Source organism: Jaculus jaculus, chromosome 16, assembly GCF_020740685.1.
Source record: "Jaculus jaculus isolate mJacJac1 chromosome 16, mJacJac1.mat.Y.cur, whole genome shotgun sequence".
Classification (NCBI taxonomy): domain Eukaryota; kingdom Metazoa; phylum Chordata; class Mammalia; order Rodentia; family Dipodidae; genus Jaculus; species Jaculus jaculus.
In genome coordinates this window covers 19,980,713-20,052,801 of record NC_059117.1, presented here as the reverse complement: position 1 = coordinate 20,052,801, position 72,089 = coordinate 19,980,713, and the positions used below count along the sequence as shown (strand labels likewise).

Here is a 72,089-nt window from a genome sequence, read left to right as displayed (position 1 = left end):
ATGAGGAGATTATCTATAAAAACAGGGGCAGGGGTGTGTGGGGAGTGCCCTTCACTCTGTCAGGGGATCTTTCAGGGCAACCAGCATGTGAGCCACCACTGACAGACCTGGCATAGCAAGGGCCCGGGGACAATGTGGCGCAGTCACCTCTATGTAGGACTGGAGGTGACTGGAGAAGGAGCAGAAATGATTTACTGAAACTCTATGGCTCTCTCTTTTATCCAGAGAAAATGAACTTGGTGACCACGAGGCTGTTGTTGGTATGCTGTATCGATGGCAACCCATGCAGTAATAGAACGAGATCTTGCTAAACAAAGAGCTTCCTGGGGCGCATCTGGTTCTAGCTCCCTCCTCGCTTTATCCGGGTGAGACTAGATCTGTTTCCTTCATTGTGCCATCTGGGGATGCAGGTACCTTCTCATTGCTGATACAAGACACTCAGCCAAAACCAGCTTATGAGAGAAACGTTTAACTTCAGCTCACAGTTTCAAGGGGGAAGTTTCATTACGGGAGAGAAAGCCTGGCAGAGCAGAGACTAGGCATCAATCACATCTCGCCCAGCAAGACGCCCAGCAGTTGGCAGCAACCAGAAAGAGAGTGAGTGGGCTGGTGCTTTGACAAATTGGGATAGCAAATTTCAAGGTCTACCCCTCACCCCCACCCCCAGCAACACACTTCCTCTAGCGAGGCGAGGATCCACCCCCCAAATCAGCTGGGGATGGAATATGGGGGTTAATCACAAATACATGAGACTGCTGGGAGACAGTTTACACTCAAACCATCACAGTGGGGAATCTCCAAACAAAACAGCCTGGTCTCTGCTGAGCAAAGAGGTGGGCACATGATTCAAGCTAGGCCAGGCATACTCTCCCCTTCTCTCCTTAGGAGAGTTAACTTGATGCGTCAACTTGATGGACCCATGCAGTGCCCAGAGATTTGGTCAAGCATTCTAAGTGTGTCTGTTGGGTATTTTTGTTGTATTATTATTATTATTATTATTAGGTTTTTGGAGTAGGGTTTCACTCTAGTCCAGGCTGACCTAGAATTCACTATGTAGTCTCAGGATGGCTTCAAACTCACAGTGACCCCCCCCCCCACCTCTGCCTCCCGAGTGTTAGGATTAAAGGCGTGCACCTCCATACCCAGCTTTTTTGTTTATTTTAAAATTTTGTTTATCATTTTTAAACATTTTCATTGGGCTGTAGAAATAGCTTAGCAGTTAAGGAATTCACTTAGCCTAGGTTCGATTCCCCAGTACCCACATAAGCCAGATGCACAAGATGATGCACACATCTGCAGTTTGTTTACAGTAGCTAGAGGTCCTCCCAAGCCCCTCTCTCTCTCTCTCTCTCGCTCACTCTCTCTCTCACTCACTCACTTTCTCTCTCCCTCTTTCTCAAAATAAATAAACAAATAAAAATATTTTTAAATACTAATTTGTGTATTTGTGTATGTAAGAGAGAGAGAGAGAGAGAGAGAGAGCATGGGTATGCCCAGGACCTCTTGTCCTTGCAAACAAATTCTAGATGCGTGCACCACTTTGGACATCTGGATTTGCATGGGTACTGGGGAATCGAACCTAGGTTGGCAGGCTTTGCAAGCAAGTGCCTTTAACCATATCGCCATCTCCCTAGCTCCTGATGGATGTTTCTGGATGTAGCATAGTCTGTGTCCCATAATGCAGTCATCTTAATCCAATTAATTGAACCCTAAATAGAACAAAAAGATCACCCCTCCCTCAAATAAATAAACTGCCCATCACACCTGCAGCATCTGCACCACCACCTTTTGTGAGTGATGATCTCCAGACAGGAGCAACAGTTAATTCTCCCTGGACCTCCAGCCTGACAGCCCATTGAGCCCTTGCAGACTGGATGCGCAGCTCCCATAGGCATGCCAACCAGTGCCAACCAGTGCAACCGGTACTGAGTGTGTGTGTGTGTGTGTGTGTGTGTGTCTGTGTGTGTGTGTGTGTCTCCTACTGGTGCTATTTCTTTAGAACCCTGACTAAAGCATTCTCCTTGTTTCTCCCTCTCTGGATCTTCTAACCTGAGTATAGACACTGAAAAATGTAAGAACAGTAGAGAGCATTCCTTCTAGCAGTGACACCCGATAATGCAGTCAGGGACCTGCTCCTTGCTGCCTTAGCCCCCTCAGAGTGAGATGCTCTCATTCTCAATCTGTTCGGAAACTTACCTTCAGTCTCTCACACAAATCTATGAATCACACTTTATCTGCTAGGCCACATTTGCTAAGTGCTGTAAATGTTAGTTCCCTTCAGCGCACATAATTTGGAACTAATTCATAAGGTAATAGAGGCGGTAAAGATAGAGCCCTCATGGATGGGATTTAGTGCCACCATAAAAGGCGGTGGAGGGATCCTGTTCGCACATTCCATTATGTTAGGAGACACAGAAGTTGCCATCTACAACCAACAGGCCCTGGCCAGATGCTGATGCCTTGATCTTGGACTTCTAGCCTCCAGAAAGGTGGGAAATAAATTGCCTTTGTCTATAGATTACTCAGTGTGGAGCATCTTGCATAGTAGCTTGAGTGGATTAACTTTTCTTTCTTCACACGAGGCCTCTGGGTATAGCTCAGGCTGGCCTCACACTGACTATGTAGACTGGGCTAGGCTCAAATTTGATTTATTTATTATTTTTTTTTTAATTTTTTGGTTTTTCGAGGTAGGGTCTCACTCGAGCGCAGGCTGACCTGGAATTCACTATGGAGTCTCAGGGTGGCCTCGAACTCACAGCAATCCTCCTACTTCAGCCTCCCAAGTGCTGGGACCGCAGGTGGGTGCCACCCATACTACTAGAAAGTGACCACCCCGACAAGGAGCATGCTACAAGGCTGACTGACTGATTAGAATTTCAGTGATTGTGGAGACAGAGGATGGATGCTGCGTGTCAGAGACCAGATTATCTTGGGCTGTGTGATCCTCTTTAATCGCTGTTTATCACTCAACCCTGTGTGTGGCCTAACATCCTGTGATCCATTAACTAGATCCTTCAGGAGCATACCAACAACCGCAACTGCCACCCAAGTGAGAGCTAAGAATGTCCTCGGAAGGCATCTGACGGCTATCACAGGTTCCCCACGTCGTTGGAACTTGACTACCTGATGCTTCCATCAATGTGTTTGAAGAATGCCTTGGTTTATGGCCTGCTTTGATTATGTAACTATAAAACCTCCAAGAAACATGACCCATAGTCACTCATATGCTCTCTCCTCTTATTCCCTTTGAGGTGACAACTGCGCTGTTTTTTTTTTTCTTTTTTCTTTTTTCTTTTTTCTTTTTATGTTTAATTATCACCAACTTCAGCTAGATTAATTCCTGTGAAGAGTTTCTTCTTCTTCCTTGCTATGAAGAATCCTGACAGCACCATTCTTCCTGCGGAGACTTCCAGCCCTGGCCCTTCTCTGCATTATCTTCAATAAGCCAGATGCTCATCTCCGGGAGACAGAGGGAAAGAACCAGGGCTCTGCCCAGTTCTTGACAGCCGCCCTTCTCCACGACCACCTCGAAGGAGGCAACCCAGCAGGGACCGGGGCAAAGTCCTTACTTTTGGCTAATGAATGGCTCCGTGGGATGCCAACTCAGAGAGGTGCCTCAACAGGGCACCCTCAGCCTTAGCCATCCTTTCTCCTCCCCTGCTTGTGACCCGAGACCACACCTGTCAGCGAGCCCCACATTCTTCTTGCCTCGTTATGACTTGTTTCCTACTTGATCTCCTACACCAGAACCTTTTTAATGTCTGCCCCCCCCAAGCCCAGAGGATTTATTCTGGGATTAGTCAGGCATGGAGATGAGAGAAGCTGATTGAAATGGCCAGACGTGTTTTCTCACCAGACAGTGCACAGTTATTTAACGCAGCTGAAACTCCATCGCTCAGCAAGCGGGGCGCGCGGTTGGGTTCGCTGCGGGGGTTTCAATGACTGTGGCTGGGAATTGTCACAGTTTAGCTTAGCGCTCCTGGCAAAGTAGGATCCAGTTTGCATAATGCAGTGTCTAAAGAACACGATGCCAGTTGCACAGAACATGTTTGCAGTTAAAAATAGACCTCAGTCACATCACAGCTCATATATAAACCATGAGACTGGGGGGAGGAACGACATTAAATAATAGCTGCCCCCCCCCCGGGGGGAGGGGGACAGGAATGGTCATGAACACCTGTCCCTGTCGCTCAAAAAGCATGTGCTATCTGGGATGTGCCAGCACACTGCAGCAGGCCCTGCCCTGAAATCAAATAGCAAAGATAAAGCACCAAACTGACCCAGTTAAACTAGGAAACATGACTACACCTTTAAGCAGGCCACAGTTCAGGTATCTTTTCCAGCCCCAGCCACCTGGGGATTTAGCTCTGTGTTCAAATAGAATTCAGTACTATAGACCCCAGGCCAGAAATGCTGGATTTATAGCTGAATGGCAAGCTGAACTGAGCTAGGGCTAAAACCCACCTCCCCTGGTGTGTTTTCACTGTGTGTGACGCGTGTTAGACTCTGCACAGAAAGTGTAAAAACGTGGTCCACGGCTCCTCCTAGGTGACCCGAGGGCGTCTCCATGACCCACTGCGCGGACTTGCAAAAAGATCTAAGACTCAGAAAAGAAATACTTGGGTTTCCATACCAGGAAATACTTTCAAGCACAATACAAAAGTCTATTTGGTCCCGACATGGTCATAGCCATTTCCTGCCGGGGTATGTTAAAAACCTAAGCCGTAGAGATGATTAATATAATATCGCTTCACAAGAAGAGTGTGGGAGAGCAAAGAGAAAAGGGGGCTGCCCGTGCCCCAGCTCTGTCACTCACCAGGGTCTGACCTGGGCCAACTGCATCTTCCCAGGGCGACCCCTACCCCCCCGTTTTTGTCTCTCCATCTCCAGCATCATTCCCTTCCAGTCTCATCAGAATAGTGGATAGATTAACGCAACTCCAGTGCCAGGTATTTGTTTCTGGTTCTCCAACTCGATAGGTTTTCAAACCTACCGTACCTGCAGTAATTCTTTCATGGGTCCCAGTCGTGGGGAGATGCCAAGAGCCCACTGCCCGCTTGACTCTAACGTGGACCTAGGGTCAGAGAACTGAGCCACGGCCGGAGGGAAATCGCTCCTCTGCTGCCTCGGGGAGTGATGGACCATGAAAATCTTAAAGAGCTTCCTTCTGTTTTTTTGTTTGTTTCTGCCATTGCTGTTGTTGGTGTTTTCTATAGCACTCACTCTGTAGTCTCAGGGTGGCCTCGAACTCACAAGGATCCTCCTACCTCTGCCTCCCAGGTGCTGGGATTAAAGGCGTTACAACACCATGCCTGGCTTCCTTCTAATTTTTTTAAAAAAATATTTAATTTATTAATTTATTTGTTTATTTATTTGAGAGAGAATGGGCATGTCAGGTCCTCTAGCCACTGCAAATGAACTCCAGACACATGCACCACTCGGGGGCCAGGCGTCACCACATGAGCCTTTGGGAGACACTTAAGATCCAAACTGTGCCGACACCTTATCAGGAAGCACTGCCATCCGGCTGTAAGATGGGAATGATTCAGCGGCTCTGTAGTGAGTCCATGGTGCTTCACTGTGACTAGATTAGTCCTGGTTTCCCCCGGCCCTTCCACAATAGGAAAGGAAGAATGGCTTTCTCTCATTCTTCCTAGATTAATGGCTTAAGACCTTTATAACCATATATATATACACACATACATATATGTATGTATATGTGTGTGTGTGTGTGTGTGTGTGTATGGGTATGGAGAGATGGTTATGGCACTTGTCTGTGAAGTCTAAGGACCCAGGTTCGATTGATTCCCTAGGACCCACAAAAACCAGATGCACAAGGGGGTGCATACATCTGAAGTTCGTTTGCAGTGGCTAGAGGCCTTGGTGCATCCATTCTCTCTCTCTCTCTCTCTCTCTCTCTCTCTCTGCCTCTTTCTCTCAAATAAATAAAGTATAAAAAACAATATGGATGAACAGGAAATACGCACACAATTTTATTTAGTGTGGGTTTTATAAGACACGAGAACTTTCACAGAAAAAAAAAGAAAAGAGCTGAAGGAAGTACTTTTATGTAACTGTTGAAGAGTGAATAGTCAGAGGGAAAGGTGCGGAAAAACAGACTCATGGTAAATTGGAGTTTCTGACAAGAGCTGTTCAGGTCCTTTCAGTGACCGGGTCTTCAAAGATACGGCTGCCGGGCTGGAGAGATGGCTTAGCCGTCTAAGGCGTTCACCTGCAAAGCCAAAGGATCCAGGTTCAATTCTCCAGGACCCACGTAAGCCAGATGCACAAGGGGACGCACGCGTCTGGAGTTCATTTACAGTGGCCGGAGGCCCTGGTGTGCCCATTCTCTCTCTATCTCTCTCTCAAATTATAAAATATATTTTAAAAACTAAATATTTTTTTAAAAAAGAAGATACTGCTGCTCCTCTCCTCAGGGATGGGTGGGCTGCTCTTACACGAACATCTTGTGACCTTCCTGCTTCCGCAGTTTCCTCCCATTCCTTCAGCTTCGACTGTTCAATATACCACCGTGCCAAGCGAGGGGACAGCCTGTCTTGAGCGTCATTACTGCGCATTTTGCTGTCAATCCCCATCTTCAGGCTCGCTGGACCCTCACTCTTATGTGTGTGTGTTTGCATGCACATGTGTGTGTATGCCTTCTGCACGTGTGTGCGGAGGCCAGAGGAAAAGGCTGGGTGACATCTATCCTCTCCTGCTTTATTTCCCTGGTCTAGAGTCTCTCGCTGAACCTGGAGCAGTTTTTGTTAGACTGGCTGGTCAGCGCGTCCCAGCTGTCCTTTTGTCTCTGCCTCCTCAGCAGTGGAATTATAGCATGTGGGGCCATGCCTGGCTTTTTTTTACGTGGGTGCTGGATGTCAAACTTGTGTACTTAAAAGAACGGCTTGTATACTTACGCTTGCAGAGCCAGCATTCTTGCCCACCGAGCCATCTGCCCAGCCCCAGGTTCTCACTTGTATAAGTCCTAGAGGACCCATTGCTCATCCCCTCGGCCCTCCCTGAACCCTGGCATGCTGGTCTTTACCTCTGAAAGTACTTTGTATGCTTCTTCTGTGTCGACTCCCAACATTTGGAAGGAAACGGAAACCTTGGAAGAGACGCCACGTGACCCAGCAAGGTCAGAGTTGAGTGTTTAAGAGCCCAGGAACCAAACAGTGCAAGGTGTGACTCCTGACGCCCTCCTAACTGTGCGCCCTTGAACAGCACACTTCATGTCCCTGAGACTTAGCCAGCCTGAGACTCAGTTTACTCAACTGCAAAATAGGGTGTGTTATAGAAGCTGTCTCATGCCGGGCATGATGGTGCACACCTTTCTTTAATCCCAGCACTTGGGAGGCAGAGGTAGGAGGATCACCGTGAGTTTGAGGCCACCCTGAGATTACATAGTGAATTCCAGGTCAGCCTGGGCTAGAGTGAGACCCTACCTCGAAAAAAGAAAATAGGAAAGAAAACTCTGTCTCATGAGACAATGGGTATATTAAATTGATGTAAATATAAATGGCATCCTGTGAATATCTCAACATGTTGACCGCTGTTACCAGTGTTAACAGTGAGAGAAGCATAATAGACAGTTAGCGTCTCTTCGGAAACGAGAGGAATTAGAGAGCAACAGGACTTGGGGCTGGAAACCCAAACGTTGAGCCATTCCCTCTTTCCTATCATCTCTTTAAGCTTTAAATTCGCCAGCTGTAACACGGTGAGGACAATAATAAGCAAATAATGCCTGCTGTGTGGATTATTAGGAACATCAGGTGTAAGAATGCATGAAAAGTTGCTTTGCAAACTAAAAAGAACCATGCATGTCAATAATTATTAGCTGCATACAGTTTGCACTATTTTCTAACATTGACCTTGGGCACATCGAGAAGGAATAAATATAGATTGTCTAAGATTAGAAAGGCAAGAAAAAGTGGCTCTGCTCTCATGCCTTTAATCTGCAGCTCCAAAGAAGCCCAGGCCTCTGGGGGAATCCCACAAAGAATGGAGAGCCCGAGGAAAGGGAGTCACACAATTAGCCTGATCTTTAGATTTGATGCCTCAACTGCTTACTGTTTACCTACCTTATAACCTCCCATTGCCGCAGGAGGCATTTTTACATTAACGGTACTGACTTTCATAAAAGATGGACCAATATCACAAGGCAAAGATGAGGAGAGTAGAAAATATCCTATGCCTCTCTCCCCTTGAGGCACCTTGATTCTAGGTTCTGTCAAGATTTCTTTTGTGTTTAACTGTTTTAAACTTGCATTTTGAGGAATGGTTTTCTGGCATTTTTTTTTAATGGGGTTTCTTATCCTGCTCTATATTTTCCATTGCTACCCTAAATAAATATTACTATTGGAAAGTTAAGAACCAAGAAGCAGCTACTCCTACCAGGGGGACAGGGTGGTGGGATTCATGATTGAAATGTTACAAATCACTTTTGCAAGCAGGCCCAGGATAATGCCTACCACAGTGGGCATTTGCCCTGGGTTCTGCGCTTATTGTCTCTCAGCTGTCTGTACAGGGACTGCTGGCCCGAGCTCCTCAGCACTCACTTTAAAAACATGCATCGCAGGGCTGGAGGGATGACTTAGTGGTTAAGGCGCTTGCCTGTGAAGCCTAAGGGTGCGTGTTTGAATCTCCAGGTCCCATGTGGCCAGAGACAGTGACACAAGTGTTCAATGTCGCACATGCGCACAAGGGGGCACACGTGTCTGGAGTTTATTCACAGTGGCTGAAATGCCTTGGTGGGCCCATTCTCTCTCTGCCTCTTTCTCTGTGTCTTCCTCTCAAAAATAAAATAAAAGCATACATTACAGTGCAAAATATCAGCTCCCCAGGGTTCTGATCTTTTAAAAACAATGAAAAGGGCTAAGGAGATAGCTCAGTTGGTAAGTGCTTGCCAGGATGCAAAATCCTAAGAACCAAGTTTGGATCCTCAGGACCCACATAAAAGCCTGCAAACCCAACACTGAGGAAGCAAGGCTAGGAGGATCACTGGGGCTTGCAGGCCAGCTAGTCTAGCCAAAGTGACAAGCTCTAGATTCAGTTTGAGACTCCCTCTCAAAAAGATAAGGCTGGAGAGATGGCTCAGTGGTTAAGGCGCTTGCTTACAAAACTTAACAACCAGTATTTGATTCCCCAGTACCCACATAAGTCCAGACACACAAAGTGGTGCATGCATCTGGAGTTTGTTTGCAGTGGCTAGAGGACCATTCAGTCTCTGTCTGTCTCTCTTCTTTCTGTCTCTCTCTGTGCACAAATAAATAAATCATATTTTAATGGGCTGGAGAGATGGCAGTTAATGTGCTTGCCTGTGAAGCCTAAAGACCCAGGTTCAATTTCCCAATACCCACATAAGCCAGATGCACAAGATGGAGCATGTGTCTTGAAGTTCGTTTGCAGTGGCTCGAAGCCCTGTCATGCACATTCTCTCTCTCTCTCTGTCTCTCTCTCTCTCTCCCTCCCTCTCTCTCTCTCCATATGTGTGTGTGTGTGTGTATGTGTGTGTGTGTGTGTATGTGTGTGTGTAATTGCCTCCCCCTTCAAATAAATAAAATATTTTTTAAAAAAACTATAAGGTTGACAACAGTTGAGGAAGACATTCAATGTCCATCACTGGCACTGGCACACACATGTGTACCCACACACACATCATCACATATATGCATGCAAAAAAAAAAGAAGCCTTTAATTTTAGCTAAGGAAAAGAAACTCCAGTAGCTGAATTCCAGGCTTTGCTTAAGAAACATTTGGTGGCACAAATCTATAATCCTAGCACTCCGGTAGCTGAGGCAACAGGATCACCTCAAGTTCAAGACCAGCCTGAGCTACACAGTTACAGGATAGCCTGGGCTAGATAGACCCTGTCTAAAGCCAAAAATGAGAAAGAAAAAGAAAGAGAGGGGGAAAAAAGAACTATTTGGTAGAATAGGTAAAAGGTAATTTCCAGAATCATATAGTAATGCAAAGTCTTTAAATCACTTCTTCCTTCGCTCTCTGCCCACTGGGGGAAAACCTAAGCCACCTACATTCTTGGACATAAGAGGCAAGCCAGGAGCAGAAGGACAAGGAAAATGTGTGAAGAGTGAGGAGCGCCAGGCCTCCAGGATTTCCTGCATATTTGCAAAGGTTGCAGGATTAGCTCAAAGGAGCAGAAGCAATCTAGTATTGAGAATGTTCGCTGTCCTCCAAATGACCCAAGGAGGAGTGCTGAAGGTGGAGCACTGACAAAATATGCATTCGTGATAACGAGAGCTTATCTCCAGCCACCACCTAACTTCATTTTACCCCCAAATTAGAAAGCCAAGTGTTGTAGTTTGCTCAACGTTGCTGGGATGAACATCCAAACCAGACACAATTTAGAGGAAGAAGCAGTTCATTTCAGGCTTACAGATCCTGGAGAAAGTTCCGTCAATGGCTGAAGAAACTGCTTCCATACATCCAAGCAGAGAGAGAGAGAGAGAGAGAGAGAGAGAGAGAGAGAGAGAGAGAGAGAGAGAGGGAGATCACCAGCAGCCACTAGCACCAAACACATGCCGCAAGCAGGGACCTGCCGGAGCTCAAGCTCTCTGCACACCTTTAGCTGGAATTCAGATCACCCCAAACAGGCCTTAGGGCTGGACCCCAGGATCCACCAACAGTGACGCCTCCTCCAGCCAGGCAGCTGGAGACCCAAGTTACAAGCTTTAATAAAAAGCCTGGAGCTTGGCATAGTGACACATACTTTTAGTCCCAGCACTCGGGAGGCAGAGGTAGGAGGGTCATCGTGAGCTCGAGGCCACCCTGAGACTACGTAGTGAATTCGAGATCAGCCTGGGCTAGAGTGAGACCCTACCTCAAACAAACAAACAAACAAACAAACAAACAAACAAAAAAGCCTGGAGTCTACAATCAAACTACCACACCAAGGAAGAAAGGAAAATTGCAAGTTATTCATCTAAATCTATAAAATTAAAAACCCAGTTGCATTTTACCATATTTCATCAGCAAAATAGCAGTATGTTTATTTTAGCCTCTGATAAAAAAAAAATTCAATCACAGGAACCAATGACATTGATATGAAAAACACAGCACATAAATTTTGCACAAGCAAACTGGGCTGTTCCTATATATACGTGAGTGTGTGTGTGTGTGTGTGTACAGACATATATACGTGTAGATACATGCATATACATACATAATCCATCCACCCAGGGCTGGGGACTGACCCCTGTTCCTTGTGCATACTATGCAAGCACTCTAACATTGAGACCCATCCCTACCCCTGAAATGGAAATTCCCTTTATTTTTTTTAATGAAACAGAGAGAATTGGCATGCCAGGACCTCCAGCCACCGCAGTCAAACTCAAGACCGTGTGCCACCCTGTGCGCACATGCAACCTTAGGCACTTGCGTCATCTTGTATGTCTGGCTTATGTGGGACCTAGAGAGCCAAACATGGGCCCTTAGGTTTCACAGGTAAGCACCTTAACTGCTAAGGCACCTCTCCAGCCCTGAAATGGAGAGTCTTAACTCACCAAGCAATCGTGAATTAAAGTGAAGTCTATGAGCTGACAAGGTATCTGGCTGACCTAGTCACCCTCTGTGGCACGCATGACACACAAATGACAAAGTGAGCAGGTAGCCTGGGTAGCAAGTCTTAACATAGCAAACACATCCCTGAACCAATTTGAAAACTTCCAGGCTAAAGGGATGGCTTAGCGGTTAAGGCATTTGCCTACAAAGCCAAAGGATCCAGGTTCAGTTCCTCAGGACCCACATTAGCCAGATGCACAAGGGGGTGCATGCATCTGGAGTTTGTTTGCAATGGCTAAAGGCTCTGGCACACCCATTCTCTTCCTCTCTCTCTCTCTCTCTCCTCTTTCTCTGTTAAATTAAAATAAATAAATACATAAATGCTTATTAAAAATAAAAACTGCCAGCAGTGACCTTAGGTCTCCATACCCAACTCCTGGCATAATGGGGAAGGGAGCTTTCACCTTGCTAAGCCAGCTCTGTTCCCAACCAAAGTAAACAGTTGACAAGTATTTGAAGAATGCTTTCAAGCACGTGGTGAATGACTGGCCTGCTTGGATTACCTGAAGAGGCATTTGGCATGCCTCTTTAAACCCCATACTTTTTAAAAAAATATATTTTATTTATTTACTTGAGAGAGAGAAAGAGGGAGAGAGAGAATACGAATGGGCACGACAGGGCCACCAGCCACTGCAAACGAACTCCAGACACATGCACCACCTTGTGCATCTGACTTAGTGGGTCCTGAGGAATTGAACCTGGGTCCTTTGGCTTTGCAGGCAAGCGCCCTAACCTCTAAGCCATCTCACCAGCCCCTTATATGCAGTTTCATTGCACTACACACATTTCTGAAATGTATCTTTAAAAAAAATTTTTTTGTTCATTTTTTTTTATTTATTTTTTTGAGAGTGACAGACAGAGTGAGAAAGGCAGATAGATAGAGAGAGAGAGAGAATGGGTGCACCAGGGCCTCCAGCCACTGCAAACAAACTCCAGACGCATGTGCCCCCTTGTGCATCTGGCTAACTTTGGGTCCTGGGGAATCGAGCCTCGGACCAGGGTCCTCAGGCTTCACAGGAAAGCGCTTAACCACTAAGCCATCTCTCCAGCCCGAAATGTATCTTTTTGTACTCATTGCTTTAACTCTGCAAAAGCGTTACTTTAGGGCCTTTATGTTTTCACTTAGTGCTTTATGTTTTTATTGCCAGCACTTATGCACATTGTTTTGAATTAGTGCAATTCATTTATTTTTATTGCTATATAGTGGTCAATTGTGCAAATAAATAACAATTTATCCACTGTCTTGGGGATGGTCATCTGTTGTGTTTCTAAGTCTTGGCATCATGAACAGTGTAGCTGTGACCTTTCTTTTACATGTCTCTAGTTTCACATCTACAACTGTCCCTTAAGTCCCACCCAAGGAGTATCATTGTTGCGTCATAGGCAACCAAATATTCAGCTTTAGAAGATCATACCCAACTGTTTTCCCAATTATATACACAAATCTATGCCCTTTTTATCACACTGAGAGTGTCCTCTACAATCCAATTTATATAGTGCCTCTTTTTCTGATAACTGCTAAAAACTTGTTGGGGCTGTAGAGATGGTTCAGTGGTTAAGGCAATTTCCAGCAAAGCCTAATAACCCAAGTTCAGTTTCCCAGTATCCAAGTAAAGCCAGATGCACAAAATGGTACATGCATCTGGAGTCAGTTTGCAGAGGCTGGAGGCCCCGATGCACCCATGCTCTCTCTCTCTCTCTCTCTCTCTCTCGCTCTCTGAGTCTCCTTTATCTCTCTCTACTTGCAAATAAATCAACAAGAACAGTTTTTAAGATGAGAATTGTTGGTTGATGACTAAATTTGCTATTCCTCCTCTGGGTATTTGCACTTTTTAAGAGGATGCTTGGAGAGACAGCACTTTAATCCAAAGTGATGAATTTCTCAGGCCAAATACTTCCAGGCCCCTGTTCTCTGGCTGCCACATCAGAGTCATTCACTCGGCGCTGGGCTGAGATGATTTCTGAGGTCTGGAGCTGCGCTAGTCCTCAAAATGCAGGAATGAGAAATGCACACCCTGCCTTTAAACATGTGAAGCCCACCCAATGCCCAAGGAAAACAAGAACTCATTTGAACCCGGGCACTGTCTCAGGCTTCCTATGTCCTCTTTAAACTTTTCCCCCAGGTGAATCAGGTAACTCCGGCTAACTTCAGGGAGCACAGGAGATGGATGGACAGAAATATACCAATCTTGAAGTCACCAAAAAGGCACTTAGGGCTGGAGAGGTGGCCCTGTGGCTAAGGGACTTGCCCGCAAGACCTAGCGAATGCAGTTCAACTCCCCAGCACCTATGTAGAGCCAGATGCACAAAGCGGGGCATGCATCTGGAGTTCATTTGCAGTGGCTAGAAGCCCTGGCATGCCCATTCTCTCTGTCTCTCTTCGACCATTCTCTGTGCTTACAAATAAACTTTAAAAGAAAGATTTGTTTAAAGGCACCTAGGAGGCTAGAGAGATAGCTCAGCAGTTAAGACACTTGCCTACGAAGCCTAAGGACCCAGGTTTGATCCGCCAGTACCCACATAAAGCCAGATGCACAAGATGCAGGAGTCTGGCATTCATTTGCAGTGGCAGGAGGCCCTGGTGTGCCCATTCTCTCTCTCTATCCGCCTCATCTGTTTTTCTCTCTGTGTATTTCTTTCTAAGAAAAATTTTCTTTTCTTGTTTTGTTTTCTGAGGTAGGGTCTCACTCTAGTTCAGGTTGACCTGGAATTCACTATGTAGTCTCTGGGTGACCTCAAACTCACAGGGATCCTCCTCCATCTGCCTCTTTAAGTGTTGGGATTAAAGGCATGCGTTACCACACCCAGCTGAATTTTGTTTTGTTTTGTTTTGTGTTTTTGTTTTTTTGAGGTAGGGTCTTGCTCTAGCTCAGGCTGACCTGGAATTCACTCTGTAGTCCCAGGGTGGCCTTGAATTCATGGCGATCCTCCTACCTCTGCCTCTCAAGTGCTGGGATTAAAGGCGTTTGCCACCATGCCTGGCTTTTTTTTCTTTTTTTTTTTTTTTTTTAAAGATGCCTAATTCCAAGTTAGATCTCAGCCTGCCTTTTTTTTTTTTTCTTTTTCTTTCTTTTTTTTTTTTTTTTTTACTGTTAACATTCCCCAACTATCTTAAATCTCCTGAAAGTTTGGCCCCTCTTGATGAGGCTCAGTTCCTTTGGCCCTCTTCTAAACTGCTGGTACTGTCCTATGATCTAGCTTCATGCACGGACAATGGATGGATAGAGTGTCTGTTTAGATGCCCCTCCCTGCTCCCTGTGGTAGCAAGATGAGTTCTGGCTGCTTTGAACTTGTAGGCTTTAGAAAATATGATCTTAGGAATGGGGTATTTTTCTGGATAGGTGATAAAATGCCCACAGAGTTCTGCCAGTCCAACCCCTATCACATACTCTTTCATGAACCAATCACTGTGCTTAGAGAGAGCAACTGCTCCTAGATCACATGCATCCCTAAGCTACGGCACATGAACAGGAGCACTTGGAATGTGATGCTAGGAAAACATATAGAAACTTTACTTGATTTCTAGTTCATTTTCCTTTTTAAAAAATGTATTTATTGGGCTGGAGAGATGGCTTAGCGGTTAAGCGCTTGCCTGTGAAGCCTAAGGACCCCAGTTCGAGGCTCGCTTCCCCAGGTCCCACGTTAGCCAGATGCACAAGGGGGCGCACGCGTCTGGAGTTCGTTTGCAGAGGCTGGAGGCCCTGGCGTGCCCATTCTTTCTCTCTCCCTCTATCTGTCTTTCTCTCTGTGTCTGTCACTCTCAAATAAATAAATAAAAAAATTTTGTAAAAATGTATTTATTTGTTTGTTTGTTTATCTGAAAGAGAGAGTTAGAGACAGAGAGAAAGAAGAAGACACAGAGATAGTGAGGATAGGCACACCAGGGCCTCCTGGCACTATAAACAAACTCCGGATGCATGTGCCACATTGTGCATCTGGCTTGACATGGGTACTGGGGAATTGAGCTCAGGCTGTCAGGCTTTTTAATCAAGTACATTTAACCACTGAGCCATCTCTCCAGCTCTGAATTTTCCTTATATTCCTCTTTTCACTAGCAGGTATGTGAGGATGTGGAGTCTATGGAGTTTCAAGTGGTCCTGAACTATCATAGGATTATTCCTAAGGACAGCTTATGTACAACCTCAGTCAGTAGTAAGTGATGATGGACCTTATGAAGACAGTAGTCCTTGTTAAATCATGTCTGTTTTAACATAGATTTTGAAAGATTGTCAAATTGTAGAGCAGAAAAGAAAAAATATATAGCATATGTTTTCTATTCTTAACTGTATTTATCACAATTTGACAATTTGTCTATTATTTGCCTTAGTTCTTCCTTCAGAATATAAACGTGTGTGTGTGTGTGTGTGTGTGTGTGTGTGTGCGTGTGTGTGTGTGTGTGTGCATGCCAGGGTCTCCAGCAACTGCAAATGAATACCAGATGCTGGGCCACATTTTGAGTCTTGGCTTCATGTGGGTGCTGGGAAATCAAACCTGGGCCAGCAGCCAATGCCTTTGACCATTGGCCCATCTCTAATCCCCAGAACATAAACTCTTTGAGGACAAAAATGTCACAAGGTGATGTAAGTGCACAAGGCTGCACATGTGCACGAGGCGGTGTGTGTACGCGCGCGCGCACACACACACACACACACACGACTGGTGTTCAATCGCAGTGGCTGGGGGCCCTGGTGTACCCCTTCTCTTTCTCTTACTCTCTCTCTTAAAAAATTTTTTTAAAAAAATATCATGCTACACTTTGTAGACCAGCACTTAGCAAAGTGCCTAGGACATGAGGTGTTCAGGTCTCGCTTTGCAAATGACTGCCAACCACTTTAGCTAAACACAGTGAGTTTATCTTGGTTTGGCTTCATTTTTCTTCAAGAATGAGCAGATTTTCCACCATGCGTCCCAGGCATTCAGCATCCCTCTTTCAGCTTCTTGGCTGCCTAGAACTTTGCCCTATACTTACACCTGCCCACCTCAGGAAGTGTCTAGATTCTAAGACTATCTCTGCCTACATTCACATGAAAACTCCAATTATTCTCATTGCCACGGGGGGAAAAAAATAGGTAATCTCCTGTTAGAGTGTCATGCTGCATTAGATCATTTAATACAATAGCAAACACTCCAGAGGGCTGGCAGTTTAAAACGTGAAGCTGTTCATCTACTGTGACATCTCAGGGTCTGTGACACTGCACATAAGGTGTACCGCAGGCAGGAGGTGGCCGGGAAGGCCTCTCTCCCCGTGCTTTCAGGCTCAGCAGATAGGTGGTCAGTCACTTGCTCTGATTATAAAGTCAAAGTCACAAATATTCTAGCTTCTCAGCATGGGTCACGTTAGGACATGAGAAAAGCAATGAAGAGAAATAAGCAAGCAGAGTTTAACCGAATGAAAATCCTTACCTTTTTCCTCCAAGGAAAATAAAACTAACTAAATAAACTACTTGAGAAAACAGAGAGTAACTTCTATAGCTTGTAATGTGATTATTGTTTTAAAATTTTTGTTCATTTTTATTTATTTATTTGAGAGCAACAGACAGAGAGAGAAAGAGGCAGAGAGAGAGAGAGAGAGAGAGAGAGAGAGAGAGAGAGAGAGAATGGGCGCACAAGGGCCTCCAGCCACTGCAAACCAGCTCCAGACGCATGCACCCCCTTGTGTATCTGGCTAACGTGGGTCCTGGGGAATTGAGCCTCGAACCAGTGTCCTTAGGCTTCACAGGCAAGCGCGTAACCGCTAAGCCATCTCTCCAGCTCAAGTGATTTTTTTTTAATTGGTAGTTGCCAGATACAGGAGCAAATGCCTGTAACCCCAGCACTCGGGAGACTAAGACAGAAGGGTTGTGAGTTTAAGACCAGGCTAGGCTACATAATGAGACCTGCGTGGATCAAACAAAACTGGAAGCTGGAAGCTGCAAGTGTGGCTCCGTGGTAGAGTGTTTGCCCAGCATGAGGAAGCCCTGGGTTCCATCCTCAATCCAATACAAACAAAAAGGCAGGAGGAGAGTACAAAAGGCATGGGTCTATGAAACATAAAAGAAAATTATCCCAGCAGGCTCTCTAGAAGGTTCCTTGAAATGGCCATCTCCTAAAGTGCACTAAAAGTAAAATCCCACTTTCAGACCTTGCATTTGTAGAGACTACGGAGAGAGTGCGTTGATAAAGTGCTTGCCAAGCAAACATTAAGTACATGAGTTTGGAATCCCAGCCACGCCTCCGGACATGAAGCAAGGTGGGCACAGAGATTCTACTGGAAGCCTGGGCCAGCTGGCCTGGAGAAACAGTGGTGAACGTGAGACCCTACCTCAAAACGAGGTGGAAAGGCAAAGGCTGACACCCCAAAGTTGTCTTCTGACCTTCACACATACATGCTGCCCCCTCCCCACATACACACCAAAGACATTGCATTTACAATAAAGTTTTGAGAAACCCAGCTACCATGTCAAGTGCTTCCTTCCACTGCCCACAGGAACAAAATCCAAACTCCCACTGCCATCATTCCATCAGCATTTTGTTGTTGTTGTTGTTTGTTTTTTTTTGAGACAGGGTCTCATTGTAGCCCAGGCTGACTTGGAATTCACTATGGAGTCTCAGGGTAGCCTCGAACTCACAGCAATCCTCCTACCTCTGCCTCCCGAGTGCTGGGATTAAAGGCGAGCGCCACCACGCCCAGTTTAGCATTTGTATTTTGCTGGCCAGCTTCCATTCCACGCTTCCTTATGTCCCTCTTTATGTTACAAGGTGATTTTAGTTGTGGATAAGATTATAGACTTCTGTGGGATGTGAAAGACGCCATCGAAAGTGGTCACCTTGAATGAACGGTTCTCTTACTAAACGCTGATTCCACTCTGAAGAGCGAGGAGGTTCTAACACAAATTTGACAGAGCCAGGATCAGGAGGGAGGGCTGTGAGGCATTTCGGTTTCCTGACTTAGATACAGGAAGTTCAGAGCCCAGGGCCAGCCTGTCCACAATGGTGCAAACAAAGCGCTCTGTCCACCCAGTTTACTGCCTTGGAAACATCTACCACACTGCTGTGTTCTCCCTGGCAGGAAGTCAGCTCCCTGGGATTGCAAAGAAGATAAACCCTTTTGTTTTACTTCTCACTTGCTTTCAAGAGAGCGTTGGGGGGTGGGGGATTCAATATGAAACTTGAAAATTGTATAAATCTTTGGGGACACTCTGCTTTCTAGGGAGACACTAAAATGCGGAAGTCCTTGGAATAATTCTTTAAATTTTTATTTATTTATTTATTTGAGAGAGACACAGAAAGAGAGAGAGGGAGGATGGGCACTTCAGGGCCTCTAGCCACTGCAAACGAACTCCAGGCACGTGTGCCACCTTGTGCATCTGGCTGACTTGGGAACTGGGGAATCAAACCTGGGTCTTTAGCCTTCACAGGCAAACATCTTAATCACTAAGCCATCTCTCCAGCCCTGGATAGTTCCTTTTGATCGAAGCTGCTCAAAACTGGATTCTAAGATTTCCCTATTTACTCTGCTCACATAGCTCAGGCAGCCTGGTAGCCTTCCAGTCTGGGGTATGTTGCTGAGACCAGCAGTGGCAGCTTTACTGTGACTTCATTCCCAGTCCTGATTTCTTGTTAGAAGTATCCAACCGGTGTGATTTGACATATGCAATATTGGCGTGAAATGGCATCATTACTCAGATGAGGTAAGCCAAAGAAACAAATTAATAATGCTCTGGGAAAATGTATCGATCTGACCAATCAAAGGTAGGAATCAGTGGTTTCTGCATCAAAGTCCTTTTTTCTTATACCTTGTGCTTTGATTATATGCAATATGGACTTGCTAGTGCTAACCTGGCTGTCTATTCTTGGTCATTGTCACCATCCTTGGGCCCAAGAGCTCTTCACCAGCACATTTAGAAAACATCAGATATCATGCACATTTTTAAAAAAATATTTGATTTATTTAATTGAGAGAGAGAGAGAATGTGCATACTAGGACCTCTTGCCCTTGCGAACAAACTTCAGATACATTCACCACTTTACATGGCTTTAAATGGCACTTTTTGCTGGCTTTACATGGGTACTAGGGAATCAAAAGACCATCAGGTTTTGCAAGCAAGAACTTTTAACTGCTAAGCCATCTCCACAGCCCATGTTTAATTTTTTTTAATTTAAAAAATATTTTGTTTTTATTTGTTTGATTTTTTTTTTGTTGTTGTTTTTTGGGTTTTGTTGCAGTCAGGTTCACATTGCTGGTAGAAATCACCCAACCAAGAGCAGCTTCTGGGAGAAAGAGGTTTATTTTGGCTTACAGGCTCGAGGGGAAGGTCCACGATGGCAGGGAGAAACGATGGCATGAGCAGAGGGTGGACATCACCCCTGGCCAACCAAAGGTGGACAATAGCAACAGGAGAGTGTGCCAAACACTGGCAAGGGAAACTGGCTATAATACTCACAAGCCCACCCCCAACAATACACTGCCTCCAGGAGGCATTAATTCTCAAATCTCCATCAGCTGGGAACCTAGCATTCAGAACACCTAAGTTTATGGGGGACATCTGAATCAAACCACCACAGGTTTTTGTTGTTGTTGTTGTTTTTATTTTTCAAAGTAGGGTCTCACTCTAGCCCAGGCTGACCTGAAATTCACTATGTAGTCTCAGAGTGGCCTCGAATTTACAGTGATACTCCTACCTCTGCCTCCCGAGTGCTGGGATTAAAGGCGAGCACCACCATGCCTGGCTTATTTGTTTATTTGAGAAAGGAGAGAAAGAGAGAGGGAGAGAATGGGCACACCAGAGCTTCTAGTCACTGCAAACAAACTCCAGATGCATATGCGACCTTGTGCATCTGGCTTACATGGGTCCTGGGGAATCAAACCAAGGTCCTTTGGCTTTGCAGGCAAGCACCTTAACCACTAAGCCATCTCTCCAGCCTTTTCTAAAAAAAAATATGTTTTACTTATTTAGTTATTTTTGGTGTTTTGAAGTAGGATCTCGGTCTAGCCCAGGCTGACCTGTAATTCACTCTACAGTCTCAGCCTTGAACTTATGGCCATCCTCCTACCTCTGCCTCCCAAGTGCTGAGATTAAAGGCATGCACCACCACACCAGGCCCATGTTTTATTTTGATTGTCTACTTTTCAGAACATAGAATCACTCTGAGAGATTATGTAGATTAGGTTGGCCTCTGAGCAGGAGTCTGGAACGTAAGGCTCAGCCTCTAGGCTCCCTTTCCCGAAATCATCAGACAGGAAAGTCTGATTCCACTAAAGAACATTCCTGCCCCCATCACCATGCCCCACCCTCCGTCGCCTCCTGCCTGAGGAAGCTGTGTACAGCTCAAACTTCAGTGCTGGGTCTCTTACTCCATGAAGCCTCCCTTGGTAATGCTTTCTGCCCTCTATGCCTCAGTTTCTGAATCAAGATGAGGAGTATAATTCCCATACTCTCCTGTAACTCAAGAAGCATATAAAATGACTCGAAAAGTGGGCTGGAGGGATGGCTTAGCGGTTAAGGCGTTTGCCTACAAAGCCAAAGGACCCAGGTTTGATTCCCCAGGAACCACGTTAGCCAGACGCACAAAGGGGTGCACGTGTCTGGAGCTCATTTGCAGTGGCTGAAAGCCCTGGTATGCCCATTCTCAACTCTCTCTCTTTCTCTAATTAATTAATTAATTTAATTTAATATAAAAAAATTAATGACTCCAAAAGTTCTCTGAGAAGTACAAAAAATTATGCAAAGGCCAAGTTATTTATTATAAAACAAGCCCCTTTTCTTTAGAAACCGATTTGCTATTTGCATTATTATAAAATAAACCTCTGCAAATTCAAACATTTCTCGTGTTGATTCATTGCTTAACCATGAGCTGAGCTAGAAATGGTGCTGAAAACTGTGCCCAACTCACACAACAAATAGATTAAACTTGGATCCACACAGAAATGATTAGAATGACCTTTGCCCCACAGAATTTTTAGTCGTGAAAATTTGCATTATCTTTGCTTTCTAGAATTCCGCTCTCAAGTTTTATTTTTCTTTCCTTTCATCAATGGGTAAAACGGATATCAATGGATTTTATCATCCTTATAACTAATTCTCTTGACCCAATAAAATTTGGTCACTTTAAATGTTTTTTTTTGCTCCAACAGTAAGCCTTTGTTGTTGCTTGGCCACCCCATCTGTAGACTGGTACACCCACTCTTCTGGAACCCAGAAACCATGCAAAGTAACAGTTGCTCGGTTCTGCTTTTAGGTGAACCTGGATGGTTATAAAATTAAAACCTCACTACAACTCTCATTTCCTCTATGCAAAGTGGGAAGCAGGCAATGGAAACTTGGGAAAGCTAAACCCCTTGCTGACGGTCACAAAGAGGAGGCCAGATTTATGTATTTTATTTATGAGAGAGAGAGAATTGGCGCACCAGGGTCACTGCAATTGAACTCCAGAAGTGTGTACCATCTTTTACACAAGGTGACCTTGTCTGCATGCGTTACCTTGAGCATCTGGCTGACATGGGTTCTGGGGAGCCGAACCTGGGACCTTAGGTTTCACAGACAAAGCACCTTAACTGCTAAGCCATCTCTCCAGCCCCCGGAGGCAGGGTTTAAACCCAAGAGTCTGATACACTGCTTGGCTACTAACCACTAAATTGTGCCAGTGTTCTAAGGGACTGTAGACGTTTAAGGAACTCTCTAGAGACTCACAATTAGTAGAATGACATGGAGGAGGCTGGAGCAGATGGCAAGTTCTATCATACGTGCCAACAACGGGTCATAGCCGCAAGTTTGGAAACAAGACTCCAGTGCCCAGAGGGAGGGGCTGACACCCAGACAGCGGCCACATATAGGCAGCTTCTGGGGTCTAGGCAACCTACCTTCCTCTGCATCTTCTCATACACCATGTTTTGTTCTCAACAGAATGAAAAGTGATTTTGTCTTATAAACTTCCCTACACTTCTGAACACACCTTTCAAAAAAGACCTCATAAGACTCAACGTGGTTTCCTGGATTGGGTCCTGGAGCAGTAAGAAGACATGAGTGGGCAGTTGAAAGGGTCTGCACCAATTACTTTCTCATTTGCTGGGGCAAAATACCCAGGCTGGAGCAGCTTAGGGAAGGAAACAGCTTATTTTGGTTTACAGTTCCCGAGGGTAAGCCCATCGTGGTGGGGAAAGTGTGGCAGGCACAGGAAGCCAGGTGTGTGCTCACACCAGCAGGGAGGGAATAGAGTGAGATCAGTAATGAGAACCAGCTAGTCATCCAAGCCAGCCGCCCCCAGTGATCCGTGTCCTCCAGTACGGCTCTACTTCCTAAAGAAAGGTTCCACAGCTTTCCAGGAGAGCGCCACCAACTGGGCATTAAGCATCCAAACAAGCCTATGGAGGTTATTATACATTTAAGCCACCAGAGAGTTTAAAAAGTCCTACAGCCAGGCTTGGAGAGATGGCTGGGTGGTTTAAGTGCTTGCCTGTGGAGCCTAAGGACACATGTTCAACTGTCCAGACCCCACGTTAGCCACATGCACAAGGTGACGCAAGCACGCAAGGTCACACATGTGTGCAAGGTGGTGCACACATCTGGAGTTCGACTGCAGTGGCTTGAGGGCCTGGCACAACAATTCTCACTCTCTGTCACTCTCTCATTAAAAAAAAAAAAAAAAAAGCAAAAAAGAACAAAAAGAAAAACACACAAAAGATCCCATAGTCAGCCAGGCGTGGTGGTACATGCCTTTAATTCCAGCACTGGAGAGGCAGAGGTAGGAAGGTTGTCATGAGTTTGAGAGTTCGAGGCCACCCTGGGATTACATGGTGAATTCTAGGTCAGCCTGGGCTAGAACAAGATCATATCTTGTTAAAAAAAATTCTACAGCCAATAGTTATATACCAATATTTGTAAAAATGTGTAGGGTTTTTTTGAGACTGTATCTCATGTAGCATAGGCTAGCCTTAAACTTACTATGCAGTTGAGGATGGCCTTGAACTTCTTATCTTTCTGCCTCTACCTCCCAAGTGTGTAGATTACAGGTGTGTGCCATCATAACTGGCTAAATATTTTGTTTTGACAAATATGTGATGGTTACAGAAGGTGTTAACATTAAAAGAGAGCTGTGTGAAATGTATACAGAAATATATTCTGCAATTTTTCTGTGAGCCAAAAATTATTTTAAAATTGAAAGTTTATTTTTATTTATTTGAGAGTGACAGAGAGAAAGAGGCAGAGAGAGAGACAGATGGGAGGAGAGAATGGGCGCGCCAGGGCCTCCAGCCACTGCAAACGAACTCCAGACGCGTGCGCCCTCTTATGCATCTGGCTAACACGGGTCCTGGGGAGTCGAGCCTTGAACCGGGGTCCTTAGGCTTCACAGGCAAGCGCTTAACCGCTAAGCCATCTCTCCAGCCCAGCTTAATGATTTTGAGATTAAGTTACAGGACCCTTGAGTCTATCTATTCTACTTTCAGTGGTGCAGGCTGAGCTGGTAACAGAGAAGGAAGAAGTGCAGCGCACTGACACTGAAATGGCCCTGGCCCTGGCAGCCGTAGCAGGTACCGTAACGCAAGCAGCCCAGGCAGTAGGGGAGTCGTGGAAGGGGCCGGGGAGCCAGCTGCAAGCTGAAGAAGCAGCAGAAGAGCTTGGGGATGACTGGACAGTAAGAAGGGCAGCAGAGGAAGAGAGAAAGAGAGGGCGGAGAGAAATGAGAATAAAAGGTGGTAAAGGGCCTGGAGAGACGGCTTAGTGGTTAAGGCACTTGCCTGCAAAGCCAAAGAACCCCAGTTTGATTCCCCAGGACCCACGTGAGCTCAAGGGGGCGCACGAGTCTGGAGTTCGTTTGCAGTGGCTGGGGACCCTGGCGCGGCCATTCTCTTCTCTGTCTCTCAAATAAATAAAATATATTTTTAAAAGACAAGAAAGAGCCAGAGGAGTCTGGTGGTGGGGAGCTGTAGGCCTTGCTCACCCAGGAGAGCTCCAGACAGTTGTCATGTCTTCAGGACCAAAGGTCTCAGACCCAGGGCCAAGAGCTATAACACTGCCAAGGGTCACAGAATCTCAGCTTCCTAGGCCCACAAAAGGACAGGAAAACTTGTAGGACTAAGGGTGTTGATACCTGAGGCCTGCAAAGGGAGAGGATGTCACTTACTGTTGCTTCCGCCTGCAAACAGCCACCACTTGCTGCTGTCAAATGCCAAGGGGAATGAAAGATGCCAGAGGCCAGGTCTTGCCTACTCACAGTTTCTAGCCAGGCAGAGCAAAATATCCTCCAGCCAGCTGGCTGGTGAAGGACTAAAGGAATGTACCACGAGGTCCAGGTTGCATTAGACCATTAAACTTTACGAGGTTGCAAGGTGTGCGTTATTCTGGTCTGTTACTATCTACCTCATTTTGAAATAACAGTAAGACTGATTTTTTTTTTTTTCAAGGTAGAGTCTCACTCTAGCCCTGGCTGACCTAGAATTCACTATGTTGTCTTACAGTGGCCTTGAACTCACTGCAATCCTACCTCTGCCTCCTGAGTGTTGGGATTAAAGACATGCACCACTGTGTCAGGCCCAATTTGGGTATTGTGTGTATATATATATATGTGTGTGTGTGTGTGTGTGTGTGTGTATTTTAATGGTTATCAAATTGACAAGTTTTATTAGCATACAGGGCTCAATTTTATATATCTCCAAGTGAATTTTATATTTTTTTCCAGGCATACAAGGCTGGTTCAAGTTTTTTTTAATTTTTTTTTTTTTATGAGTGAGTGAGTGAGTGAGAGAGAGGAACTTGGTGTGCCGGGGTCTCCAGCCACTGCAATCAAACTTGAAACATGTGCACCATCTTGTGTGCATGTGTGACCTTGCACACTTGCATCACCTTGTGCATCTGGCTTACATGGGATCTGGATAGTCGAACATGAGTCCTTAGGCTCCCACAGGCAAGTGCCTTATCCACTAAGCCATCTCTCCAGCCCCTACAGAACTTTTTTTGTTAACTGACAACTTCCATAATTGTAAACAATAGCCCATGGTAATTCCCTCCCTCCCCTCACTTTCCCCTTTGAAACTCCACTCTCCATCATATCCCCTTCCCCTCTCAATTAGACTCTCTTTTATTTTGATGTCATGATCTTTTGCTCCTGTTATGTTATCTTGTGTAGGTAGTGTCAGGCACTGTGAGGTCACGGATATCCAAGCCATTTTGTGTCTGGTGGAGCACATTGTAAGGAATCCTACCCTTCCTTTGGCTCTTACATTCTTTCCGCCACCTCTTCCTCAATGGACCCTGGCCTTAAAGATGTTTCAGGGCTGAGCACTCCTCTGTCACTCCCTCTGAGCACCATGGTGTCTCCTGAGTCATCCCAAGGTCACTGCCATGTGAAAAGAGAAGCTTCTCTAAACAAAAATGAGAGTAGCATTAATATGTGGGTCTGAACATTAAGAGAAGTGCTTACTGGACAGTTTGATGAGCATAGTATATACATTTAGCCAGACACCAGCAGATGTTATACCCCTAGGGCTCATGACTAACCCTCTTGTAGGTTTTCAGTATCAGGCATGTATTCCCTCCTGTGGAGCAGGCCTCCAATCAAATTAGAGGGTGGCTGGTTTTCCCCATAACAAATGTGCCACTATTGCACTCATTGGCTCATTTGGCCTGGCTGGCCAAATATAAGGCTTGCAGTGTCCACTGTTGAGTCTCTTACTGGTGATTTCTCTCTCCCACTAAACTGCATGCAGTGTGGCTTTTCCCAGCCTTCTGTCAGCTGGTCTACATAGAGGAGGTTTTCAGCTCAGCTCTAGCAGGATGTCTCAGTGACCTTACAGCCCAAGTATGTGGAGTCTTCAGCAATAGGGTCTTACCAGCTATTCCTGGTGGGAAACCAAGGGTCTTAGCAATGGCCTGTAATGTTTTGGGGGCATCAGAGACCTCCCTGGCCAACAATTCCCTGGAAGGTATGATTTGGATATTGTTTGTGTGTTTTTAAAGTTTAATTTAATTTTTTTCTTTATTTGGATATTTTTTAATGCAAACTAAATTCATTACTGTACTCCTAGGTGCTTACCCAAAAGAAGTTTAGAAAACTGTCTTAAAGAGAAATGTTGAAGAAATGGAAGGCAGAAAAATAAAAGGAAAGGAGGGGAGAGAGAGATTGAGAGAAAAGAGACAGTGTTAGTCAGTAGCAAGATGTTCAATAGCACTTAGCACAAGGTTAAATACTGGGGCTGGTTCTGGGATGCTCTTGCAGGAAAGTTCTTTCTTCCATGTTATTCGGTGTTAACAGTTATCTTACCATACACGCAAACATCACTATTTCATAGCTACAAGAATTTTTACGGCTTTGAGGAAGCCAGACAAGCGATGGCTAGATTGTGTTCCCATTCCAGATGCCAGAAGGAAGTGCCACCTGAAGGGAAGAAAACAGGAGTTAGCTCTCTAAAGAAGGATGCTAAAAATGCACAGGTAGTGCCAGGCGTGGCGGCGCACGCCTTTAATCCCAGCACTCGGGAGGAAGAGGTAGGAGGATCGCCGTGAGTTTGAGGCCAGCCTAAGACTACATAGTGAATTCTAGGTCAGCCTGGACTAGAGTGAGACTCTAGCTCGGAAAAAAAAAAAAAAAATAAGAAAGAAAAAGAAAAAAGAAAGAATGAATGAACGAAAAGAAAAAGGAAAGAATGGCCAAGTAATGGCCTTGGCGGATGAGGATCCGGTTGGGCAGGTAGCTCACCTGAGAGGTGCCCGCTCACGTTTCTTTCTCTTCCCGCTCTGGCTCCAATAAATAAATAAACAAACAAATAAACGTAATTCCCTAGAAATGTGAGGCGAAATTACTCTTTTCTACCTACAGCACCTCGCCAGCAGCGTTTCGTCCTGCAGTAACTTTCCATCTTGAAGAGCCGCTCTTTATCTATGTCAATCCTTCACAAACCCAACCCAAGAGTTGGGCCCCGTGCAGCGTCCACTGCGTGGATGGGGAGCGGGGGTGCAGAGGAGAGCGCTCGAGGCTGCCGGAGGTGATTGACAGCCCCGGAGCGCGACGGCCAAACTGCGCAGGCGCGGGCCTCCAGGGGCGAAGACCGGAAACGAGGCCGGGGCCTGGAGGGTGTTGTGTGGTGGGGAAGGAACGCGCGCACGAGGGCGAAACGGGGCGCCGGGAAGGAGGAGGCTGGGCTTCAAGGAAGACGGCCGGGGTGGGCGCGGCGCACGCAGCATGGCGACCAATGTCTACTTAGTTCGCCAGCGGATCAGCCGGCTGGGCCAGGTGCGGGCGGGAGGGGGTGGAGCCTCCCTTTCCCAGCCGCCTGCTGCGCCCTCGCCTTATTGGCTGTGCTCTCAGCGCTCCGCCCCCCCAGGCTCAACCGCCGCCCCGCCCCGTCCCGCCGGCCCCGCCCACCACGCCTTCCTTTCCCTCGTCCGCCTGCTGAGGTGCTCGGGTCGCGTCGATCCCCTCCTCCTCCTCCTCCTCCTCCTCCTCCTCCTCCTCCTCCTGCTCCTGCGCCTCGCGTCCTGACTCTCTCCCCTCCTTCCCTCAGAGGATGTCCGCCTTCCAGGTCAACCTCAACCCGCTCAAGGAGCCGCTCGGCTTCATCAAGATCCTCGAGTGGGTGAGTGCAGCCCGCCGCGGCGAGCCGCGGGTCCGGGAGACGGCGGCGGCGGAGCCTCCTCTCCGGAACCGTCCTCCTCACCTCCCGCTGTTCCCCGGGGGTGGGGTGGGGAGGTGAGCGAGCCCCTCCGCAGACCCGAGAGAGGACTTCCTGTTGCGGGCCCAACCGAAACCCGAGGGCGGGCCGGAGCTGCCCGCAGGGACGGCGCGCCGCCTCCCTCCCTCCCTCGCTGCCAGGACGGGACGCGACCGGCATTCCGTTCTTTATTTGCGTCCGATGCTGTTAAAAATAGTTATCGAAGGATGGTGGGCGAAGAGGAGGCAAGGGAGGCCCCGACCTCCAAACTCTCCCTCACGACTCCGTTCGGCCCCGCTTTCAGTCAACGTGCCCAAACATGGACGTTTGTAGGGACTTGGAAGCGACATCTTGCTTGGAAAGTTTTAACTTTTCAGTCCTTTACTGGGCCAACACTCACAATCATTAACATCCAAGGAGATTTATTAAAAATCGACCTTGGCACTTAGAGGTGTTAGTTTATCAGGCACTGAGTTTCCTTCAAGCCTTGTGATTTCCCCGATACGTATTTTGAGTCCTGATTTTCTTTCTTTGTTTCAAGTTCGTAATTTTAAGCAAGCGGCTGTCATCGGCCTCCTTGGTGCTTTCAGTTATTTTTATGTAGCCAACAGCATTGACACCTGCGACTAATTTATTGATCATCTTATTTTGGCTGTAAAGAATAAGGACTTGCATATTCCTGCGAGGGTGTTTTTAAAAAGTAGCTCGTACGATCTCAATTCCCTGATGACTGCTCAACTTGATCTTCTGTTGACACTGTTCCCTCCAGTTTTCTGAAACTGCCAGTTTTATGCATATCGCAAAAAGGCACATAGATTTATATACAAACCTGCGCCTAGATTTAAATACAAAGTTATCGTTTGAACTTTCAAAAATAAAAATTGCAGGAAATGTTATTTAGGCTGATTGAAATGTGAAGTTTAAGAAAAAGCACTATACCTAGACAGTCTTATTGAAGATGTGTAATTAAGTTTAATAATTTACATTGCTACTTAAAGAAACAGTTTATATGATTGCCATTTGAAAACACTATAGAGAAGCTTTTTCTTAATATCTTAAGATATCAGTGACCACTTTTTTGTTGTTGTCTTGTGAAAATTATCTGTTAAGTTTTTTAAGGAAATAGTGTTTTCAATTTTAGCAACTTTTTTTATGCAAGAAGTAATTTTGTGGTAACTACAGGGTGTTAAGGTGTGTATTTAGTCAACAAATATTTGACAATGTATTCATTATATGCAAGTACTGTGCTAAACACTAGCATTCAGACATGGGTAGAATGGATCTTTTCCTCATGATCTGATGAGGGTGAGGTATATGAAAATGACAAACATGATAAATTTCATAATAAAGGTGCATTCAAAGTGCAGTGGATGAAAGGAGAAAGACATCCTTACTTCATAGATGAAAGAACATTTGCAGGATGAGTCCTTGTTCACTTAGGGAGTGGCTTGCTAAGCAAAGGGAATCTTGTGTTCATTGGGGTGAAAAGTTGAAGCAGCGTGTGGGAGTACTTGTCTAGAATTCGAGCATATTGGGGAACAGGATGGTTGTAGATGATTATGACCTGGGTCTGTCCGTGCAGGATGTAGAGAATTAGGTTGTGTATTGATTAATTTCCAGTTACACCTCAAATCCAAGTAAATAATTAGATTTACTCTTTAGAAATGTTCCTTTGTTAACAGTGTAAAGAATGAATTGGAAAGGTCCAAACTGGAGGAAAGAAATTCTGTAGCTTTAAAAAACATTGACAAAAATTAATTGTAAGGCTGGGTGTGGTGGTGCACTCCTTTGATCCCAGCACTTGGGAGGCACAGGTAGGAGGATTGTGGTGAGTTTGAGGCCACCCTGAGACTACATAGTGAATTCCAGGTTAGCCTGGGCTAGAGCAAGACCCTACCTCGAAAAACAAAAACAAAAATTTAATTGTTATCCCAGTTTGGTAGCACATGCCTTTAATGTTAGTACTCAGGAGGCTGAGATAGGAGGATCACTGTGAGTTTTAGGCCAGCCTGAGACTAATTCCAGATCAGCCTGGACTAGAGCAAGACCATACCTTGAAAGAAAAAAAAAAGCAAAAAATTAATTATAGGGAGAAAGGAAGTTAGAGTATATAAAGAAGGAACACGCTTAAGATGGCTTAGGTCTGACCTGAGTTGGTTGTGGCCTTATTATCCAAGGAAAATCATTGAGAGGAAGAAAAAATGTTGGAAGGTCGATAAGGATGTTTAGTTTGTGTCCTTTTTGATTGTATAAATGGTAGTATCTTATAGACAGATGCATATGTGGACTTCCAAGTGTAGACTGGTGGATCCAGCAGATACTTATTAGCAAAGGAGAAAAGGAATGGTTAGGAAGATGGAAGTGACTTCACTAGTAGAGTTCCATGTAAAAAGTGCTCAGTAATGTCAGGTACAATGAAAAGGTTAAATAAAAGCTAAGACACATTCCTTGCTGTAGCAAGAGCAGTCTCAGCAAAGTCATAACCCAGATTGTAGTGGGCTAGCTGGATGACTATCTGGTAAGGGAATGGAGCCAGTAAGACTAGACTGTCACTAGTGCTATTTAGGAAGATAGGAGAGATTTGGTGGCATTAAAAAGGAAAGTGGGAAGCCGGGCGTGGTGGCGCACGCCTTTAATCCCAACAGAGAGAGGCAGAGGCAGGAGGATTGCCATGAGCTCAAGGCCACCCTGAGATGACAGAGTTAATTCCAGGTCAGCCTGGACAAGAGTGAGACCCTACCTTGAAAAACCAAAAAAAAAAAAAAAAAAGGAAAGTGGGGCTGGAGAAATGGCTTAACTGTTATGGCGCTTGCCTGCAAAACCTAAGCTCGTATTCAAATCTCCAGGTCCCACGTAGAAGATGCAGCGACACAAGCATGCAATGCTGCACATGCGCACAATGGGCTGCATGCATTTGAAGTTCGTTTGCAGCAGGCTGAAGGTCCTGGTGCACTCATTCTCTTCCCCCCTTCCTCAAAATAAAAATAACAAAAAAAAAAAGGAAAGTGTTCAGCTTACAGCTCAGTTACTTAAATACTTTCTCTGGAGGGAACAATTATAATTTGGTATGTGACAGTGACCTTATTATACTTCTTATTTTGTTAAAATATTAAGACTCAAAGGTTCAGAGTTTAATAATCTTCACTGCTTCATCCAAGATATTCTTAAGTGAAACTAGCTTTCTTCTCCCCTGCAACCAACTAAAATTATGTGGCAATGAAATCATTTGGTAATATTCCTTGTTCTTTCTAAAGCCCAGCAGTTTTTCCCACCACTGCTTTTGCTTAATCAGTACAAATGTCAACAGACTAGACAACATAGTGTTGTTTAAAATGTTTGAAGCCAGGCTTGGTGGTACATGCCTGTAATCCCAATACTCAGGAGGCAGAGATAGGAGGATCACCATGAGTATTAGGGTACCCTGAAACTACATAGTTAATTCCAGGTCAGCCTGAGCCTGAGTGAGACCCCACCTCAGAAAAAAAAAAAAATTATGTGTGTGTGTGTGTGCGCGCGCGCGCGCGTATTTGAATTTTGTAGACTCTTGAAAGTGTTGAGAACTCTCAGGGGCCTACAAACTGAGAATTGTTGTTTTAATATAAAATAAACAGCCTTGGGAGCCAAAAATAGAACAAAGCAAAAAAGCCTCAATGCTGCTATCTTGATTTGTGGATTACTAGAACTGAGTATTTATAAGGGTAGAAAGAAAGATATAAACATCTAACCATTAATACTTGGGCTCATCTACCTGCTGGGGAAAAACCCAAGTTGGACCTGCATTAGATATCCTGAGAAACATGAAGAAAACCAGATTTTACTTGAAAGCTCAAATTTATAACAGTTACAACAAATTCTGCCAGTTTTCTATAATAGGCTCATGTCAAGATAACCCAGCTAGATGAACAGTCAAGGTACTGATTTACTCCAAAGAACATGAGAGAAATTGAAACCTCTGAAAGTGAATTTAGAGTAAATATGTTTAGATTCCTCAGAGAATTATTGTTCCATACTCAGATTAAGAATAATTTTATTCTTACTTATTATTGTTTAAGAATAGGGCTGGAGAGAGGCTAGGCTCAGCAGTTAAGGCGCTTGCCTGCAAAGCCAAAGGATCCCCGCTCCACTCTCCAAGACCCACGTAAGCACAAGGGGGCGCACACATCTGGAGTTTGTCTGCAATGGCTGGAGGCCCTGGCACACCCACTTTCTCCCTCCTCTACCTCTCTCCCCCTCCCCCTCTCTCCCTCTTCCTCGTTCCCTCTCTCACATAAATACATTTACAGTATGTAATGCTTATGAGTTAGAAAGGCTTCTAGCTAGCTCAGCAGAAACACTATCATTTGCTTCTGTTGATCCAAATTCTTAAGAATTGTGGGACTGTGTTAGCCGAATTTTCTCGACTACTTTAGAAACGAAGGTCGGTAGAAGAGAGGGGCAGTTAGCTTTGCTGTGAAATTCACTGCATAGTGGGAGTAAACTTCAGTGCCAGCATTGAGTTCTCAGTCTTCATTTACTTAGTTCAAACAATCCATTTGGAGCCGGGCGTGGTGGCGCATGCCTTTAATCTCAGCACTTGGGAGGCAGAGGTAGGAGATGGTGAGTTCAAGGCCGCCCTGAGACTATACGGTGAATTCCAGGTCAGCCTGGACTGGAGTGAGACTCTATCTAGAAAAACTAAAAAAAAAAAAAAAAAAAATCTATTTGGGTTTTTTGTTTGTTTTGTTTTGTGGGTGTTTGCTTTTGTTTTGTCTTTGTTTTTTGAGGCAGGATCTCACTCTAACCCAGGCTGGCCTCAAAATCAAAGCAACCCTACTGTTCAGACTCTCTGAGTGCTGGTATTAAGGCATGCACCATCACATCCAGCTTTTCTTTCTATTTCTGAAGATTTAAATTCTAACCTTTTCAACACTAAATATTGGACAGAAAGAAAAGTAGGTATGTCTGGCTTAATGATTAAACCAAATGTCAGTGAGAATTCTGTAACTAGAAACATTTCACATCGATACCTATAAGTTAGATTAATTCCCACATTTCCCAGTAGAACTCTCAGAATGAACAGGAGCTAGGAGTAGAAGTTAGTGTTGTGACTTACCTATACAGTAGAGAGCACTGAAAAATATCATGGTCCCAAGTTTTTTCTTCATGTTGCTGGGATGAACCTTCCCAACCAGACACAGTTAATAAGAGGAACTGAATTTATTTGGAGCCCACAGATCCAGAGGAAGTTCCATAGTGGTGAAAGAAGCTGGCCCCTTTCACATGAATGTGTGTATAATCATTTATAGAATCTTTGCAGACATTTTCAAGCCACTGACCCGTTATTCGTTACTTTTTAATGAAACTGTTGTACCCTTCAGATTCCCCTCTCTCCCACCCCAATTCTACTGAGGGTCTTCTTTGGTGGGGTTGCTGGTATTCATTGTGGGGACCAAGAGGCCTTAGTCAGTCTCTGCAGGGATGGGGGAAACACAGTGACTCTGGCTCTTACAATCTTTCTGCCCCCTCTTCCAAAATATTCCCTGAGCCTTAGTGGGCAAGATAGGGATTTGATTTAGTGTTGCTTTCTCTATAGCCTCTGGATCTCTGTTTTGATGGGGTTTGAGTGACCATGGTGTCTATTGCCATTTCCCTTGAACTGGTTTTCAGGCTAGTCATTCATGTCCCAGCTTCTTCTGTAGTGACTTCTGGGCCCAGACAGATGAGGTAGGTGGAGGTGACCCATCTTTTGTGGTGGACAGTCTGCTCTCTCTTCTTGATGTGTTAATGTGTCCTGTTTCCCCAGTATTCTCCATCTGTAAAATAGAATAGATTATCCAACCAAAGATAAGAGGTTAGAGAGATATATTGATTTATATATCCACTTTTCGTAGTTAAAGAGCAATGGAGGTTCTCTTTGGAGCCTATTGGGGTTTTTTTGGATTATTTTTATTTTTTTAATGATTCATTTTTTGCAGGTTAGTCTGGTTGCATCTCATTAGTTCATAAACTTCTGTGGCCAAAGATATTAACATTGTAATATATGAACACTGAAAATGAAAAAAAAAAAAAAAAGGAGAATCATTGCTGCCTGTTCCTTTAGGAATGGGATTCCCCTTACCTTTAAGATACCCAATACACACTATATTGGCATATGACCCTGTAACATCCAGGCTCAGCTTTAACTGGTATATTACTTGCGATAAAGTTCTTTTCTGTCTTTTAAAATTTGATTATGTGTATATATGGGTGAACTGTACTATGTCACATGCATGTTGGTTAAAGTGTTTATCCTCTCTTTCTATCCTTTTTATTTCTTTTTTACTTTTTTATTTTTTGGTTTTTCAAGGTAGGGTCTCACTCTAGCCCAGGCTGACCTGGAATTCACTATGGAGTCTCAGGGTGGCTTCGAACTCACGGCGATCCTCCTACCTCTGCTTCCCGAGTGCTGGGATTAAAGGCGTGCGCCACCACACCTGCGGTTTTTTGATTTTTTGAGGTAGGGTCTTGCTCTAGTGCAGGCTGATGTGAAATTCATTATGTGGTCCCAAGCTGGCATGGAACTCACTGCGATCCTCCCACCTCTGCCTCCTGAGTGCTGGGATTAAAGTCGTGAGCCACCACGCCCGGCTTCCTTCTACCTTTTTGAGGCAGTCTGTGGTGGTTTAAATCAGCTGTCCGAACTCATGTGTACTGAATGCTGAGTCCCCAGTTGGTGGCATTCTGGGAATTGGAGCCTTGTTAGAGGAGGTGTGTTGTTGGGGGTGGGCTTATAGGTGGTATAGCCAGCTTCCTCTTGCCAGTGTTCTACATACCTGCTGCTGTTGTCCATATGATGTTGGCCAGGAGGTGATGTCCACCTTCTGCTCATCCCATATTTTCTCCTGCTATCATGGAGCTTCTCCTGTAAACCAAAACAGCTTTCACCCACAACCTGCTTTTGGTCAGGTGCTTTGTACCAGCAACGAAAAGGTAACTGCAACACAATTTTTCTCGCCACTGCTGCTTTGTAAGCTTGTCTGCTCCCCAGGGTCCAGTTCCCATTCTCACAGGCTTAGGGATTGCAGGCACGTATGCCACGGTTCATTGTGTACATGGGTGCTGGGGAATTAAACTTGGGCTGATAGGCTTGCAAGCAAGTGCCTGTAACCCCTGCCATTTCCCCAGCCCAAGCAATAAAGTTTATTTCTGTATTTAAGTTTAAAACTGTACATATAGGAGTTTAAGTATGTTCTTCTTTTACATGAATGATTATTCTCTTCTACATGAGTTTTCGGGACAAACAGACTGTGGTATTAGCCGAGGCTGCAGATCCCCAAGTAAGTGAGATGAACTCATGGTAAGAAAGGCAAACAAGACTGACTGGTGACTTGGGGTTGTCTTGGTTAATACAGAATCTTTTAACCAGAAAAGAAGCATGTTGCTGCCTTGCCCTTACATTTTTCCTACTTTCTTTTTACATTTTTTAAAATCTTTTCACAATTTTTATTAACATTTTCCATGATTATAAAAACTATCTCATGGTACTACCCTCTCCCCCCGCACTTTCCCCTCCTACTTTTTTTTTGAGATAGGGTCTAGTAGTCCAGGCTAGCCTCTAGCTCACTGTGTAGCGGAGGATACCCTTGTTCTCCTGATCCTCTTGCCTTCTTTCCAAGTGCTAGCTTACAGACAAATGCTCCCATACCCAGCTCTTCCTACTTCCTCTCAAAAGAATTCTACATTGCCCTTTAAAAAAAAATTACAAACAGTGAGGGAAGGAAAGAGAGAGAGAGGTGCACCAGGGCCTCTTGCCACTGCAAATGAACACCAGACGTATGTACTCACTTATTCATTGGGCTTTAGGTGGGTCCTGGGAAATAGAACCAAGACCGTCGGGTTTGCAAGCACTTTAAGTACTGAGCCAGCTCTCCATGTCATTTTTCCTGGGGAGCGAGGGATGGGACAAGGAACTTCAAAAGAGGCGAGGAAAGAAATAGCATACCATTGTTTTCCATGATAGAATTGGGTACAAACTGAGTACTCATGCAGCAGCCACCTTTGCAAAGTCAACGAAAGAAGCAGGCTGCTTGACAGAAAGACAACAGTGTAAGTCAACAGTATTGGAAGGTAGCATGCATCCTAAAAGTTAATGCAGAGGGGCCAACCTGAAAAGGATGTGCCCTGTGTTAAATGATCACTGTCACCATCTTGATTTCTTTTTTTTTTTTTAATTTTTATTTATTTATTTGAGAGCGATAGACACAGAGAGAAAGACAGAGAGAGGGAGAGAGAGAGAATGGGCGCGCCAGGGCTTCCAGCCTCTGCAAATGAACTCCAGACGCGTGCGCCCCCTTGTGCATCTGGCTAACGTGGGACCTGGGGAACCGAGCCTTGAACTGGGGTCCTTAGGCTTCACAGGCAAGCGCTTAACCGCTAAGCCATCTCTCCAGCCCGTTGATTTCTTTTTCTTATGAGAATGTGGGTCTGGTGTTGTAATATCTTTAGTTTTCCCCCACACATCCTCAAAAAAAGTGGAATCAAATTTTATGTGTAGTATCCTGATAGTTGGTAATAAATTCACACTTTAAAAGCAAATGCTTGAGATTCAGGTGTGGTGTTGCATGCCTTTAATTTCACCACTCAGGAGGTAGAGGTAGGAGTATCGCCGTGAGTTCAAGACCAGGCTGAGACTACTACATAGTGAATTCCAGGTCAGCCTGGGCTAAAGTGAGACCCTACCTTGAAAAACTAAAAATTAAAATAAAATAAATGTTTGAGGGCTGGAGAAGTGGCTTAGCGGTTAAGGTGCTTGCCTGTGAAGCTTTAAGGACCCATGTTTGACTCTCCAGGTCCCAAGTAAGCCAGGTGCACAAGGTTGCACACGTGCACACTTGGCGCACGTGTCTGAAGCTCAGCTACGGAAGCTGGAGGCCGTGGCGTGCCAGTTCTCTCGTGCGCGCTCGTGCTCGCTCTTTTGCGTTAAATATAAATACTTGCAGTCCTATACAAATGCACCTGCACGCCAGATTTTACTGGTGGGCTGTCAGTATGTAACTTAAAGTCTTTATCAGAATGCCTGTAAAATATAGGGGAAAGGAAGATGGTAGTGTGATTTACTCTCAAATTGCCTTGTGTACTAGGTTTAATGTAAATGTATGCTTTCTCCTTTTTTTCTGTACAGTAAGATAAAGACCAGAATTGCTAGCATGGCATTTTTCTTTGTAACAAGAAGATGACTTTGAAATGATGGTTAATGTAAGATTCCCAATATCATTTAGTTGTAAGTTACTAGAAATTACTTTTTTTCTGAATTAAGTCAGGGATTTATTTAGTCAGCATTTGCGATGTGCCAGGCGTTCTGTTAGCAAGGCATTGAAATTGCAGAGCCCCACCAGGCACAAAGACCTGAAAGCCAGACGGGCGCCGTAGAGGTGGTGCTGTGGAAGCAGCACTTGGTAATGTCGTGCAGTGTGCCACTTATTGTCTGGCTTTTGCCGTAGAAAACAAAGGATTTTCAGACTGGAGGGACGGCTTATCAGTTTGCCTGCAAAGCCAAAGGACCCAGGTTTGATTCCCCAGGACTCACATTAGCCAGATGGACAAGGGGGCACATGCATCTGGAGTTTGTTTGCAGTGGCTACAGGTCCTGGCACAACCATTCATTCTTTCTCAGTCAAATAAATAAATAAAATAGGGCTGGAGAGATGGCTTAGCAGTTAAGAGCTTGCCTGTGAAGCCCAGGACCCACATTAGCCAGATGCACAAGGGGGCACATGCATCTGGAGTTCATTTGCAGTGGCTGGAGGCCCTGGCGGATTTGGGATTTTTTTAAGAACATATACGAGCAAGGGCTTCTTTTAGATCTATAGATTAGTAGATCTTTTGTGAATTTTTCTTTTTTTCAAGGTAGGGTCTCGCTCTAGCCCAGGCTGACTTGGAATTCACTATGCAGTCTCAGTGGCCTCAGACTCACGGTGATCCTTCTACTTTAGCCTCCCAAGTGCTGGAATTAAAGGTGTGCACCACCACACCCGGCCTTTGTGAAATTTTTATTAGAAATAGCTCACCTATTTGTCTCTTTGTTTTATATTAAAAAATTGACTTTGTGTAAACAATTATTTCTGTAGTTGTTATTAATCTTATGGTTAGTGCTTTGAAAAAAGTCGTCTTCTACAGATTTTCTTTTCTGAAGGTATTTAAATCTGTAGCTTATTTGGAATATTTATTCAACAGCCATTGTATTAGTTTATCTGTTACCATATAATGAACTGCCCCAGCTTGGCAAGTTAAAACAACATTTAGTTATTATCTCTCAGTTTCTGGAGGACAGGAATCTGAGCAGTATAACTGTGTGATTTGGGGCCAGAGTTGCACTGATCTCAAGGCCTCCAGCTCACTCACATGACAGTCTGTAGGCCTCAGAAGTTCCAGGCTCAGTCATGTGCTTGCTGGCAATCCTTGGTTCCATGCCACATAAGCCTTTTAAAAATTTGTTTGATGGGGCTAGGGAATGTGTGTAGCTCAATTGTAGAACACTGTCTAACATGCTGAAGGCCTGGTCCAGTCCCCAGTACTTAAAATGAGAAGGGGAGGCAGAGATGCATATTGAGTATGTTATCTTATGCCTATAATCCCAGCAGTAGGGGCTTTGAGACAGGAGGATTGCCATGAATTCCAAGCCAGTCCGAACTACATACAAAGTGAGATCTTTCCTCAAAAAAATTAGTAAACAAAAGTTGTTGTTATCCTTCTAACATGGTAGCTAACTTCCTGAGATAATGAGAAAATCCAACAGAGTCGAGCAATTGTAGTTTTTTTAATTATCTAATCTTAAAAAGAACCTCTTTCTTCTATTTGAAAGCGAGTAACTGTGAAATCCATACTTACAGGAAGAGAAATTAAGTTCCACCCCTTGATGGAAGGTATACCAGTAATCTGTGGACATGTATTTAAGATCACCACTCCCCTTTCCTCAGTTATCTACAGCGCCAGCTCTGTTAGGCAAAAGTGTCTGTAGACTCTGGACGCTAGTATATGTCTAGTCTGTCTGGTTTGTTCTCTTGGTTGAATTTGTTTCTCATTTCTCTTTTTTCTAACTTTTTTTGTTTGCTTTTTTTTTTTTCGAGATAGGGTCTCGCTCCAGCCCAGGCAGACCTTGAATTCACTATGTAGTCTCAGGGTGGCCTCAAACTCAGGGCGATCCTCTTACCTCTGCTTCTCGAGTGCTGGGATTAATGACGTGTGCCACCATGCCTGGCTCCTTTTTCTAACTTTAAATGTGAGTTTATTCCTAAGACTTGTTTCTAGGCCTCATTTTTTTCATTTCTTTATAGTCATGCATATTTAGTGTGAGAGAATATCCATTCTATCTTATGAACTCTTTAACAGAAAATCTCAAAGTGTATGTGAACTTTATCCAGACTCTGGTTATCTAGAAGCATATCTTTTCCACATTTCTTCTTTGGAAAAAAAAAACCCTGATGATTATTATGATATTGATTATGACCTGCCAGAATCAAGACTCTGAAAGATTCATGGGAGACATTAACGTTGTGTGTTAGCTTGACTATAACATGACTGTAACAATGACTGTCCATGACTGTAATAAAATAATTGAGATAATCAAGACAAAGCAAGAAAAGTTTATTTAGACTTACAGTTTGAGAGGTTTTGGTCCATGTTCTGTTGGTTCAGCTGCTTTTGGGGGCCTGTGGCATGTAGAAGTAGTTTATTATTAACTGTGTTTACTTCAAGATAGCCAGAAACAAGCAAGAGAAAGGTGGGGTCAGGAAGAATGACCTAACTTCCTTTCAGTAAGGCTCTACTTCCTAAAGTTTCCATCATTTCCCACTGTTACAAAAGGCTGGCAATATACACTGGCATCTGGAGCACACTTGTCCAAACTATAGCATCAAGTGCTTTAACACTATAGGCTTCAATATCAAAACCGCATTGAAGGCTGGGGGCTTAGCTCAGCAGTTAAAGGTACATGCTTACAAAGTTTGCTGGCCTGGGTTTAATTCCCCAGTACCCACGTGGAGCCAGATGTACAGAGTGGCCCATGCATCTGGAGTTTGTTTGCAGTGGTAAGAAGCCCCAGTGTGCCTATTTGCATTATTGCTGTCCCTGTCTGCTGTTTCTCTAAGTAAAAATATTTTTAAACCTGCATTGAATTTTGTCTACCAGTTGATATATATAACTAAGCAAAGAGTCCTGGTTTCCATTCAAGAAAAGGAAAAACAAGTATGGTGTTGGGCAGTGGTTGTTACGATGGAAGAGGAGCAGAGCAGCACACATAGAATAAATACTGTGGGCGGGGCGCACTGTTACTTAATACATGTGATGACGGAAACCCCCTCCGATTAAGTCATACTAAACTAGGGAGCTGTTGGAGTGAGGCCATGAACCGTGTGTTCCAGGCACAGAGCAGCCAGTGAAGGTCCTCGAGGAGTTTCAGGACTAGCAAGCAGACCACCCTGTATAGAAAGACTGAATGAATATAGGAAAAATCTAGCAGCATGAGGATCAGAAGTATTAGGGGAGTAAAGGGCCTCGCGAGGTCAACAGTCAGTTGAGACTGTGAGCAAAAGGTAAAATATTTTGCCTTGTATTTTTAAAAAAGTATGTGGGGAATTAGGGAAACAGCTCAGTGGTTAAAGGTACTTGCTTACAATGTCTGCTGGCCTGGGATCATTTCCCCAGCAACCCTGTAAAGCTAGATGCAAAGTGGCACATGAATTTGTGATACCATTGTGCCTCCAGGAGCATACGAAGCAGCAAGTCTGAGGTGCAACATGGATATCTTAAGTTTGTCAAATACCTCCTTACATATGCTGTGCTACACACATAAATAATTAAAAAAATATGTATGGGCTGCTGTATTTGGTAGTGGACTGAAGTTGGGGCACAAACAGAAGCAGAAAGGATAGGGGAGATGGCTAGCAGTGAAAGGCTAAAGGTGCTTGCTTGTAAAGCTTCCTGGCCCTGGTTCGCTAAAGCCCCATATACAGCGATGCTTGCAGCTGGAGTTTGTTTGCAGCAGCAAGAGGCCCCAGCATGCCCATCCCCATTCTGTTTCTCGAATATTTAGTAGCCTCTTAGTACAAAATCCAGCCAGGAGGTGATGATGACGTGGATCAGGAGTCAGGTGGATTCCACATATATTGTGAAAATAAGAACTCGGTATTTATTGAAGGATTGAGTTTTCAATAATTATAAACCATCCTGTTTTTTTTGTTTTGTTTTAGAAAATAATTAAAAGAAAAAGAGAAATACTAAATCTTTATGTTGCATTTAGAAGTGACCACTATTAAGTTTTTCATGCATTACTCCTCAGGATTTTATAATAGACAGTGCATTGTTTAGACAGATTTTATATGTAACCACTGCTTTTCTGAGTCGTGAAGTAATCCCCAACATTTTAACCTGTGTGCTACACTGTGTAAGTGAATCACAGTCCAATTCCCTGTCGCCGCCTAGGCCACTTCCTGGGCTCTGCCTGTTACTGACAGCACACGAGAGAGCGTGTGCCTGATTAGAAAAGGAAAGTTCCAACTGCTTTGAAACCCAGAAACACTAGAAAGCGATACTGCACACAGTCATGCACTAGAAACTTCCTACATACAACTGCTTAGTTTTAACAATTCATTGGTTACTTGAACTTTAAAACAAAAACAAAAAAGAGCTTCAGCTTACCCTCTTTTTTGTTGTCTGTTTGGTTGTTTTTTTGTTTTTCAAGGTAGGGTCTCACTCTAGCTCAGGGTGGCCTTGAACTCACCTCTGCCTCCCAAGTGCTGTGATTAAAGGTATGCACCACCATGCCTGGCTTCCAGTTTGCCCCCTTTTGATTTTGATGTTAATAAATGAATATGAATCTCATGTAAATATTTCATAGATATGATGAAGTATAAGGAAAGTTTTTATGGACTTGTTTATTAATTTCTGTATTAAGCTTGAGAAAGTAAAATGGCATTTGTTGAGACTTGCACATTTGTCAGTGTCTTTAGTTTATGATGAGCACCATTTCTAAGATGCTACTGAATCAGCTTTTACTGATCAGTATGTAGTTACTGTCTTAATGGCCTTGGTTTGGGTGCAGTAATGTTTCTCTGTTTTCTTTTTTGATCTCATTTTATATAGATTGCATCCATCTTTGCTTTTGCTACCTGTGGAGGTTTTAAGGGCAGAACTGAAATTCAAGTGAGCTGTCCTCCTAAAGTTACAGATAATAAAACTATTACAGCTACTTTTGGGTATCCATTCAGGTGAGTTGATGTCATACTGTGTTATTAAGACTTACAACATTTGAGCTGCACGTGGGAGTATGGGCCTTGTAACTCCAGCAATCCTAGCTTGCAGGAGGCGTAGGTAGGAAGATGGAAAGTTTCAGAACAACCTAGGCTCCAACAATTATTGTTAAAGGATGGTAGGAAGTTGTAGGTTTGCATGTTCATTTGTGGTTATTGCTGCTCAGACTGGTACAAATCAATGCCTGCCTGAACTTACCTGGTCTACGATGAAATAGAGAAAGGAGTAGTGTATGCCCCATTTTCTTGTTGCTTAACCACATACTTGGCGGAACCACTTAAGAGAGGAAAGTTTATTTTTGTTTCTTTATTTTGGCTCACAGTTTCAGAGAGTTCACCGTGATTGGTTGGCTGGACTTGTGTAGTTGGGCCGATAATCGTGGCAGAGGAAGCTCTACACCTCACAGATAGGATGCACAAAGCAGGGAGAGGACCTGGAATGGTGTGTAACCTCCCAAGGTGTTCCCTCAGTGACCTACTTGACCCAGCTAGGCCTTCTTACTGAAGTTTCCAGAACATGCCAAAATAGAGCCACCAGCTGGGAACCACATGTTCAATACTTGAGTCTATGTGGGCCGTTTCTTATTAATAAAAGAAAATCAGTATTTAAGAACTTTTATAGTGCCATGCATGGTGGCGCACACCTTTAATCACAGCACTCAGAAAGCAGAGATAGGAGAATTGCTGAGAGTTCCAGGCCAGCCTGAGATTACATAGTGAATTCTAGGTCAGCCTGGGCTAGATGGAGACTCTTATCTAGAAAAATTTTTTTAAAAATTAAAAAACTGTATAGCAATATGAAATTTCCTTATTCTTGTTATATTCTCTCATCTTAGTGTGTGTGAGAAGCTCTCATAGAAGAACAAACACCTTTTACAAGCATCCAGATTTCTTAAGTTTCTGCAGTGACTGAATAATGTTATTTTTGTAATCTTAAGATACATATATTTGTATAAAGAATTTCCATGTTCCTCTAGCATAAAAGTAGTCTCTTAAAGGAAAGTGACTTTTAGTTTATGGCAGACCTCCTCTTTGTAATGTCAGTATTCACTGAAAAGTTCACTGTAAATGTCCTGTTTAGCTAAGGGTGGACCTTCTGTTTAGCTTTATTTACTTCACCTCTCAAAAACTCAATTTTCTCTTCAGTAAATTGGGAATATGTAAGGATATTTTGATAATTTAAAAAAATCTTAATAAGCTGACAGATCTCCTATCCCTTCTGGGAACTATTGCTAGGTTATTTTGTTTTGGTTTTTCGAGGTAGGTTCTCACTCTGGTCCAGGCTGACTCAGAAATCACTATGTAGTCTCAGAGTGGCCTTGAACTCACAGTGATCCTCCTACCTCTGCCTCCCAAGTGCTGGGATTAAAGGTGTGTGCTACCACGCCCGGCTGTTGCTAGCTTTTTTCATAAGTGTTTTGCAGAGTGAATTTTTGTTAACAGCTTATTAATCCAGAGTTGAAATGTGGATTATTTTAATTGACTCTCCAAGAACTAATCACACAAAGTGCTTCCTGGAAAGAAGCATGTCTTAAGTTGTAAGATATTTGTTGTAACCCTTTCCAATTTGATAATTTTTTATTATAGGAAGATACTGTCTAGATACTGAAACTATTTCAGTTTGTGTTTAATCATAAGCCCCATATAATTTGACTGTATGTATTATGAAAATTGTAGTTTAAGTAAATACTTGAATTTTCCTTTGTAAACAAGTATATTTTTTTTGAAATGACAATTCAGTATTGTTGGGGGCATTTCTGTTAGGAAATGTTAGGAACGTTTGGTGCTTCTTATATTTATTGGAGTCTTTTTGTAATAGGTTGAATCAGGCGTCATTTCAGTCACCTTCAGGTGTCAACGTGTGCGAGGTACGTTGGGACAGTCACGTCCTCATAGGAGATTACTCCTCTTCTGCGCAGTTCTATGTCACATTCGCCGTCTTTGTCTTCCTGTACTGCACCGCGGCCCTCCTGCTGTACGTCGGGTACACAAACCTGTACCGGGAGAGTCGCAAGCTCCCCATGATTGTAAGTCATCATTTTCTTTCTCCTGCTCAGAAATAGTGTGTAGAAGGATAAGCTAAGAGGAGTTAATACAGGTTCGGTTTGTTTTACTAGAAGTCTAAATTCTTAAGTGTGTTTCCCATGAGGTTGTGCTTTTGAACTTTCTTCCATTATTAACTTTAGCCCAGTTTCTTAGCCTGGTTATATATACACTAGAGAAAGTTTAGTGTAAACCTGGAAAAACCTCAGATACGTGATAAATCTTACTAAGTTCCAAGTAATGAATTTAAATGGAATTAATATCCTTAGTGAGAACTGAGCTCACACCAGCAGCTTTCCTCCTCCTCACCTTTTTCTCTTTGCTCAAAGCTCCCTTCATCCTGTCTTCATGAGATTAGTGGTCTTGAGTGGGGATCAGCGAAGTATGACCCACAGGTCAAATTAGGCTTTTTAAATAATACATTTTTGGAACATGACTGTACTTGACCTTTCATGCGTTATTTGTGACTGCTTTCATGCTGAACTCACTAAGTTAAAATCTGATCCAGATTTTTATGTTTACTATTAGTGAAATCAGTAAGTTAATTTTGAACCTGTGAGATGCCAACAAAGGATTTAGATGTGAAGTCCTGCTAGCTTCAGTGTGTACTGGACTAGAAAAAAAATACTCTCTAAGATTTAGGGAATAGACGACCCTGGATTATCAGTGGTAAATCCTGGTTTTAAGTTAGACCTCCACTGTAAAAGAATAACTTCAAAGTCAGTGTTAGTCCAGTTGATTTGAAAGAGAACAGGTGTTTTTGTGATATTAGTCATTTGTGTCTATGAGGAAATACTGACATCTGCAAATAAATTGTGAACTTACCTTAAAGGGAAGGTTATTTAAATGTGAAGAAGCTATTAGGTAAAAAGTTTTATTTACCTATTTATTTTTAATTTTTGCTGCTTGGATCATAATGCAAATGGTAAGTAAGAATAAGATAATCTTAAGATGACTTTTTTGTATGTCTAAGAAAACTGTTGCTTTCATAAAATTCTTTCAAAAAAGTAGACATTCGTTTTAACTAACAGTTTCTTACTCAACACGAATTATAAGTTGCATCTATAGCTTTAGGCTTTCCAAGGTTTATTTTAAAATAGGACCAGAATGATCCTACAGATAACTACATTTTTAAAAATTCTTTATAATTAAAAGACAGTTCTTGCCATTTTATCATTATCACAGCAAATTCCATTTTACTAAATCCAGCAATAAGCCCTTTCTATATTTTGTCTAGTAAGCTGGGTTATGACCTTGCATTCCCAGCACTTGAGAAATGGAGACAGGAAGAGCAGGAGTTCAGGATTAAAGTCACAGGCAATATATGTCAAATTTCCTAATTTTCGAGTATTTTTTCCTTCAAAATTCTTGGCTGAAAACTTCAAAAAAATTCTGCTTTTGAAATATATGGTTGAGATACAGGCCTATACACCACCATTTCCAGATTAATTGGCACTTCTAATAAAAGATTTGATGAGCATAGTTAAGCCAAAAAGAAAACACGGATTTTTTTTCTTCAGTTAAGAATTTCAAAGGAAGAAAACACCAGAAATTGGGAAATTTGGCGTACGTTGGTCAAAGCTATGCCTTTAACCTAGAGAATGGAGCCGTGCCGCACGTGACGAGCTTACTGAAGCAGTGCTTCTTTCAGGCGGCCGGTGGGAGACTATTGCACTCGGGCTGCTTGCATTGCAGGTGGACCCCAAAGGCACCACGTCGGGCATCTGGCTTCAGATGGGCACTGGGGGATTGAACCCAGACCACCAGGCTTTGCAAGCAAGCACATTTTAACCACTAGGCCATCTCTCCAGCCGGTGACAACCGTTCATCAGGCTTTCAAAATGTCCTTACTTAGGAAGTGTCTGTCTGCAGCAGAGTACAGTAGCAGATAGGGAGTGTTCCCCCAGGGCAGAGAATGGCTGCAACGCCTTGTCTCTGTTCCACATGTTGGAAGTACCAGAGACAGTGGCAAGCTCAAATACAGGTGTCTCCATCCTTGTCCAAGTAGCACTTGGTTTGGTCCTCTAATCACAAGATACTTAGTACTTGGCCGTGTGGACGTGCTATGTGGAACACCTTCTATAGCTCCTAAGAGATTCCTGATACTTCTTCTAAATCAGTGACAAAGGTAGCTTGCAAGATAACTAAAGTCTTTTATTTAAAAAAAAAGTAGAACACTGTCGATAAGCCCTAGAATGCATTCAAGAGTCTGGAAGACTTCGCTGTTGATGTTTATGAGTTTATGCCTTGAGTATTATCAAATACTTAGAGTAAGAATGAATCTATAAGTTCTGTATATTTCCCACTTTGGTCATTAATTCACAGGAAAACCAAACAAAGTGAGACACTACATATTATACAGGTCTAAAATTGTTATTTAGGTCTTTTTAACCAGTACTACTCAACAGAGAAGATTGGTTAAGGAGAGTAATTTTTTTCCCTTTCTTTGTCTTGTTATTTCAGCAAGAAATTATCTAAAACCTTAAAATCTTCAATTATGTTTTTGGAAATGTCATAAATAAGAGAATTCAATTCTCTTAACCTATCTCAGTAGAAAGTTACCAGTGACAAGGGTCCTTATGAGATACTATTCTGTGTCTCAGTATAATGTGTATTCTTAAAATTTATAGCTATGAAGTGAACAGACCCTGATTGTGTTCTTTTCATTTGATTATCCATCTCCTGGAGTATCAAATTTGACTAAGGTGAGAATTATATCAGAGCAGTGTGAAGAATGAGAGGATAAGGGAGTCAAGTATATGCCAGGGATAGAGTATAACTTATGAAGGGAAGCAAGGACATGAGTAAGAAAAGTGGTAGGTGCAGGTGGTTTGGACTTCTTGGAATCAAAGACTAAGTCAGAAAGGTACTCTTGAAGATGGGCATGGCAAGAGATTATGGAGAAAGAGTCCTCAGAGTAGTACATCGCCAAAGGAAGATTAGGTAGACTTCTAAAGAGATGGTTGAGGGCTGAAGGGATGGCTTAGTGGTTAAGGCATTTGCCTGCAAAGCCAAAGGACTGAGGTTCAATTCCCCAAGACCCACCTTAGCCAGATGCACAGGGACGCACATGTCTGGTGTTCATTTGCAGTGGCCGAAGGCCCTGGCATGCCCATTCTCTCTCCCTCCCTCTTTTTCCTGTCAAATAAATAAATAAATAAATAAATAATATTTTAAAGGGGAGATTGAGTCTTTGTGGTTGTGCCTCGAGCTTGGTACTAGTAACAGTAAACACTGTTCAGTGAAACAATTTGACCTTGTGTGTATAGTATATATGAAGGCCATTTCTCGGTACCATAGGGTGAAATGTAATCTGTTTCTTCATTGCTGATTTGAAATTTAATACTTTTAAATTGTCTGCTTATTAACTTCTACTTTTTTGCTTTAGGACTTTATTATTACTCTTGTGGCCACTTTTTTATGGTTGGTCAGTGCTTCAGCCTGGGCTAAAGCTCTTACAGATATTAAAGTAGCTACTGGACCCAATATTGTCCAAGAACTTCTGCCTTGTAAGCCTCCAGTGACATGTCAGTTTGGCTCTGTGACTAGTATGGGATCCCTAAATGTGTCTGTGGTATGTATGCATTAGAAGATGTTTTATTTCATTTATTAGACTAACTTTACTAGTAATTTAGGATAACGTAGCTTTCAATAAATCTGTGGATAAATCTGCTGGTTCTGATTATACTGAGTGATCAGGATCCTTGTAAGCATGTCACAGTGAAGACAAATTCTTAAGAAATTATGACATGTAGCCAGTTCTGAACACGGTCCTGACTGAGTCTCATGCATCATTAAAATTGAGAAGACAGGACTTTTATCTGAAAGTCACTAATAATGGTTGCTAGCTTTTGTTAAAATGATTTGCCAACCATTGTGATACGGTAGCTCAGTTTTGTAGCCATTCTGAAAGGAGTACGGAAGGTTGGCATTTTTATCTTCATTTCACAGCTGTGATAAACAGTTCTGTCACATTCTCCCAAGGATACACAGCTTTTGTACCAGATTTGACTTTGAGCCTGCCCTCTTTTGAGTCTGACTTGCTCAGTGTACACAGAAATAATACTTATAAGGCTTTAAGTCTATAAAATTTATATATAAAGCATTAAAGGTTTTTCTGCCATTTTACCAAAAGGCATTAAGTATATTGTTAGTGTATGCTCTAGGTAAAAAGCCTTTGTGCTTTTTCCAGAAAACATTTTTCATTCAATGAAGTCATTGCTACCTTATAAAGCACTTTTCCCAAGTTTTAAAAGTCGGTACTTTAAATTTATATTAACAATGATTTGAACTGAACATTTTCTGGAATATTTTGTGTGTAAATGTACAAGTCATGAAGATTCTGCCCTTTAGCTACATGGCTCCTCAAGCTTCTTACCCTACTGTGTCCTCGTAACAGATACTGACATGAGTCAGGTTCAGTGTCTTCATCTCTGAAGCCTCATCTGTCCATGTGTCCTCTGCGGAGAAGTTAATTCCTGTGTGTAGATCAGCACAGGGTATGACGGGAGGTTCTGGCCGCAGGTCGGGTTGGCGCAGAAGAGATGGCAGTGGAGGAGAGGGCGGAGGCCGAGCTGCATCCCCTTGTGAGCAGCTCCTCACCTCCCACGGGAGGGAGACATGAAAACTCGAAAAGCAAACCTAGCTTCCTGTTGCTTGTTTTCATGCTGAAACACGAAAGTGTATGTCCAGAGTAATAAAGGAGGGCTCCAGCTTTCTCAAATTTAATCTCATCGTTTTGGTAATGAGTATGTAAAAATAGAAGTTTTTAGTGGTGATTTTTATGTTATATATATATTTAGAGGTCTAGCTTTATTTAATTGAGAATAAGTTATACATCCAAATTTTGTACACTATAATCTTTTATTCTACTTGGTATGAGGTGTTAAACATTAAATGAAAATGGTACTGCCTGAAAGCATTAAATATTTAAAAGAAAATTAAAATTTTAGGGCTGGAGAGATGGCTTAGCAGTTAAGGTGCTTGCCTGCAAAGCCAAGGGACCCAGGCTTGATTTCCCAGTTCCACGTAAAGCCAGGTACCTGCGTCTGGAGTTCCTTTGCAGTGGCTAGAGGCCCTGGCGTACCCTTTCTTTCTCTCACTCTCTCCCTTTCTGTCTCGAATAAATAAAATATTTTAAATACATATATATCTTAAAATAAAGTTAAAATTTTTAAAAGGCATTAGATTTTCACATTTGCTCTTCTTTTTCATAGATCTTTGGCTTTCTGAATATGATACTTTGGGGAGGAAATGCTTGGTTTGTATACAAGGAGACCAGCTTACATAGTCCATCAAATACTTCTGCTTCCCATAGCCAAGGAGGTATCCCTCCTCCTACTGGAATATAACTGGAAGGAGAAATACACTGCGTGGATAAGTGTCTCATACTGTGCCTTGTTGCCAACATCTTGAGAAGCATTATTTGTTTCTAATAAAAAGTAATGGCTTTGTCAATAAATTGGTGGGTTTAAAATTTTGCTGCTTTTCTACATAAACTTGTGCCTTTTCTAGAAGTTTAAGATGTAAATGTATTTTTACATGTAAATTTGAAAGTTCAGGAGCTTATTATGAGATGATACATATTTTTAAGTGAATAGTAATTTCTTCACTACGTTGTTTTCCTTCTAAAGTGTTTACACAGAAAGATTTAACATACACCTTTCATTCAGAAAACAGTTATGTTATATATCATAATAGGAAGAAAATATTTGGAATAAACACTATTGTAAGTTTGTACAGATCATATACCTAAGGACCTGTCTTTAAGAAAACCTTGATAACATGAATTATATTTAGAAAAAAAATTTAGTGCAAAATTTATATCTGAATATTTCTTCATGTTAAAAAATTAAATTGTGCCAGGCATGGTGGTGCATGCCTTTAATCCCAGCACTTGGGAGGCAGACATAGGAGTATTGCCATGAGTTTGAGGCCACCCAAGACTACATAGTGAACTAAATTCCAAGTTAACCTGGGCTAGGGTGAGACCGTACTTCAGAAAACCAAAAAAAAAAAAGAAAAAATTACAAAGACTGGGTATGTTTTTATTTCTGTTTTTCTAAATGACCTGTTGTTCTTATTAAGTGTACTAAAATTGTGTTAGGAGCAAGGACGTGCAAATTTCTAACAAGTGTGTTTTGATTTGGCACTTGTGTTGCATGAGATATTATAAGCTTGCTTTATTACTGGTGGTTTTTCATAGCTTGCTGAATTAGTAGAAAGCACATGGTTCAGGTAGCTGCCTTGTGTCTGTGGGCATTCTCAGTGACGTTTGCTATCCTTTCTTGCTCATGCCACGTTAAGTGCAGGTTGAGACCCACTCTCCTTGCAAGTAGAGTAAAACCATCTACTTTTCTCTGCAGACTTGGCCTTTCTTTGTAAACCCTACTTAGAGGGTTACTGAAAGCTAAGGTTGCCTTTTCCTTTTGAAACATTTAACATTTAGTCAATGAAGTTACTATTCTGAGTTTAGTTAGCATTGATATTGTGAAAAATAACTGCAATTTGGATTTCTTACTTCCTGCTACTCATTCTTCGCAGCAGGGTGAGTAGGAGTTAGGCATCATGAAGGAACGCGAGTTAGGCTGTAGTACAGTGCACCGCCACTGCGCACGTGTTTCGGGATTTCTGAACATAGCATTTATATTTTGCTTCCTAATCTTTTTTGTTGTACAGGGATCCAGACTTCTTTTGTCACAAGATGACCACTTATATGTAAAATACATCTTGCTATTATCTTATTTTTGTTGCTTTTATTCTGGCAAAAAAAAGTGTCAATATGGGAATGTATATGTATATGCAACACACAATAAAGAAGTTAAAAGAAAGAGTGCACTCGTCGTTAAATTATGAAGAACACTTGATCTTAAAGGCATGCGCAGTGCAAAATGGAACTGATGTTCAGAACAGACGGTCGGTTACAATAGTGTTTTTACATATTTTTTTAATTATTTATTTATTTATTTGAGAGCAACAGACACAGAGAGAAAGACAGATAAAGGAAGAGAGAGAGAATGGGCACGCCAGGGCCTCCAGCCTCTGCAAACGAACTCCAGACGCGTGCGCCCCCTTGTGCATCTGGCTAACGTGGGACCTGGGGAACCGAGCCTCGAACCGGGGTCCTTAGGCTTCACAGGCAAGCACTTAACCGCTAAGCCATCTCTCCAGTCCACAATAGTGTTCTTAAGAGTTTGCAAAAGAATAAAACAGACAAGTGCTTTGGAGCAGTGGCTCCATTCCTTTCATTCCCATTTGAAAACTATTTACTTATAACACTTAGGCTGACAAACATTTTCTGATTATTCTATTAGTTAGCAAAGATTCCTAATAAGAGTGTATGCCCTGGAAGTAAGCTGCTTGGACTCTTGCCTTCGCCACTTTCTATCTAGTTAACTGGAGGCAAGCTACCCTCTGGGCTTTCATGTGCTTACCTGAAGAAAATGGAAATGTCCTGAACCAAGTGAAAAGACTTAAGGGTAAAGACGAAGCAGCCAGTGGTCAGCACACCACCACCATAGACGTGTATGAAGCTTAGATCTGGGGTGTGTTTCTCTGTCGGTGGTAGATGTTGGTAAGGTTGATAATTTTTTTTTAAGGCGGTTGAGACTACGGTAAATGTGACAAGGACTTCTGTTACTTTGCACTCTATGCTTTTGTGTCAACATGACAGTGTAAAGCAATTTATGGAATAATTTACAGGACTAAAGTAACACAAGCTTTAACTTAGTAGAAGATAGGCTGTAAAGAATTATTTAGAATAGAGTCAAGGCCTGGCATGGTGGCACACACCTTTAGTCCCAGTACTTGGGAGATAGAGGTAGGTGGGTCAACATGAGTTTGAGGCCACCCAGAGGCCACAATAGTGAATCCTAGGTCAGCTGGGGCTAGAGCGAGACCCTACCTGGCAAAACAAAAACAAACCACATTATTGATTTTTCTTTTGTATAAAGTTTACATGGGTAAAGATAATTTTTAATGTACTGTAAATGTTAAGGGCAGTATTTCATGTTCTTTTATGTTTTACACATAATCCAAAACTTTTCAAGTACATATTTTCACAAAATAGGCAAGTGTATGAAAACATGTAACAGATGCTTTATATGCATCAGGTTTTAAGGAAATAAAACATTGCTCATCTTTGTCTTTCCTTTCACTGATACAAACAGCCCAGAAACAAATATTCTTACTGAAATCAGTGTGAAAGCTTCTCTTGGACATCATTCAAAATGGCACTGGTAGCATGAACTTTGTCCACATTTCAGTAGTAAGCCTAGTTGTTACAATATGTACATGTTTCTGTTGCTCCGAGTTGTTGCTAATACTTAATGCTATTCCCAGTTTGAAATACAATCTGTGATTTATAAGTTTCTTTGTGATTGCTGTTGAGATCGGTGATATTTTTGCCAGGCATGATGTGCACATTTTTAATCCCAGCACTCCCCAGTACCCATGAGAAGCCAGATGCAAAAAGTGGTGCATGGGCTGGAGAGATGGCTCAGCAGTTAAGGCACTTGCCTGCTAGGCTTAAGGACCCATGTTTGACTCTCCAGATCCCACATGAGCCAGATGTATAAAGGTAAAGCAAGCATAAGGTTGAATGTGCCCACTAGGTGGCGCAAGCGTCCGGAGTGTCATTGCAGTGTCTGGGGCCCTGGTGCACCAATTCTCCCTCTGTTTTTCTCTGTATTGCTTTCTCAAAAAAAAATTGGTGCATATGTTGGGAATTTATTTGCAGTGGCAAGAGGTCCTGGCACATCTATTCATATTTCTCTTTCTCTTCTTGCAAATATATATGTGTGTGTGCATACTTTTTTTTTTTTTTTTTTTTTTTTTGAGGTAGGGTCTCTAACCCAGGCAGACCTGGAATTCAGTATGTAGTCTCAGGCAGGCCTTCAACTCTGAGAGATCCTCCTACCCTCACCTTGGCCTCTAGAGTACTGGGATTAAAGGCCTGCACCACCAGGTTGGGGCTGTCTTCCTCAGGGTTTCTGCTGCATACATCCCCATTTCAAAAGGATACCTAGGTTTTCTTCTGGATATCTGTTTTGTTGTTGTTTTTGTTTTTTGTTTTTTCAAGGTAGGGTCTCACTGTAGCCCAGGCTGACCTGGAATTCATTATGTCATCTCAGGGTGACGTGCTGGGATTAAAGGCGTACACCACCACGCCTGGCTTTGAATATCTATTATTTTTCACTGTTTGGTCTTCCTTTGAGAATCTATGTTTTATAATTTTCAATAAATTAATTTTTCATAATTCTGAATTATTTAAAAGCTTGTCTTATTTAATTACTGTAGCCCTTCCTCTGTGGTTTTCTAGCCCATCACCATTATGATCTTACTGTTCCTCACCATTGACTTGGTTATGGTGAAGCACTGTATACTTGCAGACATCTTTGGAACAGTTTGTCAAGTTCCCCAAAACTTCTGAGCTTTCATTTGTAAAGAATTTCATTGAACTTTTAAGGTTAATTTGTGAAGAATTGTCAAATTGATAATGTCAAGGCTTTGTACTTACAAACATAGTATGTTTCTGAGCTTCTTTTATGGCCTCTAATAAAGTTTCATAATTTTGTACATAAAGATTTAAGATTATATCCTTGTAGCTTTTATTGCTATTCTACATAGTTATGTTGAATTATATTTTCAATTGGATTATAATTGATTATTGCTGTTATGCCATAACATCTATAGATTTTTATCTATCCAAAGTGGCAGCCTTTCTAAGCCTGTTAACTTTTTAATAAGTAAAGTCTAGTTTTTTAATATAGATACTTGATTTTTTTATTGTGTTTGGAAATTAAGTTAGACCTTTGTTCCAGTTATCTTTCTCCAATAATAATTGTCAAGGAAATCATAAAAATAATAGTCGATCGATACAAATAGTCGATGGAGACAAATGGGAGATAACCAGTTAATCTGGCCAAAGAAAGACAACCTTTAAGCCCAGCGTGGTGGTGCACGCCTTTAATCCCAGCACTTAGGAGGAGTTTGAGGCCACCCTGAGATTATATAGTGAATTCCCGGTCAGTTTTAGCTAGAGAAGAGTCCCTACTTGGGAGAAAAAAATAAAAGAATATGTACTGTTTTACTGACTCGTGTTAAAAAATTTCATTTGGGGGCTGGCGAGATGATTTAGCAGTTAAGGTGCTTGCCTGCAACACCTAATGACCCAGGTTTGATTCCCCAATACCCATGTAAAGCCAGATGCAGTAGCATATGCATCTGGGGTTCATTTGCAGTGGCTGGAGGCCCGGGGCAGGTGGGGGTGGAGAAAAATTCAGTTGGATTTTGCTTGTGTTGGAATAGTATTTTTGAGCTGGGCAGATAGCTCAGTCGTTAAAGATGCTTGCTTACAAAGCCTACCACCCTAGTTTGATTCTCCCACACCCTTGGAAAGCCACTTGCACAAAGTGGTGCATGCATCTGAAGGTCATTTGCAGTAGCAAGAGGTCTTGGCAAATCCATTCCCTCTCTGTGTGCCTCTCACAAATAAATAAAAAGAGTAATATTTGTATGTGACACTTTGACTTGTTGAATTATTCTTTAAACCAGTTTTATTTATATATAATTGATTTGTCATAAGACACATGTTTATTCTATTACTATGCTTGAAATATGTCTAGTGAAGTTTACCGTATGTAGTTAATGAACTTACCAGGTACCCATCACAGTTCTCTCCTACCCTTCTCACCCACCTACTACCCAGCACCCACGAATTATTGTCCCTGTTAGTTTGCATTTTCCTAGATCTTTCCGTTAATAGTGTAGAGAATACGATTTACTTTTATGTCAATCATGATACTGCACTTTGTTAAACTCACTGAAAAATGACCTCATTTTTATTAGAAGTTAGTTTGAGTTTTCTGCCACAACCCAGTGGTCTGACTAGGCAGTCATCTTACTCTTCATCTTCTTCATAGTCCGCGGAGGTAGAATTGAGAAATTCAGCATTGGTATTTTGATTTAAAACTGTCTCACTGTCACCCTTGCTGGTCTGAAACTTGGTTTGTAGACAAGGCTGGCCACAATCCTCCTGCCTTGACCTCCTTCTGGGAACAAATTCATCATTGGGTTGTCCCTAGATAAGATCATGTACCATGTTTTTAAGGATCACCTTTTCTGGAGAGGAAAATAGTCAGTCTAATGTATCTCCTAGCTAGCAGGAGTATAAAGGCCAGTGCATGTTTTGTTTGTACATTCAAATGTGTTCAGAAGTAGTAGCCCCTGTTGACAAAAGGTGTCAAGTAGGTCTTTTGTTTCTGGGCAGACCTTAAAAACTAGCGTCAGGGGCTGGAGAGATGGCTTACTCCCAACTCAGCCCGTCTCCCTGTCCCACCATATGACTTCTGATGTTTTGTTCAGCAAGGAAGAATTTCACTGCCAATAACAAGTCCTCTAGAGGTCTCAGCAGCAGCTGGCCTGTCCCAAGCCAAATGACTTAACCTCCTAAAGAGATAAAAGGACGGCGTGTATATGCCCAGGCATTTACGCCCTCTACACACGTGTCCAGAGGTCAGCTTTCATAAGAAGTGTGAAGCATGGCATTGGACTGTTGGTGATTCTCCTCGACAAGGGCTGCTTCCATGGAATTCACTACTTGAACAGAGTGAGTTGAGGTGAGGATGAAAACTAGTGTGCATGGATAATTCTTTTGAGGTGCTTTGCTGTGTGTGTGGGGGGAGGGGGGGGAGGCCAGAGAACAAGAATTAGCTGAAGGAGATGTGAGGTCAAGATTCTGTGGCTTAAGATTTTAAGCTATTAGGTCTTAATGCTGAGAGGATTTTTCTTAAGCTTAGAGGATTGATTCTCCTCAGAGTGGAGGAGGATTGCTACACAAGGCGGAAAGGAAGGGTGATTGTCAAGCCATGTCCAGAGAGGAAGGGATCTGAAGCCCAAAATGGAAGGCTGGTCTTGGTGAGAGCAACACAAGTCATGGTCAGTAGGAGAGGAAAATAACTTTAGACGAGAGGTTTAGAAATCTGGTGGCAGGGCTGGAGAGATGGCTTAGCGGTTAAGCGCTCGCCTGTGAAGCCTAAGGACCCCGGTTCGAGGCTCGGTTCCCCAGGACCCACGTTAGCCAGATGCACAAGGGGGCGCACACATCTGGAATTCGTCTGCAGTGGCTGGAAGCCCTGGCACGCCCATTCTCTCTCTCTGCCTCGTTCTCTGTCTGTCGCTCTCAAATAAATAAATAAAAACAAAAAATTTAAAAAAAAGAAATCTGGTGGCAGTTAGATAATGTTCTAATGGTAACTTTTTCTCTGAATCAAGATCATTACCTGAAAGTGAGTAGGGAGGCAGTCTAGATGCCTATGTGAGCATTGAGATGAAATTAAATGGAATACATAGTCAACAGGACAAGCATTACCAAGCAAAGACATTATAAGCTGCTATTACTAACAAATAACATGTGTCCATATGGAAGACCCAGTATGGTCCACCCACTATTAGAATTAGTTGAGAGAGGCTTGGATCTAACACACAAGCAGTTTGTACAAGAACAGTGATATGAGACTTCAGGTAAGGTGGTCTCCGTGTAACACAGTGAAGGAGTCAGAACAAGAAAAAAAAAAAAAACCATATATATATATATATATATATATATATATATATATATATATATATGTATATGGTGAGAGAGAGACAGAGAGATGTAGATATAGATATAGATAGATAGATATATTCTAAAGAAAAAAAGGAAAGGCTTTGGAAACTCACAAAGGGAATGATGAAAATGCTCGAAAGGTGCACGCAAAGAAATACAGTGCACTGAAAAGCAGTAAGGCAGGCTAATGGAACTTCATGCGCAGGTTGCAGACTTGGGAAAGACTTCAACCAGCAGTGGAAAACAACCCATTATGTTTCTCTTTGTGACTTGGAGAACAGTGGCTGGGAAAGAGGGAATCTGTTGCATAAAATTGAGCTACGCTGTGGGCCTGAGAATAAGGCAGAGCCATAATTCAGGGAACCTGGACCTAATGTGCCACAACCCAGGCTGAGACACGGGTGTGGAGATCAGGAAGGGCCAGGCAGTCACAAGGTGAAAAATGCAGGCGACAAGGGGCTTAGGTCAAGCCATGGAGTGCACAAGTCCCACTCTTGAGGTCCTAGGCCTCGGCTAGGAACAGCTGCAGCTTGATGGCCCTAAGCCCGAGGGTAGTGGGTGGGGCAACCTCTGAGCCACCAACCTGCCATTCACTGCTGCGGGGTCAGAATCAGGGTGCTCCACAGCCTCATCCTCTGGCAGGGTATTCGGTACCTTGAGGATTGTCGGTGCAGGGTCTCCCCCAGAGAGAACGTTAGCTCTGGGGAGTGTCAGGAGGGCAGGAGAGCGTGCCCTGTGCACACACTGCTAATCTCAGGGTCGCCAAAAACAGGACTCTGGAACACAGCAAGTCCAGCGTTGCTGAGACAGAACACCCCGCCCAAAGCAGCTGATGGAGGGAAGGGGTGTGTTTTGGCTTACAGTCTCCAGAAGCCTCGTGATGACAGTGGAAAGATGGTTCAGCAGAGGCTGGGACATCACTTGCCACAGCATTTAGCAAGAGTGACCCAGGCCCGGCCAAGGGGGAGGTGGCTATGACGCCCTCAAGCCCACCCCCAGGGACACACCACCTCTCAGGGTTCCCTTTCCCAAACTGCCACCAGCTGAGGACCAGGTATTCAAAACATACAACTTTATGGGGGACATTGGAATCAAAACTACTACTGTAGGAAAGTAACTAAAGTGACGACAGCTGCTGCAGACATTGGACACGTGCCCACACACAGGCTCAAAACCAGTACAAAGCACAGAAACGACAAGAGGCAACAATGTGTTTCCCCTGTGCACACAGCAGTCTGCAAGTATTGAGCGCCCAGAAAGAAGTTATGCCAACGCTTCATTTTTGCCCCATTGTGCCTTTTTCTTGTTTTTTTTTGGGGGGGGGGATTTTATCACATTTATTAAGACATTTATTATTGATAAAACAACTGCTCCAGTATGCACAAAAATTTCCTGATCATAGTAACTAAAAACAACAAGTTTCACCTCCCTCGTGTCCACAACAATATCCAGTGTAGTGTGATCTAATCTTGAAGTGTAATCCAGTGAGAGTGAGACTAACACTTCAGATCCTGGACAAGATAAAACAATACTCATAAGCTTTCTGGATCCCTGGGCTGATTAACATCAGTGAGGAAACCAACTTATTACGTTGTGAAAGAAATGTGTTCATCTCCAATGATGGCTTCAAGCTCCAGAAAACTCTTCGACTCAATAAACACTGCTAACAAAGTGGCACAAGCTACATATACAAGAATCAGCAGCCTCTCTACTCGCCAATAATGAATTTGCCAAGAGAGAAAAACTTTCCATTCATAATAACTAAAAAAATAAAACACGTAGGAGTAAACCTAACCAAGGAGGTGAGTGACCTCTACAATGAAAACCGTAAGACACAGGAGAAAGAATTGAAATAGATACATGAGATTGTCATAAGAGAGAGAGAGAAAGAAAGAAAGAGAGGCAGGAGAGAGAACACCTTAATGGAGACCTGAAACTGAAACATCTAGAGGAATTCATGGACAAAACACTTCAAGATACAGGCATAATAAGCAAGGGCTCTCTTGAAGGACTAATAGCAAAAGAAGTAATTCAAAAAACTGACAAATGGGATGGCAAGAAATTAAAAAGCTTTTGCATGCCAAAAGAAGAAATCAGGTGAAGAGACAGCCTACAGGACAGAAAAGTCTTTCCCAGTCGTACATCTGACGGGGAGTTAATAGAGATCTAGATTCTATAAAGTACTCAAAAATGCTCCCAACCATCCACCTAGTCAACAAATGGGCCAATGAATTGAGTAGACAGTTCTCACAAGAGAAATAATACAAATGACCAATAAGTATTTGAAAAAGTATGAATACATCTTTAGCCGTTAGCAAAATACAAATTAAAACTGTTTTGACATTCCATCTCACTCCAGTCCAGATGGGTTTGGTCAAGAAAACTAATGACAATAAATGCTGGTAGAAATGTAAACTGGTACACTCACCATGGAATCAATATGGAGGCACCTCAAAAATCTAAAAAGCAACAACAACAAAAAAACCAAGAGAGACTGGAGAGATGGCTTAGTGGTTAAGGTGCATGCCTGCAAAGCTTAAGGACCCAGGTTTGATTCTCCAGGTCCCACATAAGCCAGATGCACATGGTGGCGCATGTGTCTGGAGTTCATTTGCAGTGGCTAGAGGCTCTGGTGTGCCCATTCTCTCTCTCATCTCAATCCCCACCCCCTCCCATCTCTAATAAATAAATCTTCAAAAAAAAAGCTATAATATGACCCAGCACTCAGTCTTTCCATGTCCTACACACACACACATGCACACATACTCACTTAAATCTAGATACCATAAATTTAAGAAAATATGCTATATATATTCCTGGGCATGTAATGTAAGATTGTAAACTTACCACAGAAATACTTGTACATGGAGCCAGCCTGGATATCCATCAGCAGATGATTGGTAAAGAAGTGGGGTACATTTACACAATGAAATTTTATTCATCTGTAAACAAAAAAGAAAATTATAGCATTTGCAGAAAAGAGATGTTATTGGAGTTAAGTGTAATAGGCAGACTCAAAATGTAGCATGTTTTCTTAAATTGGTGGTCTAGATTTGTGTGTGTGTGTGTGTATGTGACAAGAAAGGACCATGAGTGATGCAGATGAGGTCTAAAGGAGGAGATAACAATATAGGGTAGTGAAATACATGTAACATGGATGTAGAAGGAGGGACTATTTGGGGGAAAGTATATCCACATACTTAAAAAAATGTTCAACAGCCTTAGCCATCATGGAAGAGCACATTAAAACCACTTTTTAATTTCATTTCACCCTAGCCAGAAGGACTATCAAGAAAATTAGGGGGCTGGAACTATGGTTTAGGGATTAAAGGCACTTGCTTGCAAAACCTGTCAATCCAGGTTCAATTCCCCAGTACCCATGTAAGGCCAGATGCACATGTATGTGAAGTTTGTAGCAGCAAAAGACCCAGGCCCTTGCTCTCTCTTCCTTCCTCTCTCCCTCCCTCCTTCCTTCCTTTCCCCCAGTAATCTTCTCGCAAAAAATAAAGGCATTTTTAAAAACATAAATTAATAACAACAGACAGTGGTGAGTTGTGGGTAAAGAATGCTTTTTTGGTGTTGATGGCAACATAAACTGATGCAGCCACTATGGAAATCAGGGTGGAGATTTCTTTTTGCTTTTTAGGGTTTTTTTAGGCATCCCAGGCTGACCTGGAGCTCACTCTGTTGTCCCAGGTTGACCTCAAACTCACATCAATCCACCAACCTCTGCCTCCCAAGTGCTGGGATTAAAGGTACGCGCCACCATGCCCAGCTGTGGTACAGAAATTTCTTAAAAGCCTACATATACCAAACAGAATTTATATCTTACCACAGAGATACTTGAATATCCATGTTCACAATAACTAAGAAATGAAACTGAGGACAGGAGAGATGGCTTAGCGGTTAAGGTGCTTGCCTGCGAAACCTAAGGACCCAGGTTTCATTCCCTAGTACCCACATAAGCCCGATAAATGCACAAGGTGGCACAGACATTTGGAGCTCATTTGCTCATTTGGAGGCCCTGGCATGCCTGTTCTGTCTCTCTCATCTGCCGCTTTTTCTCTGTGTTTCTCAAATAAATAAATAAATAAAATGCAACCATCTAAATGTCCATCGACTCATGACTGGATGTTGAAAAATGTGGTACATATGCACAATGGAGTTTTACTTAGCTGTTGAAAGAAAGGGAAGGAAGGAAGGAAGGAAGGAGGGAGGGAGGGAGGGAGGGAGGGAGGGAGGGAGGGAGGGAGGGAGGGAGGGAGGGAGGAAGAAAAGAATTAAAAAAATCTTAGACTATAATTAAGATAAATTTCACATAAATTAAAAACACTGCTATGAAAATAAATATCTATGCAACAACAGATCTAAATGAAAGGATCAAGTTAAAAAAGACTACTTTCATTAAGCTTTAAAGAGGCAAAAGCAAACAATATATTGGCTAAGTACCCATACATATTTAGTGGAGATTTTTGGTGGGGTTTTTTTGGGGGGGTTGGTTTTTCAAGGTAGGGTCTCCCCCTAGCCCAGGCTGACCTGGAATTCACTATGTAGTCTCAGGCTGGCCTTGAACTCAGGCAATCCTCCTACCTGTGCCTCCCGAGTGCTGGGACCAAAGGCGTGCACCTCTATGCCTGGCTTCTGTTTTGTTTTTGAGATAGAGTCTCTCTACATTGTCTTGGTTAGCCTGGAACTCATGACCTTTACATTTGCAGCACTTAACCTGCCTCGGCCTCCTGGATGCTGAGATTACAGGTATGCACTACCATGTCCGCCTAATGCTTGTTTTTTTAAATTATTTTTATTATTGTTGTTGTTGTTGTTATTATTATTATTATTATTATTATTTGAGGTAGGATCTTACTCTAGTGACAGAGAATTCACTCTGGATTCCAAGCTGGCCTCAAACTCATGGTGATTCTCCTACCTCAGCCTCCAGAGTACTGAGATTATAGGTGTAGGAAAAGCTAGAGAATCATAAAAATCAAATTCAAAATATGCTCCCCTTGTTGTCCGGGTCTCAGCAGGCTCATGTAGCATGCTGCTTTACATGTTGGGTAGTAGATTCATACGTGGTTGCTTTAGTATTATACTTGATGAAAGATGGTGCAGAAGCTATTATGTATCAAATAAGACATATTGAAACCTTTCATTAAAATGTATGGTAACACGTGCCACAGGAGTGACAACTGCTGTGAGATAGGCAGTGTCCGCTTAGGGCTCTTCCCAGCCTCACAGTTGGTCACCGTCTCGCAAGCCCTCCAGCCCGTGATCCGGTGCTGGCCCCTCCCCTGGCACGCACGCCCACTTGTGGAAGGCGCTAGCTCTCTCCCCAATGCTTTCTTGCTTCCATTCAGTGCACCTCCACCTCAACTTTACCATTCCTGCCAAAAACACTTTCAGGGCTGGACAGATGGCTTAGCGGATTAAGTGCTTGCCTGTGAAGCCTAAGGACCCCGGTTCGAGGCTCGATTCCCCAGGACCCACGTTAGCCAGATGCACAAGGGGCACATGCATCTGGAGTTCGTTTGCAGTGGCTGGAGGCCCTGGGGCGCCCATTCTCTCTCTCTTTCTCTTACTCTTTCTCTCTCTGCCACTCAAATAAATAAATAAAAATAAACAAAAATAAATTTTAAAAAAAAACACTTTCATCCCTGGTACAACGGTTGAGTCGCAGTGTTATTCTCTTGGCCCTTGATATGGCAGAAAGGACTTTGTCCCCCTTTAAATATACACACATTCCCCTATCTACTATCGAAGTGCCACGGCGGGCCCTGCATGGAAACAACCTCCTCACACACAGTGTGGTTCACTCTGGAGATAAATGGAAAGCCACATAGACATCTAGTTGAAGTTTGGGCCCTCACACCTTCCTCTTTCTTCTGTGTATACAGAGAAGAAAGACTACCAAAGCATGGAATTCTGCCACCTGAATGGGGAGATAAAGTGACATTAGAAATGTGGACAGATGGGTTGGAGAGATGGATCAGCAGTTAAGGCGCTTGCCTGCAAAGCCTAATGACCTGGGTTTGATTCTCCAGTACCCATGTAAAGCCAGATGCACAGTGGCGCATGCATCTGGAGTTCCTTTGCAACTGCTGGAGGCCCTGGCATGCTTATTCTCTCTCTCTCTCTCTCCCTGCTGACAAGTAAATACTTAAAAAAAAAGAAAGAAAGAAAGAAACAGGGCTGGAGAGATGGCTTAGTGGTTAAGGCGTTTGCCGGCAAAGCCAAAGGATCCCGGTTCGACTCTCCAGGACCCCAGTAAACCAGATGCACAAGGGGGCACACGCATCTGGAGTTCGTTTGCGGTGGCTGGAGGCTCTGGCACGCCCATTGTCTCTTTCTCTCTCGCAAAAAAAAAAAAAAAAAAAACATGAACAGACAAAAATCTTTTAGTGTACTTAGGGCCTGGGATATGTCAGTGTACAACAGATGAAGCACCTTGAGGAACTTTCTAGAGAGAGAAAAACAACAAAGACAAACACAATCTCAGTAAATTTTTTTTTTAAAGTGGCACTTGCATCCGGAGGCCCTGGCTCACCCATCCTCTCATATCTCTCTCTCTCTCTCTGCTTTCAAATAAATAAATAATTTAAAAAATAAAAAAGATCGGGGCTGAGACAGTGATAGGAAGCCCATGGAAGCCAGTGATGGATCAGAAGCCCCGGTAGACCAGCGGGACCAGCAGATGGGCAGCAAGCTGAACATGGAACAGGAGAACAAGAAGCAAGAAAACAGACTAGAATCTGTGAAGCCAAATTAGAGCCCATGAGGACAAGTGAGGATCCTAATGGACCCACGGAAGCCGCCCCGTCTCGGCTTCTCCCTCAACTGCGGGGGAGCTGCCCGCGCCGTCTGTGCCCATCCGGCCGTCACTGCACAGCTACTCGTGCCAAGGCTCAGGGCTCAAGGAAGATGAAAGCAAGCTGGCAGCAGCTGCAAAAGCTGCCAGCCTGATGGCTACCCCACATCCAAAAAGCGATCCAGCAGAGCAGCGGCAGACATGAGCCGCTGCACCGCCTGGCACCCTACAGCGAGCTGCACAGCATCCTGGCAGCTGCTTGATTGCTACCTTCCAAATTTCACACCGTGCTCTCTTGAGGCTATTGCCAAGAGTGAGAACCAGGGATTCTGGGAAGTGTAGTTCAAGCAATAAAATATGTCAATATAGTCAGACAGGGATGAACAAGTTGGCAAGGGATAAGGACTGCAGATGAGTATTTTGAATAAACCAGACTTACGCATTAATGCATACAATTTCCTCCACATGTGTCTGTAAACAACCCACTGAATGCAAGGCCTTAGGTTCTTGGGCTAAGGAAGTATCTTCAAAATATAAATGGGGGTGAAGGGAAAGAAATAGCATGAGGAATTGGATTTTTTGTTTGTTTTTGCTTTAATTATTTTTATTTGAGAGAGAGGAAAAGAAAGAGGCAGAGAGAGAGAGAGAATGGGCACATCAGAACCTTCATCCTGCTACAAATGAACTCCAGACACGTGCACCCCCTTGTGTGCATATGTGACATTGTGCCCTTGCATCACTGTGTCTAGCTACATGGAACCTGGAGATTTGAACATGAGTTCTTAGGTTTCACAGGCAAGTGCCTCAACCACTGAGCCCATATTGCAATTTTAAATGAAACTGGAATTTCCTTTTGGAATTTGAGTCTCTAACTGAAAAGTTAACCAGTGATATGATTCTAAATAACAGAGGAGGAAGAGGAGGAGCGGCTGGAAAACGGTGTCTTGGATTTGGCCCAGAACAGAACTCTGAGTTCAAGAAATCGGTAGGATATGACCCAGCTATAGCACTCCTAGGCATATATCCTAAGGACTCATTCCATTTCCTTAGAACTACATGCTCAACCATGTTTATTGCCGCTCAATTCATAATAGCTGAGAAATGGAACCAGCCTAGATGTCCCTCAACTGATGAGTGGATAATGAAGATGTAGCACATTTATACAATGGAGTTCTACTCAGCGGTAAAGAAAAATGAAGTTATGAAATTTGCAGAAAAATGGATGGACCTGGAAAGGATTATACTAAGTGAGGTAACCCAGACCCAGAAAGCCAAGCACCACATGTTCTCTCTCATATGTGGATCCTAGCTACAGATGACTGGGCTTCTGCGTGAGAATGAAAATACTTAGTAGCAGAGGCCAGTAAGTTAAAAAGGAGATAAAAAGGGAAGAGAAAGGAAGGGAGGAGGGTACTTAATAGGTTGGTATAGTATATATGTAAGTAGAAGAATAGATTAACAGGGGTGAAAAGGCCTAAAGTGAGGTCAGGGGAAGAGACTGAGTAAAGGTGGAGGAAGGGCTAATCAAAATCTAAGAGGATGCAAATAAATCATTTGGAATCCTCTGGTTTCGGATAATGGAACACTCAGTGCCAGGGATGGGATACCTCCAGTGAGTTGTTGGCCAGTGAGGGCCCAGATGCCCCCAAAACATTATAGGCCATTGCCGAGGCCCTTGGTTTCCCACCAGGAATAGATGCTAAGACCCCATTGCTGAAGACTCCACATACTTGGGCTGCAAGACCACTGAGAAATCCTGCTGGAACTGAGCTAATAACCTCTTCCATGTAGACCAGCTGACAGAAAGCTGGAAGAAGCCATTCTACATGTAGTTCAATGGGAGAAAGAGATACCACCAGTGAAGATACTCAACAGTGCACACTGAAAGCCTTATAATTGGCCAGCCAGCCCAAATGAACCAACGGGTGCAATAGTGGTACGTCTGTCATGGTGGAAACCAACTGCCCTCCAATTGGACTGGAGGCCCGCTCCATGCGGGGGGGACACATCCCTGATACTGAAAACTTAAAACAGGGGTAGTTATGAGCCCTAGGGGTGTAACATCTGCTGATGTTTGGATAAGCGTATATATTATGCTTATCAAACTGCCCAGTAAGTACTTCTCTTACTATTCATACCCTTATATTAATGCTACTCTCACTTTGGGTAGAGAATCTTCTCTTTTCAGATGGCAGTGACCTTGGGACGACTCAGAAGGTATCATAGTGCTGGAAAGAAGTGACTAGAATACTGAGTAACATCTTGATCACACCTTCCAAGGCTCAGGGTCTAATGCGAAAGAGGTGGTGGAAAGAATGTAAGAGCCATTGGGCTGGAGAGATGGCTTAGCGGCTGAGCACATGCCTGTGAAGCCTAAGGACCCCGGTTCGAGGCTCGGTTCCCCAGGTCCCACGTTAGCCAGATGCAAGAGCCAAAGGAAGGGTAGGACTCCTTACAGTATGCTCCTCCAGACACAAAATGGCCTGGATATCCATGACCTCCTAGTGCCTGACACTACCTACACAAGACCATCATAAGAGGAGGAAAAGATCATGACATTAAAGTAAAAGAGAGACTGATTGAGATGGGGAGGGGATATGATGGAGAATGGAATTTCAAAGGGGAAAGTGGGGGGGTGAGGGATGGTATTACCATGGGATATATTTTTTTAAATGTTAATTACTGAGGGTGGGGTGGGGAGAGTCAGGCAGATTTAATGGGCATGCCAGGGTCTCCAGCCACTGCAAACAAACTCTAGACTCATGTACCACCTATGCATCTGGCTTATGTGGATACTGGGGAATTGAACCTGGGTCCTTAGGCTTTGCAGCCAAGTGCCTTAACAGCTACACAATCCCTCCAGCCCCACCATGGGATATTTTTTATAATCATGGAAAATGTTAATAAAAATTGAGAAAAAAAAGAAATCGGTAGGATCAATCTGAGGGTTAAGAACATTCCCTTGTTGCTGTTTTTTTTAATTTTTTTTTTTGTCTTTTGCTTTTATAATTTCATGGAAAGACCTAAGGCAGATGTCTTAACAATATTTATATGACACTAGTCTGGTGGCCTAACTTGGTACCAGGGTAATATCAGGAAGATAGTGCAGAGCCTCCCAACTATCCATTTGTCTTCTGTCTCAAACTGATAGAACTCTATTTGCTTTCTGTCACCCAACTAAAAGACTATTGCATATTTTCCAACTTTCCTTATATATGGATGTGTGGCTAAATGCTGGTCAATGGAACAAAACAATGTCATTGTGTGGGACTTCAAAAGTCTTGTTAAGTGCAGGCCATTACCAAAGCACTTGGTTACCCACCAGAGCTAAAAGATAAAAACCCTCTTGCTGAAGACACCACAAACTGCGGTCACAGAATATCGAGAGACCACATGAACCGAGAGGGAATCCAGTTTCCTCTGGGATAGCCGTGATTGTGTTGTTGGAAGATGCCATGGGAGCTTCTGGGTGGGGGGGTAATGGTTACCGACAGCATAAATAAGCAGGGCAAGAAGTATACACCTGGGCAAGAGTGGCACATAGCCTATGCACATAACCAACTGTTTGCAGATCAGACATGAGGCGCACTCAGTGGAAGAGAACTCATATCTGGTACTCAAAACCAAGTCACATGGATAGGAAACTCCTAGACTCCAGAGAGAACTCCCACTTTTCTTTGGCTAAAACATCAAAAAGTTTCCCCAATAAATATGCTTATCCTCTTTAATCTAAGCTGCTCTCACTTGTGGCTGGAGAATCTGTTTTATTTTACAGATAGCAGAGAATACTGGAGAGATCCAAGATCCATCAACATGACAAGAAAACATAGTCAACTGCCCATGATAAGGCTCGTCAGCTCTATCACATCTGCCAGGACCCAGGAGACATTGCAGAAGAAGTGGCCGCATGAGTTATTGACAACCAGCTCCACAGAGACGGCAAGACACAGTGCTCAACCAAAATTCACCAAAGCAGAATCCAAAGCCAGCAGACTACACCAGACTGCTAATGCACCCACCAGGGCTCAGGAAGCATTGCAGAAGTGTGGGCAGGAATGTCCCAAGGCATGCCCCCCACAACTCCATAGAGATGGACTGAGGCCTTCAGGACATATAAGACCATGAATTGTGGTTCATGCTTGTAATTTTGGTACTCAGGAGGCTCGCTGTAAGTTCAAGGCCGGCATGTGCTACACAGTGAGTCAGCGTGGGCTACAGAATGAGACCATAGCTTTAAAAAATGTAAAAAAGAAGGAAGAGAAGAATCTGATAAGAGCAATATAGAGATTCAATTTCATTTCCATATCCCAGACAATGGAAAAGTACAATTGCAAGTTTAAGACTTGACTGAGTTACCAAGTGAGTTCAAGGCCAGTGTAGGCAACCTAGTGAGATCCTGTTTCAAACTGAAAAGTAAAATGAGGGTTGGAATATATAGCCCAGTGGTAGACCATTTGCCTAGCGTGCTTGAGGCCCTAGATTCCCAGCCCCAATACCATAAAATTAAATTAATTTTAAAAAAATTAAGGCACAGATATTCTATCATTATAAATTAATGGCATTGTCATAAATGTCAGTTTTCTCCAAATTAATCTACAGATACAATCAATTTTGGTCAAGATCCCATAAAGATGTTTCACAGAACATGAGAAATTGGTTCTAATTCATAGGGGAGAACAAAGGGCCAAGGATAATCAAGATAATTTTGAAGAATAGAAGTAATTTATCCTAATACACAGTGATTTTTTTCCAAAATCTTGCTAATTAAGAAGGCTGATGTAAAATAAATGCAGGCAGGTGGACTAGAGAACTCAGAATTATATCGATTCACATTTATAATATTAAGACAAGATATGATTTGAGAACTGGGAAAGGTAAGATTACATAAAAGTACTGAAAAATTGGTTGCCTATGTGAAAAATAAAATCAGGTATTTCTTTGCACCATATACAAAACCCAAACCTGGAAAGATTGAAAGCCTATATGCCAAAAATCAAACTTTAACTTTTTTTTGGCTTTTCAAGGTAGGATCTCACTCTAGCCCAGGCTGAGCTGGAAATTACCATGTAGTCTCAGGGTGGTCTCGAACTCACAGCAATCCTCCTACTTCAGCCACCTGAGTGCTGGGTCTAAGCGTGTGCCACCATGTCCAGCTAAACTTGAATTTATTTTATTTTATTTTTGGTTTTTCAAGGTAGTGTCTCACTCTGGCCCAGGCTGATGTGGAATTCACTATGTAGTCTCAGGCTGGCCTTGAACTCACAGCGATCCTCCTTCCTCTGCCTCCTAAATGCTGGGACTAAAGGTGTGTGCCACCACCCCTGGCTCTAAACTTGAACTTTTAAAGCAAAGCATAAGCAATTGTTTTTCTGATTTTAGGAGGGAAAAGCATTTCCCAAACAAGGATACAAAAACACACTAAGCATTAAAGGAAATAACAGCTACAGCAATAACTTTTAAAAAGATAATATTCACCAATTTCACATTAAAATTACTCATTAAAATGCCTCATTATGGGCTGGAGAGATGGCTTAGCGGTTAAGCACTTGCCTGTGAAGCCTAAGGACCCCAGTTCGAGGCTCGGTTCCCCAGGTCCCACGTTAGCCAGATGCACAAGGGGGCGCACGCATCTGGAGTTCATTTGCAGAGGCTGGAAGCCCTGGCGCGCCCATTCTCTCTCTCTCCCTGTATCTGTCTTTCTCTCCGTGTCTGTCGCTCTCAAATAAATTAATAAATAAATAAAAATTTTTAAAAAAAGTATAAAAAAAAATGCCTCATTATCCCACCACTTGGGAGGCTGAGGTGGAGTTTCTATGCATTTGAGTCCAGCCTGGCCTACAGAGTGGGTTTCAGAAAAGTTTGATCTAGAGTGAGACCCTGCCTCAAAAAAAAAAAAAAAAAATCCAAACAAAAAGACAAAGAAAATATTTATTTGAATTTACTTTTTAATATTGTTTTATTTATTTGAGAGAATGGATGGGTGTGCCAGGGCCTCCTGGCACTGAAAATGAACTCCAGACACAAGCACCACTTTGTGCATCTGACTTTACATGGGTACTAGGGAATCAAATAGGTGATCAGGCTTTACAAGCAACAGCCTTTAACCACTGAGCCATCTCTCCAGCCCATAAGGAAAATATCTTTAAAATTACAACTTGAGAAGGCCAGCACTTGGGAGGCAGAGGTAGGATGATTGCCATGAGTTCATCGCCAGCCTGTGGTAAATTGAATGCCGGGTCAGCGTGGGGCATGAGACTCTACCTTGAAAAACAAAACAAAACAACAACAAAATTACACCCAGAAGGGTTAGCAAACAATATAGATGAGTCTCTACAAAATGATAAAAAGAAAAACTTTTTTTTGGGGGGGTGGTGGCTTTTGAGGAAGGGTCACACTGTAGTCCAGGCTGACCTGGAACTCACTATGTAGTCTCAGGGTGGCCTCGAACTCTCAGCGATCCTCCTACCTCTGCCTCCCAAGTACTGGGATTAAAGGCATGTGCCACCACACCTGGCAAGAAAAACGCTTTTTTAAAAAAATATTTTTTGTTCATTTTTTATATATTTATTTGAGAGCGACAGACACAGGGAGAAAGATAGATAGAGGGAGAGAGAGAGAAAAAGTGAATGGGCGCGCCAGGGCCTCCAGCCACTGCAAACGAACTCCAGACGCATGCACCCCCTTGTGCATCTGGCTAACGTGGATCCTGGGGAATTGAGCCTCGAACTAGGGTTCTTAGGCTTCACAGGCAAGCGCTTAACTGCTAAGCCATCTCTCCAGCCCAAGAAATACACTTTTTAAAAACTGCAAAAGATTGAAACTCACTTCGCAGAGGAGAAAACATAGGCAAACAATGTCCTTTCAACTTCGTCATCAAAGCAACACAGAGGTACCAGTTTATGTCTATTTTTAAAAATCCTTAAGGCTTGGTAAAAGTTTGATCAATGTAATGGCATGACTGATATGAGTGTAAATTAGCATAGCCACATGGGAACAATCGTTTTCATTGTCTTGCAAATGTGTTCATCTGTTAAGGCCCAATGATTCCACCTCTAGGTATTTACCCAAAGGAAACATGAACACCTGTATAATGTGAACTAGGTAGGTAAATATTCCTACCAGGAAATATTTTCTTAGAGAAAATAATAGAAGCAATTCAACCTACTGACAGAAAAAAAAAAATGTTAAATAGATTTTAGAAGAGTCACACAATAGAATATAACAGGTGAAAATGAATGCCAGTTTACTATGACATGACAATGTGGATGTCGCAGGAACAATGTTAAATAAAACAAAGATGTTACCAAAAAACAAAATGTAGGCAGGGTAACTAACAGAAAAACCAAATTACATACTTTTGAGGTGCTTATTGGCAAATTAACTTAAGATTTTTATTATTATTATTTTGTTTGTTTGAGACAGCCCACAGTAGCCTTGAACTGACTATGTGTGCTGGTCTGAAACTCATGATCCTCCTGCCTCAGCCTCTTGAGTGGCTGGATTACGGACATGTACCACCATGCCCAGGTTGTAAATTTAATTTTAAAAAATAATGAAAGCCAGACGTGGTGGCACATGCCTTTAATCCCACCACTTGGGAGGTAGAGGTAGGAGGATCGCTGTGAGTTCAAGGCCAGCCTGAGATTACATACTGAATTCCAAGTCAGCCTGCCTAGAGCGAGACCCTATCTTGAAAAACAAAACCAAAACAAACAAACAAAAAAAAAAAAAAAGGAAAAAGAGTGTCCTATGTAAGAGATCGAGAGAGTGGGGATGGATTGATGGTCTTTGCCATGTCCTTAGGTCAAGAGAAAATGGTGCTGAGAGCCTACTTCTGAGTTGGCATTGGTTTCACAGGTGTGAGTTATTTTAAGCGAGTGAAATGAAAGTTAAAAGGCCACGCACAGCCTGAAGAAGACAGGGGGCCAGGAGTCAAGAACTAGTAGTTACAGTCGGTGCACTTGACCTGCACTTTGAAAATATCCATGAGAACTCTGAGCTGGATTCCTTAATCCTAGCCCTCAAAGCAGCAAGCAGCTCCTCTTGAAAGTCCCAGTTAATGACCTAGAACACACTTTTATGACTTTCCAATGAAGTGTGAAGTGCCTTGTCAACAAACTGTCAAGTGAGCCTGTGCCTCTTCCAGCAGTTCTAGAGGCAGGGAAA

At 43.1% G+C, this 72,089-nt stretch overlaps 1 protein-coding gene across 1 annotated transcript; it reads left to right on the top strand.

Annotated features, from left to right (window-relative positions):
* The first annotated feature begins 27,939 nt into the window (after nucleotides 1-27,939).
* Sypl1 (synaptophysin like 1) lies at nucleotides 27,940-51,341 on the top strand. Its single transcript, XM_004652882.3, has 5 exons — nucleotides 27,940-28,129; nucleotides 42,302-42,426; nucleotides 44,288-44,495; nucleotides 47,900-48,085; nucleotides 49,728-51,341. The coding sequence occupies exons 1-5, from the start codon at nucleotides 28,061-28,063 to the stop codon at nucleotides 49,860-49,862; spliced, it is 723 nt and encodes a 240-aa protein (XP_004652939.2). The 5' UTR covers nucleotides 27,940-28,060; the 3' UTR covers nucleotides 49,863-51,341.
* The last annotated feature ends 20,748 nt before the right edge of the window (nucleotides 51,342-72,089 follow it).

Excerpts from the sequence above, each read along its gene's own strand:
- Sypl1 (XM_004652882.3), top strand. The coding sequence starts at position 28,061 with ATGTCCGCCTTCCAGGTCAACCTCAACCCGCTCAAGGAGCCGCTCGGC. Across the intron at positions 28,130-42,301 it reads TCATCAAGATCCTCGAGTGG|ATTGCATCCATCTTTGCTTT; the intron begins GTGAGTGCAGCC and ends CATTTTATATAG. Across the intron at positions 48,086-49,727 it reads GATCCCTAAATGTGTCTGTG|ATCTTTGGCTTTCTGAATAT; the intron begins GTATGTATGCAT and ends TCTTTTTCATAG.